A 72,089-nucleotide genomic window follows, 5' to 3' on the forward strand; every position below is an offset into this window, starting at 1 on the left:
CATTCATCTGGATCAGTGAGAACGGGATTGAGGGGTATGGCATCTCTAAGTTTAAAAGGTTAAAAGATTTTCGTGTAGACCAGCCAAGTACAGGGGCGGCACGGTAGCACAGTGGTTAGCACTGCTGCTTCACAGCTCCAGGAACCTGGGATCGATTCCGACTTGGGTCACTGTCTGTGCAGAGTTTGCACATTCTTCTCGTGTCTGCGTAGGTTTCCTTCGGGTGCTGCGGTTTCCTCCCACAGTCCAAAGGTTGATTGGCCATACTAAAGTTGCCTCTTTGTGTCCTGACATGCGTAGGTTGGAGGGATTAGTGGGTAAAATGTGTCGGGATATGGGGGTAGGGCCTGGGTGGGATTGTGGTCAGTGCAGGCTCGATGGGCCCAATGGCCTCTTTCTGCACTGTCGGGTTTGTATGGTTTCAACAAAAATTACAGGAATATAATAGTGGAGTGGCAATTCGTCGGAGAAATAAAAAAGGTTTCAACAGATTAAAATCATATCTCCTTTCCAATTTGGGGGAACGGCATTGAGAAATGGGGCGTGTAACCAAATGGGAAGGAAAATGGACAGAATGTCCCAGTGGCAGTTTTCGCCTTCGTTACTTAATGAAGAAGATGATGCAGTGAAATATGGGTTCCCAAGTAACAGAGAGGAATCAGCACATGTTCCTGCTTCTGGTTTCTATACAGTTATACCGGGTTCGAGAGAGGGATCAGCAAAGGTTCCTTCGATCTCCAAATTGTTATTCAGGGTTAGAAAAAGGAATCAACACAGGTTCCTGTTCCTGGACTCGACATTGTAACCCTGGGTTAGAAAGAGGCATCAGCACGGATTCCTGCTCCTTATCTCTACACCATTAATCTGGATCAGAGAGAACGGGAGTGAGGGGTATGGCATCTCTAAGTTAAAAAGGTTACAAGATTTTTGTGTAAACCAGCCAATCGATTTCATCTTATTTTCATTGTAATAAGCTGGAAAGGTAAAAACGCCGCTTTGTGTTAACTCTGAGATGACCCTCCAGGGGTAAGCCACGAGGACCAGATTGCCTGCACGGAGACAGGCTCAGGGGTCCGGAAGGGAAAGAAGAGGTTTAGGAGAGCGATAGTGGTGGGGGACGCAATGGTTAGAGGCACGGATAGGCGGTTCTGTGGGAGCGAACGAGAATCCAGGATGGTTGTCTGCCTCCCTGGTGCCGGGGTATTGGATGTCTCCGAGAGGGTAGGAAGCATATTAAAAAAGGAAGGTAGTCAAACGGACGTAATTATACACATTGATGAAAATGAAGTAGGTAGGAAGAGCAGGGGGGTCATACGAGAGAAATTCAGGGAGAAGGGTGTTAGGCTAAAAAGTAAGGCCTCCAGGGTAGCAATCTCTGGAGTTCTCCCGTGTCTAGTGCAAGTGAGGCTAGGAACAGGAAGATTCCACAGTTGAACGGATGGCGAAAGGACTGGTGCCAGAGGGAGGGTTTCAAATTCATAGATAACTGGGGAGTCTTCAAGTTAGGATGGCAACAGAAAGGATGGGTTACACCTTAACTGGAAGGGAGCAAATATCCTGGCTGGGAGTTTTGCTGGAGTGTTTTGGCAGGATTTAAACTGTGTGGCAGGCAGGGGGGTGGGGAACAAAACAGGAGGTCAGTAAGTACTGAGGCTGGGGTTGAGCTGGGGGCCAGGGCAAGGCTAGCTAAGAAGAGGAGCATTCTGGAGGAGGATGACCTGAGTGAGCCTGGAGGTCTGGAGTGCATCTGCTTCAATGCGAGGAACGTAACGGGTAAGACAGATGAACTTAGGGCCTTAATGCTTACGCGCAATTTGGATGTGGTTGTGGTGACGGAGACTTGGTTAGAAGAAGGACAGGACGGGCAGCTGAATATTCCGGGGTATAAGTGTTTTAGGCGAGACAGAGGAGGGGCTAAAAAAGGTTGGGGAGTAGCGATATTAGTTACGGAGCATATTACCGCCGTGCAGAGGGGAGACAACTTAGAGGGGTCATGTACTGAGTCACTGTGGGTGGATCTCAGAAACAGGAAGGGTGCAGTCACTATGCTGTGGGTGTACTACAGACCACCCAACAGCCCACGAGAAGTGGAGGAAAGGATATGTCAGGAGATTCTGGATAGGTGCAGAAAAAATAGGGCTGTTGTAATGGGGGACTTTAATTTCCCTGGTATAGACTGGAAAGTGCTTCGAGCTGGGGTTCCGGACGGGGAGGAATTTGTAAAATGCGTACTGGAAGGCTCTTTGGAATAGTATGTAGATAGCCCGACGAGAGAGGGGGTTATACTGGACCTAGTTCTGGGAGATGAGCCCGGTCAGGTCGTCAATGTTTCGGTAGGGGAACATGTGGCAAATAGTGACCACAACTCTGTTAACTTTAGGATAGTAATGGACAAGGATGAGTGCTGTCCTACGGGCAGGGTGCTAAATTGGGGGAAAGCTAACTATAGCCGGATTAGGCAGGAATTGGTGGACGTTGATGGGGAGAGGATGTTCGAGGGTAAGTCCACGTCTGGCATGTGGGAGTCTTTTAAGGAACAATTGATAAGGCTGAAGGATAGGCATGTGCCTGTAAAAAGGAAAGATAGGAAAGGTAGGATTCGAGAGCGGTGGATAACCAGGAAAATTGCGGATCTGATTAAAATGAAAAGGGAGGCGTACGTTAAGTCCAGGCAACTGAAAACAGATGGAGCTCTGGGGGAATACAGAGAGAGTAGGAAAGAACTCAAACGGGGCGTTAGAAGGGCAAAAAGAGGTCACGAGATGTTCTTGGCAGGCAGGATTAAGCAGAATCCTAAGGCATTCTATTCATACGTTAGGAACAAAAGAATTGTCAGGGAGAAAATCGGACCTCTCAGGGCCAAAGGAGGGGAATTATGCTTAGAACCCAAGGGAATAGGGGAGATCCTAAATGAATACTTTGCATCGGTATTCACGAAGGAGAGGGACGTGTTAACCGGGAGTGTCTCGGAGGGAGGATTTGACCTGTTAGAGAAAATCTCCATTACAAGGGAGGAAGTGTTAGGTTTTTTAGGGAACTTTAAAACTGACAAAGCCCCAGGGCCTGAAGGCATCTATCCTAGACTACTCAGGGAGACGAGAGATGAAATTGCTGGGCCTCTGACGGAAATCTTTGTCGCTTCTTTGGACACAGGTGAGGTCACTGAGGATTGGAGGATAGCGAATGTGGTCCCGTTGTTTAAGAAGGGTAGCAGGGATAAGCCAGGAAATTATAAGTCGGTGAGCTTGACGACCATGGTAGGGAAGTTGTTGGAGAGGATTCTTAGAGACAGGATGTATGTGCATGCATTTAGAACGGAACAATCTCATTAGTGACAGACAGCATGGTTTTGTAAGAGGGAGATCGTGCCTTACAAATTTGGTGGAGTTCTTTGAGGAAGTGACAAAAACGGTTGACAAAGGAAGGGCCGTGGATGTCGTCAATATGGATTTCAGTAAGGCATTTGACAAAGTCCCACTTGGCAGGTTGGTTAAGAAGGTTAAGGCTCATGGGATACAAGGAGAAGTGGCTAGATGGGTGGAGAACTGGCTTGGCCATAGGAGACAGAGGGTAGTGGTCGAAGGGTCTTTTTCCGGCTGGAGGTCTGTGACCAGTGGTGTTCCGCAGGGCTCTGTACTGGGACCTCTGCTATTTGTCATATATCTATATAAATGATTTGGAAGAAGGTGTAACTGGTGTTATCAGCAGGTTTGCAGATGACACAAAGATGGCTGGAGTTCCAGATAGCGATGAGCATTGTCGGGCAATACAGCAGGATATAGATAGGCTGGAAAATTGGGCGGAGAGGTGGCAGATGGAATTTAATCCTGATGAATGCGAAGTGATGCATTTTGGAAGAAATAATGTAGGGAGGAGTTACATAATAAAGGGCAGAGCCATCAAGAGTATAGAAACACAGAGGGACCTAGGTGTGCAAGTCCACAAATCCTTGAAGGTGGCAACACAGGTGGAGAAGGTGGTGAAGAAGGCATATGGTATGCTTGCCTTTATAGGACGGGGTATAGAGTATAAAAGCGAAAGTCCGATGATGCAGCTGTATAGAACGCTGGTTCGGCCACATTTGGAGTACTGCGTCCAGTTCTGGTCGCTGCACTACCAGAAGGACGTGGAGGCGTTTGAGAGAGTGCAGAGAAGGTTTACCAGGATGTTGCCTGGCATGGAAGGTCTTAGCTATGAGGAGAGATTGGGTAAACTGGGCTTGTTCTCCCTGGAAAGACAGAGAATGAGGGGAGATCTAATAGCGATCTAGAAGATTATGAAGGGGATAGATAGGGTGAACGGTGGGAAACTTTTTCCCAGATCAGACGTGACTATCACGCGGGGTCACGGGCTCAAGGTGAGAGGGGCGAAGTCTAACTCAGATATTAGAGGGATGTTTTTTACACAGAGGGTGGTGGGGGCCTGGAATGCGCTGCCAAGTCGGGTGGTGGAGGCAAACACGCTGACATCGTTTGAAACTTACCCGGATAGTCACATGAGCAGCCTGGGAATGGAGGGATACAAACGATTGGTCTCGTTGGACCAAGGAGTGGCACAGGCTTGGAGGACCCAAGGGCCTGTTTCCTGCGCTGTCCTGTTCTTTGTTCTTTCTTTTATAAGGAGGCATTTTAATGTTATTAAGCTTTTGCAATTCAACCGTAGAATCATGGAATCCCACAGTGCAGAAGGAGGCCATTCATCCCATCAAGTCTGCATCGACTCTCCCATGGAGCATCCTATCTAGGCCCCATTCCTGTGACCCCACATATTTATCCGGCTAATCGCCCGAGCCTGCACATCTTGGGACACGAAAGGGCAATTTTAACATGGCCAATCCACCGAATCTGCACATCACTGGACTGTGGGAGTACCCCGAAGAAACAAATGCAGACACGGGGTGAACATGCAAACTGCAAACAGACAGTTACCCAGGTTGGAATTGAACATGAGTTGCTGGCGCAGTGAGGCACCAGTGCTAATGTCTGTGTCACTGTGTCGCTATGCCACCGTGCCTCCCTGCCAACTGCCAACCAAAAATACTGTTACAAAGCAATCATTGATCATCAACAGTTGGTTTTCCCAGAAGCTGATGCCTCAATTACTCTGGAAATTGAAAGACATGTAAACAATAAACAGTGGTTAATTAGAAATCACTTTAATTTATTTCTCTGTTTCACCATTAGCTTTAAGAGGATTAAAGTGTTTTCACAGCTGGAAAATAAATGGCATCCGTCTTGGACTCCCTCCCTATCAGGAGTACACATTGTCTTTGTCTTTCGAGGCTGTAGTAGTGAATGGAATTCCTGGAAAACATCAAGAAACAAAAACCCACCAAAGCGTTTCCAGTTTTAATTTTGTGAAACCCCTAACTTGGTTAGCATAATTGGATATTTAATGTCCTTTAGGGAAGGAAATCTGTCGTCATTACCTGGTCTGGCCTATATGTGACTCCAGATCCACAGTGATGTGGTTGACTCTCAATTGCCCTCCAAGTGCAACTAGAGATGGGCAATAAATGCTGACCAGCCAGCGATGCCCGTGTCCCATGAATGAATAAAAGAATAATATATGTCATTTCCTCTCTGATTTAGCCTGTGTCATTGCATAGAAAAATGTGTTTGTGCGTGAACTCAAAGACTGAAGAATGTATCCAGTAATGGTGATTGGGTCATTTAAGTGCCAATTTAATAAACAAAACTATTATTTTATCACGATATGCAATGGCTGTCGAACTCCAGTTCAATGTAAAGTTAGTACTCTTTGCTTTCATTATCAAGCTCAATTTTGACTTTAATTGCATCACTTTCTAACTTGGTATTGGTTATGCTTAATACAACATCCATCATTACTTATTTTTCTGTGCATTAATTATCATGCCAAATTTGTGAATAAATGCCAACTATCATTGTCATCGACTTCAGAAAGTGTGGTGGAGAACATGCCCCTCTCTACATCAATGGGGATGAAGTATAAATGGTCGAGAACGTCAAGCTTTTACGTGTCCAGATCACCAACAACCTGTCCAAGCCACCCCCACCAACCCCCACCCCTCCCCATGCATGCCGACACTATACTTAAGAAAGTATATCAACACCTTTAATTTCTCGGAAGGCTAAGAATATTTGGCATGTCAGCTACGACTCTCACCAACTTTTACAAATGTACGATAGAAAGCATTCTTTCTCAACCAGGCCCACCCCAAACCATATCCATAGAGTCCCCGTCCTATCCCCATAACCCCACGCATTTACCATGGCTAATCCAACTCGCCTACACCCCTGTATATACTAAGGGACAAGGTAGTATAGTCAACCCACCTGACCTGCAAATCTTGGGACCATTTATGAAGAGTGACTTCACCATTATCTGTACCATTTATTTATTCATGATTGTAATTTTGGGAAAGAGATCTGCGTGGTCTAGCCTACATATGGCCCCAGAGCCACAGCAATGTGGTTGACTCTCAACTGCCCTCTGAAATGGCCGAGCAAACCACTCATTTGTATCAATGGCTACAAAGTCTCAGCAAACAAATGAAACTGGACGGACCACCTGGCATCGACCAAGGCACCGGAAAACACAATGGCAAAACAAACAGCCCTGTTGATCCTGAAAAGCTCTCCTTACTAACATCTACAGGCGAGTGCCAAAGTTGGGAGAACTATCTCACAGTCCAGCCAAGCAGCACCCTGACCTAATCATTCTCACGGATCCATACGTTACATATAACGTCCCAGACACCCCCATTACCACCCTAGATATGTACTGTCTCACCGATGGGCAGACCCAGCAGAGGTGTGGCAGAGCCGTAAGCAGTCGGGAGGGAGTTCTGTTGGGAATACTCAACATTGACTTGGTCCCATTCAGCTCTATGGCTTTAGGTTAACCATGGGCAAAGAAACCTCTTACTGGTTGTCACATACCACCCTCCTTCGGTTGATGAATCAGTACTCCTCCATGTTGAACAGCATTTGGAGGAAGCACTGAGGGTGGTAAGGGCGCAAACTGTATTCCGGGTGGGTGATTTAAATGTCCACCACAAAGAGTAAGAAGTCACACAACACCAGATTAAAGTCCAACAGGTTTATTTGGTACCAAACGCCGCTAGCTTTCGGAGCGCTGCTCCTTCGTCAGGTGAGTGAGAGATCTGTTCACAAACAGGGAACATAAGGACACGAACTCAATTTACAGAATAATGATTGGGCTGCGAGTCTTTACAGCTAATCAAGTCTTAAAGGTACAGACAATGTGAGTGGAGAGAGCATTAAGCACAGATTAAAGAGAAGTGTATTGTCTCCAGGCAGGACAGTTAGTGAGATTTTGCAAGTCCAGGCAAGTCGTGGGGGTTACATATCGTGTGACATGAACCCAAGATCCTGGTTGAGGCGTCCTCATGTGTGCGGAACTATCTCACGTGAGAGCACCATCCACTAGGTACACGGTACATACTCTTGCAACTCGGCCAACGTTGTCTACCTGATATGCTGCAGGAAAGGATGTCCCGAGGCATGGCACATTGGGGAGACCATGCAAATGCTACGACAACGGATGAATGAACACCGCTCGACAATCACCAGGCAAGACTGTTCTCTTCCTGTTGGGGAACACTTCAGCGGTCACGGGCATTCGGCCTCTGATCTTCGGTTAAGCATTCTCCAAGGTGGCCTTCACGACACACGACAACGCAGAGTCGCTGAGCAGAGACTGATAGTCAAGTTCCGCACACATGAGGACGGCCTCAACCGGGATCTGGGGGTCATAACACACTATCTGTAACCCCCACGACTTGCCTGGACTTGCAAAATCTCACTAACTGTCCTGTCTGGAGACAATACACATCTCCTTAACCTGCGCTTAATGCTCTCTCCATCACATTGTCTGTACCTTTAAGACTTGATCAGCTGTAAAGACTCGCATTCCAATCATTATTCTGTAAATTGAGTTTGTGTCTTTATATCCTCTGTTTGTGAACAGAACTCCCACTCACCTGACGAAGGAGCAGCGCTCCAAAAGCTAGTGTCATTTGCTACCAAAAAAACTTGTTGGACATTAACCTGGTGTTGTGAGACTTCTTACTGTGTTTACCCCAGTCCAGTGCTTGCATCTCCACATCACCCTAAAGAGTGGCATGGCAGAAGCACTACGAATCGAGCTGGTCGTGTTCCAAAGGATATAACTGCTAGACTGGGTCTGCAGCATGTAGTGAGAGAACAAGCAAGAGAGAAAAACGTACTGGACCTCATTCTTAGCAATCTGCCGGCTGCAGATACATCTGTTCATCACAGTATCAGTAAGGATGACCAACGGACAGTCATTATGGAGACTAAGTCCCGCCTTCCAATTGACAATAAACTGCATCGTTTTAGAACATAGAACATAGAACATTACAGCGCAGAACAGGCCCTTCGGCCCACGATGTTGCACCGACCAGTTAAAAAAAAAACTGTGACCCTCCAACCTAAACCAATTTCTTTTCGTCCATGAACCTATCTACGGATCTCTTAAACGCCCCCAAACTAGGCGCATTTACTACTGATGCTGGCAGGGCATTCCAATCCCTCACCACCCTCTGGGTAAAGAACCTACCCCTGACATCGGTTCTATAACTACCCCCCCTCAATTTAAAGCCATGCCCCCTCGTGCTGGATTTCTCCATCAGAGGAAAAAGGCTATCACTATCCACCCTATCTAAACCTCTAATCATCTTATATGTTTCAATAAGATCCCCTCTTAGCCGCCGCCTTTCCAGCGAAAACAATCCCAAATCCCTCAGCCTCTCCTCATAGGATCTCCCCTCCATACCAGGCAACATCCTGGTAAACCTCCTCTGCACCCTCTCCAAAGCCTCCACATCCTTCCTGTAATGTGGGGACCAGAACTGCACACAGTACTCCAAGTGCGGCCGCACCAGAGTTGTGTACAGTTGCAACATAACGCTACGACTCCTAAATTCAATCCCCCTACCAATAAACGCCAAGACACCATATGCCTTCTTAACAACCTTATCTACTTGATTCCCAACTTTCAGGGATCTATGCACACATACACCTAGATCCCTCTGCTCCTCCACACTATTCAAAGTCCTCCCGTTAGCCCTATACTCAACACATCTGTTATTCCTACCAAAGTGAATTACCTCACACTTCTCCGCATTAAACTCCATCCGCCACCTCTCGGCCCAACTTTGCAACCTGTCTAAGTCTTCCTGCAAACTACGACACCCTTCCTCACTGTCTACCACACCACCGACTTTGGTGTCATCAGCAAATTTGCTAATCCACCCAACTATACCCTCATCCAGATCATTAATAAATATTACAAACAGCAGTGGCCCCAAAACAGATCCCTGAGGTACACCACTTGTAACCGCACTCCATGATGAATATTTACTATCAACCACCACCCTCTGTTTCCTATCCGCTAGCCAATTCCTGATCCAATTTCCTAGATCACCCCCAATCCCATACATCTGCATTTTCTGCAGAAGCCTACCATGGTGAACCTTATCAAACGCCTTACTAAAATCCATATATACCACGTCCACTGCCTTGCCCCCATCCACCTCCTTGGTCACTTTCTCAAAAAACTCAATAAGGTTAGTAAGGCACGACCTACCTGCCACAAAATATATGTCACTATCACCGTGGTAAATGGTACAGACTTTGAACAGAACTAGCAACTCAAGACGGTCACCCATGAGGCACTGTTGGTCATCAACAGCAGCAGAACTCCAGCACAATCTGCAACCTAATCGTCTGGCATATCCCACACTCAACCATTACCATTAAGCCAAGGGGCCAACCCTGGTTCAATGGAGAGTCCAGGAGGGCATGTCAGGAGGAGCATCAGGCATACCTAAAACTGAGGTGTTCACCTGGTCAAGCTACCAAACAGGACGAGTTGCATGCCAAACAGCATAAAAAACAAGTGATAAGCAGAGTATAGCGATCCCACAACCAACCAATCATATCAATACTCTACAGTCCTGCCACATCGAGTCGTGAATGGTGGTGGAAAATTATACAACACACTGCAAGAGGAGGCTTCAAAACATCCCCTTCGTCATGATGGAGGAGCCCAGCACATCAGTCCCAAAGATAACGCGGAAGCATTGGTAGCAATCTTCAGCTCGAAGTGCCGAGTGGATTATCCATCTCGGCCTCCTCCAGTGGTTCCCAACATCACAGATGTCAGTCTCCAGCCAATTGGATTAATTCCACATGATATCAAGAGACATTGGATACTGCAAAGGTAATGGGACCTGACAGCATTCCCGTAACAGTACTGAAGAATTGTGCTCCAGAACTTGCTGCTACCCAAGCCAAGCTCTTCTAGTACAGTTACAACACTCAGGCTGGAGGAGCACTGGCATCTACCCAACAATGTGGAAAATTGTCACTGGACACAGGTGAGGTCCCAGAGGATTGGAGGATAGCTAATGTGGTCCCGTTATTTATGAAGGGTAGGAAGGATAACCCGGGTAATTATAGGCCGGTGAGCTTGGCGTCCATGGTCGGGAAGTTGTTGGAGAGGATTCTTAGAGATAGGATGTATGCACATTAAGAAAGGAATAAACTCATTAACGATAGTCAGCATGTTTTTGTGAGAGGGAGGTCCTGCCTCACTAACCTGGTGGAGTTTTTTTGAAGAAGTGACTAGAATGGTTGACGAGGGCCGTGGATGTCGTCCATATGGACTTTCGTAAAGTGTTTGACAAAGTCCCTAATGGTAGGTTGGTGCAAAAGGTTGAATCTCATGGGATAAAGGGGGAGGTAGCTAGATGGGTGGCGAACTGGCTTGGTCACAGAAGACAGAGGGTGGTAGTGGAAGGGTCTTTTTCAGGCTGGATGCCTGTGGTGTTCCGCAGGACTCTGTATTGGGACCTTTGCTGTTTGTGATTTATATAAACGATCTGGAAGAAGGTGTAACTGGGGTGATCAGTAAGTTTGCGGACGACACAAAAATGGCTGGACTTGCAGATAGTGAGGAACATTGTCAGGGGCTACAGAAGGATATAGATAGGCTGGAAATTTGTGCAAAGAAATGGCAGATCGAGTTCAATCCAGATAAATGCGAAGTGATGCATTTTGGTAGAACTAACGTAGGGGCGAGCTATACGATAAATGGCAGAACCATAAAGGGTGTAGATATGCAGAGGGACCTGGGTTTGCAAGTCCACAGATCCTTGAAGGTGACGTCACAGGTGGAGAAGGTAGTGAATAAGACATATGGCATGTTTGCCTTTATAGGACGGGGCATAGAGTATAAAAGTTGGGGTCTGATGTTGCAGTTGTATAGAACGTTGGTTCGGCCGCATGTGGAATACTGCGCCCAGTTCTCGTCGCCACACTACCAGAAGGACGTGTAGGCTTTAGAGAGAGTGCAGAGGAGGATTACCAGGATGTTGCCTGGTTTGGAAGGGCTTAGTTATGAGGAGAGATTGGGTAAACTGGGGTTGTTCTCACTGGAAAGACGGAGGATGAGGGGTGACCGAATAGAGGTGTATAAAATTATGAAAGGCATAGATAGGGTGAACGGTGGGAAGCTTTTTCCCAGGTCGGTGGTGACGTTCACGAGGGGTCACAGGTTCAAGCTGAGGGCGGGGGAGGAGGTTTAACACGGATATCAGAAGGACGTATTTTACACAGAGGGTGGTGGGGGCCTGGAATGCGCTGCCGGACCAGGTGGTGGAGGCAGACACACTGAGAACGTTTAAGACTTATCTAGATAGCCACATGAACGGAGTGGGAGTGGAGGGATACAAAAGAATGGTCTAGTTGGGACCAGGGAGCGGCGCGGGCTTGGAGGGCCGAAGCGCCTGTTCTTGTGCTGTATTGTTCTTTGTTCTTTGTTCTTTGTATGTCTTGTACTCACAATGCAGGACGAATCCAACCTGTCCAATTACCACCCCATCTGTCTACTCTGGACCATCAGTAAAGTGACGGAAGGGTTCACCACCAGTGCTATCTAGCAGCACCTGCTCAGCAATAACCTGCTCAGTGATGCCCAGTTTGGGTTTCAGCAGGATCACTCAGCACCTGACCTCATTACAGCCTTGGTTTAAACATGGGCAAAATAAGTGAATTGCAGTGGGGAGTGAGAGTGGCAGCTTTTGACATCAAGGCTGAATTCAACGGACAGTGGCATGAAGGAGTCCTCGCGAAACTGGAGTCAATGGGTATTAGGTGTCAAACTGGTTGAAGTCATAGAGCCAACATTTCCAGTTTGGATGAAGGTCAGACCAGAAACATTGTCTTTATTCTCTCTCCACAGACGCTATCAGACTTGCTGAGTTTTCCCAGCATTTTCCGATTCTGTTTCAGATACCAGCATCCACAACATTTGCCTTTATCTGGTTTGTGTCACACCTGGCACATAGGAAGATGGTTGTGGTTGTGGAGGGTTGAGGGGGGTATGGTGGTGATCGGTCATCTCAGCTCCAGGGCATGTCTGCAGGAGTCCCTCGGGGTAGGGGCTGGGCCTAACATCTTCACATCTTTAGCTGTTTCATCAATTACATTCCCTCCGTCATAAGGTCAGAAGTGGGGATGTTCACCCATGATTGCACAATGTTCAGCACTATTCGCGACTTCTCGGATACTGAAGCAGTCCATGTTCAAATGCGGCAATATCTCGACCATATCCGGACAAGAGGCAAGTAAAATCTGCCCAAGCAATGATCATCACCAATCAGAGACAATCTAACTGTCGTCCCTTGACATACAATGGTGTTAACACCACTGGATCTCCCAGTGTCAACATCCTTGGGATTACCATCACCAGAAACTCAACTGCGCTCACCACATTAAGAGCAGGTCAGAGGCTAGGAAAACTGCGGCGAGTAACTCACCTCCTGACCCCCCCAAAGCTTGTCCACCATCTACAAGGCGCAAGTCAGGAGTGTAATGGAATACTCCCCACTTGCCTGGATGGGTGCAGCTCCAACAACACTCAAGAAGCTTACACCATCCAAGCAAAAGCATCCCGCTTGATTGGTAACAAATACACAAACGTCCGCGCCCTCCATCACCTTTGCTCTGTCGCAGCAGCGTTTACGATCTACAAGATGTACTGCAGCAATTCACCAAAGCTCCTTAGGCAGCAACTTTCAAACCCACGACCACTTCCATCTAGAAGGTCAAGGCAACAGAGATATGGGGGCGCCACCACTTGCAAGTTCTCCTCCAAACCACTTACCATCCTGCCTTGGAAATATTTCGCCATTCCTTCGTAGTCACTAGATCATAATCCTGGAATTCCCTTCCTCGTGGAATTGTGGGTCAACCCACATGTGGACTGCAGTGTTTCAAGAAGGCAGCTCAGCACCACCTTCTCAAGCGCAACTAGGGATGGGCAATAAATTCTGGGCCAGCCAGTGACGCGCATGTCTCACAAATGAATTAAAATGTCTGACATCAAATTCCCCATTGAATTATAATCTTACTACAATGTTTTTCCGTTATCATTTAAAATGTTAAATTTAACTGTGTCTTTGAACACAAAGCACTGGCTAATAAGACAAAGTTTAAAATTATCCAACAATTATTGACTCTAACTATATCTCCCTATATATTGCACACGAAGTCCTATTGGGAACTAACCAATCTGGTGATATATGTTTTCAGCATTAAGCTCAATTTGACGATTAATAGGATCGAACCATTAACAGTACCAGTTTCCACCTGGCTACGAATTTTCAATTCAATTTTAGTCCCAAATAATGGCAATTTTATGCCATATATTGCCTAATTTTATCTACTAACTTTGAAATCCAAGTTTATGCATTGCATATTCGTTGTAATTGTCATTGTAACAATTAATTGTGTCCCCTTGTGTATTATTCACTCTATTAAATTTACCAATTAACAACAATAGCATTCTGCTACCTATGGATTAGCAGTTCTTTTTTTTAAGAAAGCATGCATGACTGTGTTCCTGGGAGCCGATATCATGATTAATTGATAGATAGCAATTTTCATTAGACTGTATGTTGGCAAATTTGAATTAAAGATGACTTTAAATTTATTCTCCTGAGTATTTCTTACTGGAAATTATTAAAATCATTAAATCGGGCTTTATCTACGTTGTGTTACTGAACCCAATAAACCCATTAACTGCAGCATGATAACCTGTATTTTTGTTGTCGAATTTATAGTAAATTCTAACAATTTTACATTTTTAGTCCTCAACAATGTCTACTTGGCCATCAATTGCAAAGCTGCATTTTGTCTTTCCACTACCATGTTCAATCTACCGAGTAACTAACTTTGTTCACTTGTGAAATGGTCATTCACCGTAACTGTATACACCTTGGATTATTATGAGGCAAAAATATAACTTGAGAACACTGCCGTCCATCTGTTGTTAGGTCAATCTCAATTCACGTGACGGTAGCATGGTGGTTAGCACTGCTGCTTCACAGCTCCAGGAACCTGCGTTCGATTCCCGGCTCGGCTCACTGTCTGTGCGGAATTTGTACATTCTCTCTGTGTCTGACTGGGTTTCCTCTGGGTGCTCCGGTTTCCTCCCACAGTCCAAAAATGTGCGGGTTAGATTAATTGGTCAAGCTAAACTGCCCCTTAGGGTCGTGGGATGCGTAGATTAGAGGGATGAATGGGTAAATATGAGGATTAGAGGGATTAGCAGGTAAATATGTAGGGATACGGGGATAGAGCCCAGTAAATTTTACAATAGTGCATCGGGCAGAGATTTGGGGAATGTGGGAATAATAGCATTAGATTACATCTGGAGAGTCGTAAGGAGAGTTAGCCATTTAAGCACACAGTAGATTCGATCTTGCATCTGCCTGTGTAAAGATAATTATTTTACTAGGGATATTTAAAAGTGATAAAATAAATGGATTATTTGGATCAGGCTTTGTTAAATTTGAAAATGTATTTTTGATAGAACTGAAGTTGAAAAGATAAATAGAAAAAATTATTCCTGCATATTTGAAATGATGATTAATCACTTGTTTATGTTCCTCTGAATTATAAGACTTGCAGTAATTTTAAGATATAGTCAAAATTTAACAGAGAAGGGAGTTACATAAGGTAGAATGGGAGTGCGTGTGTCATACTGGGAATTATTATACTGCCATAATGCATTCTAATTAAAATGTGTTACATGGATCAACCATGAAACTGTATTAAATGACAGATAGGTTAAAAGGGAGTGCCCGCCTATAATACCAAATTGACAAATCAATACAATTCGAGATGAGGGAAATAATTCAGTGAAATAAGTGAGATAAGAAAATACTGGGGACGTATTTGTTACAAACGGTTAAAGATTAAAGTGATAAGATTTCTTGAATTTACTTCTGTTTTGAGTTGAATTACAGCTTGGAAGGCGGCAGAATAAAAGCGACTGTTAATCAACGGTCTGTATTCTTAAATGTTTTACTTCCATCCCAGTTTAAGATGTTAAGTCTGAATAAATGTTGGAAGCTTCCATGTGTGTCTGTGTGTATCTGTGTGTTTAACAACGTGATTGCGTGAATGTTTTGTTGTTGTTCGTTTTAATGTTGAGAAAGGAGTTAAACCTTGGAAGGACCATGTGCTTTTACCTTGTCTTAAGTTGAAATTATAAGAGTGTAGTTGAGAAGTTAAAAAAAAGATAAGTAATTTTGTGAGAAATAGGAAAGCAGGAACAAAAGAATAAGGTGAATATCCTGTCTCTGTGTCAGGTTAAAGTCTCATCAAATCAATGAATCGTAGTTCTGATTATCCCAAGATACAGCAGGAGATTAATCAGTTAAAACCTCAGTTGTTAATACAAATAAAGATGTTGTCATAGAACATAGAGAACATAGAACAGTACAGCACAGAACAGGCCCTTCGGCCCACGATGATGTGCCGAGCTTTATCTGAAACCAAGATCAAGCTATCCCACTCCCTATCATCCTGGTGTGCTCCATGTGCCTATCCAATAACCCCTTAAATGTTCCTAAAGTGTCTGACTCCACTATCACTGCAGGCAGAGCATTCCACACCCCAACCACTCTCTGCGTAAAGAACCTACCTCTGATATCCTTCCTATATCTCCCACCATGAACCCTATAATTATGCCCCCTTGTAATAGCTCCATCCACCCGAGGAAATAGTCTTTGAACGTTCACTCTATCTATCCCCTTCATCATTTTACAACCGTCTATTAAGTCTCCCCTCAGCCTCCTCCGCTCCAGAGAGAACAGTCCTAGCTCCCTCAACCTTTCATCATAAGTCCTACCTTCCAAACCAGGCAGCATCCTGGAAAATCTCCTCTGCACTCTTTCCAGCGGTTCCACATCCTTCTTATAGTGAGGTGACCAGAGCTGCACACAATATTCCAAATGTGGTCTCACCAAGGTCCTGCACAGTTGCAGCATAACCCCACGGCTCTTAAACTCCAACCCCCTGTTAATAAAAGCTAACACACTATAGACCTTCTTCACAGCTCTATCCACTTGAGTGGCAACCTTTAGAGATCTGTGGATATGGACCCCAAGATCTCTCTGTTCCTCCACAGTCTTCAGAACCCTACATTTGACCCTGTAATCCACATTCAAATTACTCCTACCAAAATGAATCACCTCACATTTATCAGGGTTAAACACCATTTGCCATTTTTCAGCCCAGCTTTGCATCCGATCCATGTCTCTTTGCAGCCTACAACAGCCCTCCACCTCATCCACTACTCCACCAATCTTGGTGTCATCAGCAAATTTACTGATCCACCCTTCAGCCCCCTCCTCTAAGTCATTAATAAAAGTCACAAAGAGCAGAGGACCAAGCACTGATCCCTATGGCACTCCGCTAGCAACCTGCCTCCAGTCGAAAATTTTCCATCCACCACCACCCTCTGTCTTCGATCAGATAGCCAGTTACCTATCCAATCGGCCAACTTTCCCTCTATCGCACACCTCTTCACTTTCATCATAAGCCGACCATGAGGGACCTTATCAAACGTCTTACTAAAATCCATGTATATGACATCAACTGCCCTACCTTCATCAACACACTTCGTTACCTCCTCAAAAAATTCTATCAAATTTGTGAGGCACGACTTGCCCTTCACGAATCTGTGCTGACTATCCCGGATAAATCCGCATCTTTCTAAATGGTCGTAAATCTCATCCCTAAGGACCTTTTCCATCAATTTGCCAACGACCGAAGTAAGAATAACCGGTCTTTAATTACCAGGGTCATTTCTATTCCCTTTCTTAAGCAGAGGAACAACATTCGCCACTCTCCAGCCCTCTGGCACCATCCCCGTGGACAGTGAGGACTCAAAGATCAAAGCCAAAGGCTCTGCAATCTCATCCCTTGCCTCCCAAATAATCTTCGGATCTATTTCATCAGGCCCTGATATATTTCACCAGGGGACTTATCGACCTTCAGTTCATTCAAAACTGCCAGTACATCCTCCCTCCGAACAACTATTTCCTCCAGCCTATTAGCCTGTAACACCTTCTCTTCCTCAAAAACATGGCCCCTCTCCTTGGTGAACACTGAAGTAAAGTATTCATTCATCACCTCGCCTATCTCTACTGACTCCATACACAAGTTCCCACTACTGTCCTTGACCGGCCCTAACCTCACCCTGGTCATTCTTTTATTCCTCACATCAGAGTAAAAAGCCTTGGGGTTTTCCTTGATCCAACCCGCCAAGGACATCTCATGTCCCCTCCTCGATCTCCTAAGCCCCTTTTTCAGCTCATTCCTTGCTAACTTGTAACCCTCAATCGAGCCATCTGATCCTTGGTTCCTCATCCCTACATAAGCTTCCCCCTTCCTTTTCACAAGACATTCCACCTCTTTCGTGAACCATGGTTCCCTCACTCGGCCATTTCCTCCCTGCCTGACAGGGACATACCTATCAAGGACACCCAGTATTTGTTCCTTGAAAAAGTTGATTAAAAGTTCCACTTTTCATTAGTGCCTTTCCCTGACAGTTTCTGTTCCCATCTTATGCCCCCTAATTCTTGCCTAATCGCCTCTCCCCCAATTGTAAACCTTGCCCTGCCATACGGCCCTATCCCTCTCCATTGCAATAACAAAAGACACCGAATTGTGGTCACTATCTCCAAAGTGCTCTCCCACAACCAAATCTAACACTTGGCCCGGTTCATTTCCCAGTACCAAATCCAATGTGGCCTCACCTCTTGTCGGCCTATCCACATATTGTGTCAGGAAACCCTCCTGCACACTGCACAAAAACTACCCCATCCAAACTATTTGACCTACAAAGGTTCAAACCAATACTTGGAAAGTTAAAGTCCCCCATGACAACTACCCTGTGACCCTCACACATATCCATAATCTGCTTAGCAATTTCTTCCTCCACATCTCTATTACTATTTGGGGGCCTATAGTAAACTCATGACAACGTCACCGCTCCTTTCCTATTTCTAACTTCAGCCCATATTACCTCAGTGTGCAGATCCACCTCGGAGTGCCTTCCGCAGCTGTTAGAGTATCTTTGATTAACAATGCCACGCCTCCACCTGTTTTACCAGCTTCCCTACACTTACTGAAACATCTATACCCCGGAACGTCCAACAACCATTCCTGTCCTTGTTCTACCCCCGTCTCCGTAATGGTCACAACATCGTAGTCCCTAGTACCAATCCACGCCCCAAGTTCATCTACTTTGTTCCGGATGCTCCTTGCATTGAAGTAGACACACTTCAACCCACCTGCCTGTCTACTGGAACCCACCCTTGACCTTGATTCCTTCCCCAATACCTCACCACCCTCAACACTGACTTCTGGACTACAACTCCTTTTCCCACTCCCCAGACAAATTAGTTTAAACCCCCCTGAAGAGCCGTATAAAATTTCCCCCCCAGGATATTGGTGCCCCTCTGGTTCAGGTGCACCCCGTCCTGTTTGTACAGGTCCCACCTTCCCCAGAATGTGTTCCAATTATCCACGTATCTGAAACCCTCCCTCCTCCACCATCCCTGCAACCACATGTTTAACTGCACTCTGTCCCCGTTCCTCAACTCGCTATCACGTGGCACCGGTAACGTACCGGAGATGGCCACATGTTTTGTCTTGGCTCTCAGCTTCCAGCCCAGCTCCCGAAATTCCTGTTTTAAAACCCGTCCCTTCTCTTACCTATGTCGTTGGTACCAATGTGTACCACGACTTGTGACTGTTTCCCCTCCCCCTTAAGAATCCGGAAGACACGGTCCGAGACGTCATGGACCCTGGCATCCGGTCGGCAACATACCATCCTCGAGTCTCTTTTGCTGCCACAGAACCTCCTATCTATCTTTCTAACTAACGAGTCCCCAATAACTATTGCCCTCCCGCTCTCCCCCTTACCCTCCCGAGCCACAGATACGGACACAGTGCTGGAGATCCTCTCACTGCGGCTCACCACTGGTATGTCGTCCCCCTCAACCATATCCAAAGCAGAATACTTGTTGCTAAGGGGAACGGCCACAGGGGATCCCTGCACTGACTGCTTCCTCCCAGCCCCTCTCACCGTCACCCATCTGTTTTCATTCCTCGGAGTAACTGTATCACTGAAGCTTCTGTCTATGGCCACCTTTGCGTCCCTAATGATCCTAAGTTCATCCAACTCCAGCTCCAGTTCCCTAACACTGTTTTGGAGGAGTTGCAGATGGGTGCACTTCCCACCGGTGTAATCAACAGGTACACTCATGTCGTCCCTCACATCAAACATAGTGCAAGAGGAACATAGCACTGCCTGCACACCCATCCCCTCTCGATAACTTGCCAGTCCCAGGTAGAAACAGCAAAAATAAATTAAACTCACCCCTGCTCGCCCTTTCCCCGAAGCCCTGTGAGCCAAAGCCCTTACAGCTTTCACTCTGCTTCCCACTCACTCCAAAGCCCGCTCCCAACGTTGTCCGCTGTATAGAGTGACTTTTACACTAAAAAACACAATCTCCCAGACTCCCCTGCAGCCTACTCCCACTTCCTCAGAGTTTAAACCCTTGAAAAAAGCCCGCGAAAAAACGGATTGAATAAATAAATTACAGCACTCTCCTCACCCTCAGTACTCCTGCTGAGAATCCCTCCCTCTGTCTTGCACCACATCGAACAAATGAGGCCAGACCCCCCAGGTAACTGACTTTTATAGTAAAAAACACAATCTCCCAGAATCCCCTGCAACCTACTCCCACTTCCTCAGAGTTTAAACCCTTGAAAAAAGCCCGCGAAAAAACGGATTAAATCAATAAATAAATTACAGCACTTTACTCACCCTCAGTACTGCTGAGAATCTCTCCCTCTGTCTTGCACCACTTCGAACAAATCCTTGAGTATTTTTAATTTGCATTTGATGCCAACCATTGAACACCATGAATTATTGGAACTTGTGTTGCCAGTTAGTTACCGATATGAAATTCAAGACTTCTGCGATGTTCCAATAACATGCAACAACTTGCATCATTTAAATCATCTAACTTTGACGATAGTTCTGATAGTGTAACTAGTTAAAACTGCCGTTGGAATTGTGCCATCTATTGTTCAAGGTTTTCCAAATCTAAGAACACTGCAAAGCTTAGAGCCTAGCCAGCTGGGAAGCAAACCAAAACATTTCTAATCAAGTAACTCTTGTTGTTGTTATATGTACTGTACTTGTCATTGTTCTAAAAGTGCAAGGAATTCTGATCTGGAGTTCAGTTTAAAAATGGAAACAGATTCATTTAAAAATTAAATTAAGAGGGTTTTGAGATACCCGAGAAAGGGAAATCCTGAAAAGCCTGAACCAATTTTATAATATATATTGTGTAGTAATAAAAACATAAGCCTGTGAAAAAAGGCTAGTTATTCCAAACATGCAACCATTCTTTGCCATAATTTGTAACAGCTTGCACAATTAATATTAACTTGACAGGAAGTGAAACCGGAATACTTGAGAGAGAGAGAGAAAGAGTTGGAGACTGGCTTTGCAGCCAGACTCAGAAATCTTGCATCATTTCGGTTATCTGTGTTTTTAAAGAGTTGTTTATGCTGCCATATACGGACACTATTAGTGGATCAAAGTGCAGGTTTATTTTCACAATTGTGGGAGAAGTGAGGTTCCTAACAGTGGACCCCCAGCCTTCGCCCACAATTGTGAAAATAAACCTGCACTTTGATCCACTCATAGTGTCAGAGGTTTTTGTTTTACCTACAACACCTTCCATACCAGTCAACATCCTAGTAAACCTACTCTGCACTTTCTCTAAAGCCTCCACGTCCTTCTGGTATTGTGGCGACCAGAACTGGGCGCAGTATTCCAAATGCGGCCGAACCAACGTTCTATACAACTGCAACATCAGACCCCAACTTTTATACTCTATGCCCCGTCCTATAAAGGCAAACATGCCATATGTCTTATTCACTACCTTCTCCACCTGTGACGTTACCTTCAAGGATCTGTGGACTTGCACACCCAGGTCCCTCTGCATATCTACGCCCTTTATGGTTCTGCCATTTATCGTACAGTTCCCCCCTAAGTTAGTTCTACCAAAATACCAAAACGACTCGATGGGCCGAATGGCCTCTTTCTGCACTGTAGGGTTTCTATGGTTTCACCTGCATACTGGGTATTGAGGCACATTTAGTAATAAACTGCACTGTTACTCTAGAGTGTATTGGTTGTCATGTCCAATTTAGAACAGGGGGATGGAGAAGCTGAATGATTTTTAGGTGATTAAAAATAAATCAAGGAAGCAGGGAGCAAATTGTGTGAGCCAGGCTCATTCAAATTCCACAAATACAAACTGAAGGAGATTGGAGAATATTTAGTAAATCAGTTCTGCTCAGGGTCTGTGCATAGGGGAGCTTGGGATACATCTGATTTGGAAGCCAAGGGAAGATGAGTTTCCACAGAAACAGAGGAACGGGTGGTCTCAGTATAGCAAAACAAAAAAAACGTTGGACAAGCTGAGCTGAAATGGCAGCATCCATGGAGAGAGAAACAGAAACGTTTCGATTCCGTAGAAACCCTGCAGTACAAGAGGAGGCCATTCGACCCATCGAGTCTGCACCGACCACAATCCCACCCAACCACTCTCCTCGTAGCCCGACCTACTTACCCTGTTAGTACCTCTGGCACTAAGGATCAACTTAGCATGGCCAATCAACCTAACTCGCACATCTTTGGACTATGGAAGGAAACCAGAGCACTGGAGGAAAGCCACGCAGGCACGAGGAGAATGTGCAAACTCCATGCAGACAGTGACACTGGAATCAAACCTGGGCCCCTGGTGCTGTGAGCCAGCAGTGCTAACCATTTTCCCACATACCACCCTTTTTTTCAAGTCTGAGATCACGAACCAATCAATTTCGTATGATCCTTCTGAAGAACTGAATAGGGAAAGAAGTGTAATGAACGGTCTCAGTGTTTGTGGTAAAAGAGAAAGTTCCTGTGTTTTGCACACTTGATGTTGGTAATGAGGAAGGGGGAAGAATTGAGAGAGATGCAAATGGAATGTTGGTGGTCGAGTTTAATTGTAAATTCAACGGCGAAAATCTGAATACTTGAGCACTAATGTAAGGTCTGCTTCATGTGATCCAGCACGATCTCGCTGTGCAACACATATGTTCAAGTACCACTGCCTTACATTTGTGACTAACTGAATATTTGCCCACCCTGAGTTCCCATCGGGAACTGAGAGTATAAGGGTAACAAAGACGAAAAGATTTTTCTCCAATATTTGACACCGCTTTAAACTCTTTTGTCAGAAAACATTTTCATGCAATTATATTTTTCTTAACGTGGTGATCTTATTGCGGAAACATTTTTTGAATGCATCTATCCAAATGTGAATTTTACTGGTTTTAGCAGAACCTTGAATTAGCATGCTCTCAGCTGCAGAAAATGGCATTCAATGTTAACGATGTTTCAAGGGGCAATTAATTGATTTCATTGTGGTGATCTATGCTTATTCTAAGTTCCAAAAAAGAACAATAAAAAATAATGTTTGACTATTCTCCGTTGTACTTTTCTTGGGATTTTGCCTTTATTTAAAATCGCTGATATCCATTCATAATACTTTGCCAATTTCACATAATCATATCAAATGCCATTGAGGATTGCCGATTTACTATTTTCTCTCCAACTACTCTATATGGCATCAGAAATTTTGAAGGCAGTGATTTCTAAACGTGAAGTTCCGGCTTCAAGTCGATGCCCTATTTGTTATGTTTACATATTTTTCCATTGAGTGTGAGCAGATAATTGACTCCATTTTTCAGCTCCTCTCTGAATTTCCTTTGAGTCAGGCCATAGATACATGTGTTGGTGCAGGAACAAAGAAGCTGCAGCATAAATCCAACTTGTTGGGTTATGTATATCGAGTTACTGTAATATTTGTCTGTATAATTAAAGTTCACCACTGGCCAATTTACCGAATGCACAACGTAGGTCATCCATAGCAGTATGAAATTTGCAGAAATAGTGAAAAGTAAAATCAAAGATTTTCTCCGATTCTTCATCTCTGGATCTTTGTGATTCTCATTGTTTTGCCGGAGATGCATCCGAACTTTATTTGCTGCTACAATATGTTTGACAGTCAGAGCATTGAACAATAAAATTAAACAGAATGGCAATAGTGGCATGATGATGCTATCAATCCATTCGTATGTTTTCCACAAAGGGGAAGTGAGATAGGCAGCTGTAGGAACACAATGCCATGGCAGGTTGTCAATAATATAGGCAGGTTCATCTGCAAAATAAAATGGAATGCTTCTCACACAACTTACCACAAAAATGGTGGCGATAACCACCGTTGCTCTTCTCTCCGTGCAAAATGTTGATTGCAGTTTCTGACAACAAATTGTTACAAAGCGATCAAAAGTGAAGGCAACAGTAAACCAGACAGAACAGTCAACAGCTACAATATACATGACAAAGTTTAAAATGCACACAGGAGTCAGAAACAAATAATTCAAGGGAAAATACATGTTATTGATCCGGTGTAACACCACATCAACAATGACCACCGTTAGATCCGCCGCTGCCATGGCAACCAGGTATCGAGTGATACATTTCGACAGACCACATTTCCCTCGAGCAAGTATCACGATCGCCACCAAATTAACTGTAAGTAACAGGAAACATTGAATTACCTGGAGATAATACCAATTTTTTTCTTTCAAAGACGTATACAGTTGATTAAAACAGTATTGAACTATCCGATCTCTAGTTATGAATTAAAAGATAATGTTGCATCAAGAACTTCATTTGATGTGCAGAGAAGCCTGTGGTAAACGCGGAACGCAAATGTGCACGTTCGGTTGAAATTGGAGCTGGGACGTCTTGTTGAAGTTGCACAAGACACTGGTAAGGCGACACATGGAATACTGTGTGTAATTCTGGTCACCCTATTATAGGAAGGATATTATTAAACTCGAAAGAGTGCAGAAAAGATTTACTAGGATGCTGCCGGGACTTGATGGATTGAGTTATAAGGAGAGGCTGGAAAGACTGGGTCTTTTTTCTCTGGAGCGTAGGAGGCTGAGGGCTGATCTTACAGAGGTCTTTAAAATAATGAGGGGCACAGATTAGCTCGATAGTCAATATATTTTCCCAAAGGTCGGGGAGTCGAAAACCAGAGGGCATAGGTTTAAGGTGAGAGGGGAGAGATGCAAAAGTGTCCAGAGGGACAATTTTTTCACACAGAGGGTGGTGACTGTCTGGATCAAGCTGCCAGAGGTAGTAGTAGAGGCGGGGACAATTTTGTCTTTTCAAAAGCATTTAGATAGTTACATGGGTATGGTGGGTATCGAGGGATATGGGCCAAATGCGGGGAATTGGGATTAGTTTAGGGGTTTTTAAAAAAGGGCGGCATGAACAAGTTGGGCCGAAGGGCCTGTTTCCGTATTGTAACCTTCTATGACTCTATGACTCTATGACTATGACTCTGAATGAAAGAAATAATTTCAATTCAGATTTAGTCAAAGTTTCTCGCGTTGAAATAATATCCCGGTATTTTGAAAGGATAGCGTGTATGAAAGACACATAGGTCCCTTTGAAAGGAGTTAGTGGCCCCACAGCGAAATAGCCAGGAATCAGCTTCACCCTGGTGCGTATTGGCTTGTGAACCATCGAGTGTGCACTCCCATCTCTTGGCTTATTTTTCTTCTACCAAATGCAGCGCCGGCTCCAAGTTGGAAACTATTCTTGCACCACAGTGGGAATTTCTTAACCAACATGGAGAGTGTACTTTCGCACAGTTGGACAATGGTCTCGACAGCATTGAAGCACCGGGTTATATTTCAACATTTTATTATTGTGTGAATCGGGAAAGATGTGACACTAGCTGCGGATCCGCTGTCACTGATCCCTCTCTTGAACCCGAAGCCAAAACTTTCCTCTTCATCTTTCAATTAACTGCTAGCTGCAGCCAGGAAACAAGTTCTGCCAAGGTTCTGCAGAACCGTTGCAGCTAGATACAGATTACTGGATACAGAACTAGCTTGGCCATCGAAGACAGAGGGTAGCAGTAGAGGGGTGCTTTTCTGAATGGAAGGCTGTAACTAGCAGTGTTCCACAGGGATCAATTCTGGGACCTTTGTTTTTCGTAGTGTATACAAATGATTTGGAGAAAAATGTACCTGGTCTGATTAATAAGTTCGCAGACGACATAAAAATTGGGGGACTTGTGGATAGTGAAGAGGATTGTCAGAGGATACAGCAAGATATCGATTGGTTGGAAAAATGGCAAATGAAGTTTAATCCGGACAAGTGCGAGATAATGCATTTTGGAAGATCCAATGCATGTAGGAATTAGACAGTCGAACCCTTAGGAGTATTGGCAGGGAGAGAGATCTGGGCGTACATGTCCACCCATCACTGAAAGTGGCCACGCAGGTGGAGAAGGTAGTCAAGAAAGCATACAGCATGCTTGCCTTCATCGGCGGTTGAGGGGTAACCTAATAGAAGTCTACAAGATTATGAATGGCATGGACAGAGTGGATAGTCAGATGCTCTTTCCTCGGGTAGCAAAGTCAATAGTAGGGGACACAGGTTGAAAGTGCATGGGGAAAAGTTTAGAGGAGATGTGCGAGGCAAGTTTTTTATACAGAGGGCGGTGAATGTCTGGAATGTGCTGCCTGGGGAGATGGTGGGAGCATGCATGATTGTGGCTTTTAAGGGGCAACTAGATGCATACATGTATAGGATGGGAATAGAAGGATACGGACTCCATGAGTGAATATGGTTTTAGTTTAGGCAGGCACCATGATCGGCGCAGCATTTGAGGGCAGAAGGGCCTTTCTGTGTTGTGCTTTTCCTTGTTCTTTGTTCCTTGATTTGTTAATGATGGGCCAAATGATGTTCACATTACCCATGGGGAAAAGCAGATCTAAAAAAAAAAGCAAGACACACACAAAATGGAAAGTCTTTCGAGTGGAATATACGCCACGACATAAATGGCCGGGCAAACACTTCCATTGAAACTTCCATTTAAAGAGACAGTCAAATAAACTCTGGAATGCAGTCCAAGTAACAAGTGAAAAGCCTGTAGTGAAACACGATTTAAAGAGGAAACAGTATTTAAAGTGCATAAACATTAAAATCGACTCGTTATTCTGGTAACATCCGAAGAAAGTCGGGATATTTGAAAGGCAATAATGATTTATTTCAAAGTCACTTTTCTGTCGGCTTTTCTAAACACGAAAGAGTAATGGCTGTTTCAAAGTTATGGTGAAATTGTTAGGCCAGTTTTCATTCCAGATTAAAACTCACAATGGTAAAAGAAATTCAAGCTGAAACCAATTATTCGCGAATAAAAAACGTGAACAGCCCCACCTCAGTTTTCAAATCGTCTCTCGCAATTCTCTTACCAGGAATACCGACTGCCGCAAGAACCGGGTAGAAAATTTGATCAATCTGATAAATTACAGGGTATCCCATTTCTTCATAGAAGCACCGACGTCTGACGCTGCGAATATGGAGAATTTAGCAAAGAACCCTCTATAAACACCATGGAGAAATCTTCAGGGAGACTGACGTGGAGACAATACGAGTCTAGAAATTAGTTACATCGTACTGAACAACATCTGACGAACATGATTACCCCAAGGACATGTGCAAAATGTAACACATTAAAACGTGAATGTCGAACGAAAAATACATATATAATTTTTTAAAAAAATGTTTCAATCACTATTGTTGAACTGGATGAAGGAGTTCGTTTAAAATGACCCTGGTTTTAATTTGAATGAGTACGTTGCATTACAACAGCCTTGGTGACATGCTTACTTAATGGATTATGTGTTTGCAATAAGCGTTATCCTGTATTCAGCATGATTTTGTACAAGGAAACCTACGAGACAGCCAGTGAGACGCACCTTGTTCTGAGAGGTTAACGTTAGTCACTGGACAATTCCTCATATTTCTGTCGGACGTGTTGGAGGTGTGAGTAGAGAAAGGTTTCGGAGAGACAGAATTCTGAAATTTAAGTATTCTGAACTTCAACCGTGGATGAAATGTTTTCGCATGGAACAAAAGAAAAGTACAACACAGAAGGAGGTAATTCGGACTTTATTGTTCATGGCTAAAGACACCCATCTGCCCATTCCGTTCCAATCGCATTTTCCTGCACCTGGCCCATAGCCCTGTAATTTACAGCACATAAGGTGCAGATCCAGGTACATTAAAAAATAATATAGTCTCAGCCTCCACCACCAACCCAGGCTGCGAATTCCAGACACCCATCATCATTTGTTTAAAAAAGTTCTTCCTCATTTCCCTTTTACACATTATGCCAGTTACCTTGAATCGATCTCCCCTGTCTCTAGAATTCTCCAGCAAGGGAACCACTTTTGTCATGTCTACTCTATCTCTTCCCCTCATAATTTTATAAACCTCTATCAAGTCACGCGTCAGCTTCTTTGTTCCAAAGAAAATAACTCCTAACTATCCATCTCCCCTCATAGCTATCCTTTTCTAGCCTTGATAATGTTCTTGTAAACCTCATCTGCACTCTTTACGTCCATCCTGTAATATGGTGACTAGAAATGCACATACTGCTCCAATTGTGGCCTCACCAGTGTTTTATACAATTCCACCATTATATCCTTTTTCGTACATTATATACCTCTGCCAATGAAAGAGAACATTCCATATACCTTCTTTGCAACCTTGCCTGCTTGAACTGCTGCATTTAGGGACCTCTGTACTTGCATGCCAAGAGACCTCACTTCATCTTCCCTTCTTAGTATATTCTCATTTATTGTGTCTTTCCTATAGCCGCTTGACCTCCCTAAATACATTACCTCCCGCTACCCTATGTTAAATTATATCTGCCACATCTCCGGGTAACTCGAACTACATATAGCCAGGTCAACTTCTTATTAGTAAACTTACCGTGCAGTAGAAGCGTTTCGAATCGTTTGGTTTTACACACTAAGAAAGAAGTAGCTTTTTGTTCATTATTTTCCTTTCCTGATTCAGAGTAGGGGTCGTTTGCTACCGCAAGCGCAGTACCAGCTGATTAATTAATGGCGACAAAATTTGCTCTCAGGATCTTGCTCAACACGTGATCAGAATAAATGCTATCGCCTCAAATTCTACAGATGCGTCAAACATCTCTGCGAGCTGACTCTGATACTAAATATTTTGAACATATCTCTTGGCTGATCGCATGATTGCCACGGAGATCAGAAGACATTCATGTTAATTGCTGTTCCCAGTCTGCCGCGGTGTAGCGCCGAGATAGACTGTCTCCTTTGCCTCTTTGTGATCTTGAGGTTCAAGACTCAGAACCATTAGAAACATCGACCCGCACGCACATCATAGACACTACAGTCCCTTGTGCCCATGTCGCCTGTTTGAAACAGGTAGCCCCGCTGAGCGCTATTTGTCCTTTATATGTTCCATTTCAAAATACTTGCCCAATGCTCTGTCGAGAGCTGCTGGGTAATTCATTATCTTTTATATTTCAGGATCAAAGAAGCCCTGCAGTGCAGAAGGAGGCCATGTGGCCCATCAAGTCTGCACCTACTCTCTGACAAAGCATCTTACCCAGGCCCTGTCCCTGTAACCCCACGTGCTTTACGCCGCTACCACCCCCCCCCCCCCCCCCCGTACATGTCGGGAAACTAAGGGTCAATTTTGCATGGCTAATCCTCCTAATCTGCACATCTTTCCACTCTGGGAGGAAACCAGCGCACCCGGAGGAAACCCACGCAGACTCAAGAATATGCAAGCTCCACACAGTCATCCAAAGCTGGAATCGAACTTGGGATCCTGGCGCTGTGAGGCAGCAGAGACACCGTGTCGCCGAGAAATAAGAAGTTACCAATGAGCAAAGGAGTTATGACAATATTCATAAATCAGAGCTTGGGCTTCTCTCGATTATTGTCCATTTCTGGGCACGTACTGTCAGTTGAAGGTACAGACATGGGAGATGATGCAAAGGAGTTTCCCAGGATTGTACAAACAATAAGAGAAGTCTACTGGATTGACTAGAGAGGCTTGGTGCTTTCAGTTTAGAAAATTGGAGACTCAGAGGAGACTTAACAATAGTCATAGAATCCCCCAATGAGTAAATAGTGCACATTGTCTGTCCTCGTAGTTTAAATAGCGTGTAAAAATAAAAGAGGAACAATTGGAAGATTGAACAGTCTCGAACTCTTCACTACAAAATAAAATGCCGCGTGTTCCCTGTTAGAATTCTTTTAAATTTGGAAGGCTCTTGATGCTTAAGACCGAGATATCTGTGTGGTGTTTGATAATAGAGTACATTAGAGGATTGTAACTATGAAGTAAATCACCAAAGCACAATATTATTGACTCAAGTGAGGGTGCAAATGGGGATGTTGCTGTCATAATTAGTGGTTAGGCGAATTATATAGATGATTTGACGGTGAGGTTAGAAAAATAAGCGAGGGAGAAAGGGATAGCGTTGATAGGGTTGTAGAAGCCACGTGAAGGCGATAAACATCACACAGTTCTATTGAAACGAATGTTTTCTGCACTAAATACGATATAAATAAGAAAGAACTTTCCATTGGCAAACGTGTTAGCTATCAAAGGGCCAGACGTTTAATTTAATTGAGAAAAACACAATGTGCGTGGGGAAAGACTCTGCAGTTTCTTGAGAAGATCTGGAATGAATAGCCTGAAAGATCTGTTGACACAAAGTTTCGATAAAAAAATTGAATACGAACTTCAAAGGGAAAAGAACAGAGTTCTGCGGAAATCCTGCCGGAAAATTGGATAATTGGACAATGCTGTCAAAGAGGAGCACAAGCACGATGCCGAATTACCGTCGTTTGTACTTTAAGTTTCAATAACGTTGCCCCTGCTACAGCATCACCGCCTGCTATATTCAATCCGCATATTCCAGAGTGTAGGAGCTACAACAGCAGAACGTAATTCTGTGACCGGGGTTGTTATTCGATGATGGATCTTGTAGTCTATCGCGCCAAAGGCCGGGTTAAAGTCAGAACAATGAAGAGGGACACTTCACCACCGTCTCAAAAAACAAGAATGTCATTTGTGACCTTAGTTTTAATGATTTCAGTAATGGTGCGAGAACGGAAAAATAAAGAACAAATTATCAAGCTGCTGCAAATAACCTGCAGATATGTGAAAGAAGATCGCATTAAATGAAATAGAGATAAAGAGAAACACTCTGCATGACCAGAAATGTTTATTTTTGATCCATCACCGACTCGGAGTAATAGATCTTCAAAGCATTCTTGCTGGTTGCATCACAGCTTTATATGGCTCCTGTTCTATTCAAGACCGCAAGAAACTACAAAGGGTCGTGGACGAACCCCGTTCCATTGCTCAAACCAGCCTCCCACCCATTGACTCGGTCTACACTTCCCTCTGCCTCGGAAAAGCAACCAGCATAATTAAGGACCCCTGCACCAGGACATACTCTTTTCCACCTTCTTCCATCGGAAAAAGATACAAACGCCTGAGGACACCAACCGACTCAAGAACAATTCTTCCCCACTGCCATCACCATTATTTAAATGGTGCAAAATTACAACATGCTTCTGTGCAAAGGGACCTGGGGGCCCTTGTACATGAATCGCAAAAACTCAGTTTGTAGGTTCAGCAGGTGATCAAGAAGGCAAATGGAATGTTGGCCTTTATCGCCAACGGGATGGAATATAAAAGCAGGGAGGTCTTGCTGCAATTGTACAAGGTACTGGTGCGGCCGCAACTAGAGTACTGTGTGCAATTTTGGTCCCCTTATTTGCGGAAGGATATATTGGCCTTGGAGGGAGTACAGAGAAGGTTCACCACTTTGATACCGGAGATGAGGGGGTTAGCTTATGAGGAGAGATTGAGTAGATTGGGCCTGTACTCGTTGGAGTTTAGAAGGCTGAGGAGAGATCTTATAGAGACATATAAGATAATGAAGGGGCTAGACAGGGTAGAGGCAGAGAGATTCTTTCCACTTAGAAAGGAAACAAGAACTAGAGGACACAGCCTCAAAATAAGGGGGAGTCAGTTTGGAACAGAGTTGAGGAGGAACTTCTTCTCTCAGAGGGTAGTGAATCTCTGGAATTCTTTGCCCATTGAAGCAGTGGAGACTACCTCGTTAAATATGTTTAAGTCACAGGTAGATAGATTTCTGATCAATAAGGGAATTAAGGGTTATGGGGAGTGGGCGGGTAAGTGGAACTAAACCACTATCAGTTCAGCCATGATCTTATTGAATGGCGGGGCAGGCTCGAGGGACCAGATGGCCTACTCCTGCTCCTATTTCTTATGTTCTCATGTTCTTATCAGAATTTAAATTGAATTACCTCGCACTAAGCTGATCCTTCCCTACACCCTAGCTATGACTGTAACACTACATTCTGCACTCTCTGCTTTCCTTCTCTATGAACGGTATGCATTGACTGTATAGTGGGCAAGTATTGGTATACATGTGAGAACAATAAATCAAATCCAATCAAATCAAAAGAGCCGTCAGAAAGTTAAAATCGAAGAATCCCATGAATCTGACTCGGACGCTGGGCAATAATCGAGGGCAATCGTGCGAATGCTGATTAAGTCCAGAAAAGAGAATATTCTGAATTGAATAATAACGACTTATATTTATATATCGCCTCTTATAAACTAAAGCGTCCCAAATGGTTTTCAAGTAACATTATAAGACAAAATGAGACATCAGGTAAGCAAAAATGAGACATCAAGTGAGATAATGCAAAGCGTGGAGAAAGGGGTAAGTTTTAAAAGTGTCGTTATAAAATACTGTGGATTCTGGAAAACTGAAGGTTTCGAGTCCATGTGACCAGTTCTGATGGAAGGGTAATATGGAGTCGAAATGTTAACTGTTTGTCTCTTCACAGATGTTACCAGACCTGCTGACATGATCCAACATTTTACCTTTCTATTTCAGTTTTTGAAGTGTGCCTGAAAGGGAAATAAATATAGTAGTGGAGTGGTGTAGGGAGGGCGTTCCCGGGCACAGGGACCGGGAACTGAATGCAAGGACAAGTAATAATGTTGCAGTTGTCACTGGCTATGCACAAGATGGCAAAAATCAACGAGAGCAGAATTCTCGGAGTGTTCAACGGCTGGAGGGGCTGACAGAGATAGGCAGGGGCAAGGCGATGGAAGGATTTGAAAAAAAGTCCGGGTATTTTCAAGTCAAGCATTTGCATGTCCTGGATGCAGTGTCAGTCAGTGAGCACAAGTATGATAGGGAATCGGGAGCTGCAGCGAGTTAAAACAGGGGCAACAGAGGTTTCGATGACCTTTCGTTTATGCATAGTATTATGTATGTGCCTACAATAAGAGTACTGCAGTTGTCCATCCGAGAGGGTACAAATCTATGTCGAGTATCTGTGTGATTAGCGACCAGCAGGTATGGACAACAACAATGCATTTATTAGAAAAACAAATATACAGGTTGCTGGGATGTGCTACCGACTTGTACAGTCCAGGATCGATTCTCCCCGGGAAAGCACGCGCTCAGTCCGTGGATTCCCTATTTTCGGAACGATTGGCCGATCGGTCACATGACCTTCGGAAAATCTGCCCTTTAAAGGGGCTCGTTAGGACATATGCCACTTACGTCTCTTCCGACACATACGATACGCAATTAAACGATTTACACGGCATCGTCAATAACATACATATATAAATAAATTATATATATATATATATAAGGTTGTGTTCTCAGTCCTCGACTATACTCCTTATGCGCCTATGTCTGTGTGGCCAAGTTCCCCATCAATTCGATTTTCAAGTTTGATAACGACACCACCGTAGTTGGTCGGATCTCAAACAATGATGAGACAGAGTACAGGAATGAGATAGAGAATCTGGTGAACTGGTGCGGCAACAGTAATCTCCCCCTCAATGTCAATGAAGGAGACTGTCAATGACTTCAGGAAGCCTAACGCAGAACATGCCCCTGTCTACATCAACGGGGACGAAGTAGAAAGGGTCGAGAGCTTCAGGATTTAGGTGTCCAGATCACCAGCAACCTGCCCTGGTCCCCCCCATGCCGACACTATATTTAAGAAAGCCCACCAATGCCTCTACTTTCACAGAAGATTAAGGAAATTTGGCATGTCAACTACGACTCTCACCAACTTTTACAGATGCACCATTGAAAGCATTCTTTCTGGTTGTACCACAACTTGTTGTGGCTCCTGCTCTGCCCAAGAACGCAAGGAACTACAAAAGATCCAGAATGTAGCCCAATCCATCACGCAAACCAGCCTCCCATCCATTGACTCTATCTACACTTCCCGCTGCCTGGACAAAGCAGCCAGCATAATTAAGGACCCCTTACATACTCTGACATACTCTCTTCCACCTTCTTCCGTCGGGAAAAAGATACAAAAGCCTGAGGTCACATACCAACCGACTCAAGAGCAGCTGCTTACCTGCTGCGGTCAGACTTTTGAATGGACTTTCCATGCATTAAGTTGATCTTTCTCTACACCCTAGCTATGACTGTAACACTACATTCTGCACTCTCCCGTTTCCTTCCCTATGACCGGTATGTTTTGTCTGTATCGCAGGCAAGAAACAATATTTATCACTGTATGCTAATACATGTGACAATAATAAATCAAATCAAATCAAATATACATAAATATACATGCATATGTACACATCGATTATATATTTAAACACAGTTCATTTTCAACTCCGTCACTCTTCCACTGGGAGAGATCTCAGCAGCAGAGCAGGTCTCACATGGATTCTCAGAAACCTGACTTTCTTCTTGCAGGGGTGCGTCAGTGCTCATTCCTTCTTCAATTCCCATTGGAACAGTACCGACCCTTCTTCAGTCTGGCTCGCCTATTTAGTTCCTTGACTATCAGCCATATTAGAGATAGGTACATTTGAAGCGTAGTGTCCCACCGCCTCTCGAAATGACTCCCGTCTCCCCATGTGATCCACATGCTTTTCTTTTTGTGTCCTGCACTTCCACTTTATCTGACACCGGGCCCATCTGGCCACCACTGCCCTTGCGACCCAATTGAGTCTCCCCCCAAAATTCGATTGCATTGTGATTTTTCTTCTGAACATTTTGCCTTGACTCCACCCACTCCGCAAGATTTGGAAAGGCCAGGTCCAATCTTCTTCGTAACCAACTAACCATCATTGACTTAGCAGGAGTTGTCCCAGTGGTTATCATAGAATCATAGAATTGTAGAATCCCGACAGTGCAGAAGGAGGCCATTCGGCCCATCGAGTCTGCAACGACAGCAATCCCACCCAGGCCCTATCCCTTAACCCCACACATTTACCCCGCTGACCCCTCTAACCTACGCATCCTGGGACACTAAGGGGCAATTTAGCATGGCCAATCAACGTAACCCGCACATATTTGGACTGTGGGAGGAAACCGGAGCACCCGGAGGAAACCCATGCAGACACGGGGAGAACGTGCAGACTCCACACAGGTTATGCTTGAGGTGGTTTCGTAGGCAATGAGGAAATGTGACGTTTCCCCCCCCCCCCCCCCAAGAATGCTGGTGGTTGTTTTTTCATGGTTGCCTTCAAGGCCTGTATGTCAGGTTCAGCGGGTCTATGCGAGGAATGGTGGTAAGGTGCTTGGCCTGTTTAATCCAATTTGGTGACCTGAAATTTTCTAACTCAGCACGGGTAACTGCTGTCCGTTCTCTGAAGCTAGTACCTTTGGAAGACCATGGAAGGCAAAGCAATGACAGTAGCTTCTCCGCCATGGGTTTCCTCCGGGTGCTCCGGTTTCCTCCCACAGTCCAAAGATGTGCGGGTTAGGTTGATCGACCATGCTAAAAATTGCCCTTTGTGTCCTGAGATGCGTAGGTTAGAGGGATTAGTGGGTAAATATGTAGGGATATGGGGGTAGGGCCTGGGTGGGATTGTGGTCGGTGCAGACTCGATGGGCCCAATGGCCCCTTTCTGCACAGTAGGGTTTATGTGATTCTATGATTCTATGATGGCGTTGGCAGATGTGGATTTAATCTCGTAAATATCTAATCTCGTAGAATGCACGGCCCCTAATAGCAGGAACACTTCATCTATAAAGGGGCCTACGGTAACCGACATGCGACCTGTCTTCACCCATGGCCCATCAGGCCATTCTCAGGCATGCATTGCAGCTGCAGTTGTAAATTTCGCCTGCAGACTGCATTGGGTGCACTGTGTTACCATTCCTTTGATATATCTGTCTACCCCTGGCAACCAAACGTAACTATGAGTCAACATATTCATTTTTGACATTCCTGGGTGGCAACTGTGCAACACATCAATAACTTTCTTTCAGATACGAAGATGTCCAGGCTTGCTCCCCACAGGAGGAGGTTACCATTCATGCAGCTTAATTCATCCTCCCTTGTTTGGAAATTCTTCGACTGTTTTGATGTCTTGTCATGACGCCCACCTTGTAGATTTATATGCATGATTTTTGACAGGATCGTATTTCTCTCTGTACAATTCCTTATCTGCTGTGCAAGTACAGACATTGTATCAAAAAAAAATTCGGGGCAAGACGATTTCCTCAGACATTGGTGGGGGTGGCGTACTTTCTGGTAGCAGAAGACGGCTTAGAGCATCTGCGTTGGTGGTAGATATCCATGGTCAGTGTTGCAGAGTGCATTTGTAAGCAGCCAACAAAAAACCCAATGCTGTATCCTAGCAGACGCAATTGGATGGATCGCCTTGTCTCCCTTTTCCAAGTATGGTTAATCGTAATTGTGAAGTGCCTCCCATAAAGGTCATGGTGAAATTTTCTGATACTCAAGATGACGGCTGGGCACCCCTTCTCGATTTGAGAACATTCCTTCGCTGCATTCGTCAGGGTCCTTGAACCATAACCAGTGGGTATTTTTATTCTTTCATGCCGTGTATGCGACACGACAGCGCCAACTCCATATGGAGATACATCGCATTTGAGTATAATTTATTGACAAATGATCAAATTGAATAATAAACACATTGGTTGGAACGTTTGTTTCACTTGTTTGAATGAGTCCTTCTGCAATGTTTTCAATACCATTTCTGGCGTTCTTTTAAATCGTGCATGGAGGGCTGCCAGCATATTTGATAAGTTGAGTGCGAGCAGTCCATAGTAAGTTACCATTCTATATTTCAATATTCTACATCTAGATGATCTGTGGAGGAACATAGGTGCAAGAGAGAACTTAAGAATGCAATTAGAAGAGCAAAATGGAGGCCTGAAATTTTATTTGCAAAAGGATTAGAGAGAATACTGGCATATTTTCGAAAGACAGAAAAGGGAGAAGTTTACCAGGGAAATAATAAGGCACCAAGAGGGCAAACTGTGTGTAAAACCACGGATATTGCAAGCATATTAAATGAATACTTCTCTTCGACTTTCACTCACGAAAAGGAGTCCATAGGTACACAATTCACGATAAGAAGTTGTGAAGAACTTAGGCAGCTCAACATAAGAAATGGGAGGTATTAGGGTCTCTGACGGGCTTAGAAGCAGTAAATCCCCTCGTTCGGATGAATTACATCCTAGGCTGCTGTTCGAGGCGAGACAGGAAATTTCAGAGGTCTGACCCAAATTTTTAATTCCTCTCTGGTAACAGGGGAAGTGCCAGAGGACTGCCGACGGCGAATGTGGTTCCACTTTTCAAGAAGAGTGGTCGAGATGAACCAGGAAATTACAGATCGGCGAGTCTCACGTCAGTAGTGGGGGAACTATTGGAGAAAATTCTGAATGAGAGAATTAATCACCACTTGGAAAAGCCTGGGCTGATTACGAATAGTCAGGAAGACTTTGTCAGAGGGAACTCATGCCTAACAAATTTGTTCGAATTTTTAAAAATTGTGATCAAATTGTGGAAGAGAAGTTCATTTTATGTAGTGTATATTGATTTTAGCAAAGACTTTGGCGAGGTACCACACGGGAGACTGATTGAGGGGGTTCAAAACATAAAATGCAGGGAAACCTGGCGTTATGGATTAGAAATTGGCATAGTAATAGGACACAAACTATACTGGCAGAAAGCTGGAGGCATCTGTCCAGCGTTGTGTGCCACAAGGATCAGTACTGAGACCGGGATTGTTAGTTAAATACATAAACGATGCAGTTTAAAATTGGCGGGTGGGGGGCGGGCGGGAGGGGGAGGGGGGGAGACTGGGGGAGTGTTGAACAAGTTTACAGATTACACCAATATTGGTAGGATGGCTAATAGTGACAAAAATGGTTGACATAGATGGATTGGCCAGATCGGTAGAGCAGTGGCAGATGGTATTTACCCCTGAGAAGTGGAAAGTGGAAAGTAGGAAGAAAAAACAACACGAGGGGAACTTTAATGGATGGCAGGACACTGGACAGCTCAGAGAAGCAGTGGGATCTTGGGGTGATTATTCACAGTTCCCTGAAGGTAGCAGAGCAGATGAAATGGATAGTTAAGAAGGCAAACGGGGCACTTGTTGTCATCAGTCGTGGTATACCGTATAAAAAAAAGGAAGTAAGGTTGGAGTTGCACAGAATGCCGGTTGGGCCACAGTTGGAGTATTGTCGACAGTGCTAGACACTCTCACTAAAGGAAGCATGTAATAGAACGAGAGGGGAAACAGAGGAGGTTCACTAGTATGGTGCTTGGGATGGAGCATTAGAGCTACAAGGAGCATCGAGATAGGCTTGGATTGTTTTCTAGAGTAGCGAAGGCTAAGGGGGACATCACTGTGGTGTATAGGATTATGAGGAGAATCGAGAGGGTGAATAGGGAGCAGCTGTTTCCCGTGGTTGAGAGCGAGCGCGGACGGAGATACCCGCATGACTCTATCTGACGTATTCCATGGGGCAGGTGCTTACTTATAGCCGGAACGTTACCTTTAATTGGATGTAACCCTTGTGCATCCACTCCATGATCTAGATAAGCCACGTCATTCGCTTGGGAGGTATTATTCTTTCTTAAACCACACTCCACTATTCCAGGATATTTTTAAATCTTCCTCCAGGTTGCATAAAGGCTCTTTGTCAGTTGTTCCCGTCATCAACATGCCGTTTAAATAACAACAACTTTGGTTAATCTTGCAGGCAAATGGTGATTGTGCGACCTGACATTGCACTCTGTGCGTGACAAATGGTGACAAATTTTCTGGAAGCATCATCCAATTCCAGTTGCTGCATATATGCCTCATGTCTCATTTGCAGTATTTAAGACACACAGCCAACCTTGCACTCATTTTGGAGATGAGGTACCTACTTAATTTTGTCACTTTGTTCATAGTCAACTTGACCTTGTTAGGGGGTTTGACTACAGTTACAATGGGTGTTGCCCGACTCTTCAAATTGCATGTCCTAATGCTGCCCACATCCTCTAATCGTCTCAACTCCGTCTCCAATTTTTCATGCAATGAGTACGCACAAGTCAGGCCCTATACATCGTTCACGTATCTTCAGGTCTGCAGTCAAATCGTGGCGTTCAGTGCTCTGATTTTACCCAATACCCTTTCAAATACCTATTGCTATTTTCTTCGGATGTCATGCCAGCTTCCTTCATGAATCTTAACAATAACCATCCAATGTAACCTAATCTTATGGTGCCAAACACGTTCCATTAAACCTGGCCTGACACTACAATAATGCCTGTAACTCTGAGTTGCAGGCAGCTCTTGTTGACCTCACGCTTTGAAAGCCTCTCCTGTATATGTGGCCGGCCTGGCTGCAGTGTCCTTTAATCTCAGAGGTTGAATCCCTCCGAGGAGATCGGAGGGGTGGAGGCTCCCTTACGTATCTCCACCTTAAGTAGGCCACAGTATCCCTACAGTGCAGAAGGAGGCCACACGACACATAGAACTTTTCAAGAGACCATTTATGCTTTTCTCTGTTCGTTAAAGTCTCCGCCCTGAATCATGGTGTTCCTGCTTACGGATTCACACCAGGGATGGTGGACTTCGCCGTCCTGAATTCTTGCAAAGTTTGAAGCTCTAGATCGCCGTTTTCTGCACTTTACGTTGCTCAACAAATCTTCGGCGTTATCTTGGACTCTTCTAACAGTTTCTTCGTCTCACCGTGTTATTCCTCCACACACGAGAGGGTCTCTCAACGTGCCATTAACGGCAGGCCCATCTTAACAGTGCCCTGCTATTTTCCTTAATCCGGCCGAAAAAGGCTGCTATCTCTTCACCAGAGGCTCTTGTGCCGAATTGAATTTATTTCTTTGAATACTCACCGAGGACTTCGAATGGTAATGCCCTTTTTACTAACTCTGTGAAACTCTTGTATCACGCCATCTGGAGATCTCAAATTCTTGATTAAATTAAAAGTTTGCGTTCCATAGATTATAAGACATTTCTCGTCGTCTCACCGTGCACCGCACGCCCCCCCCCCCCCCCATCACCCGCCCGCCCCCAACCCCCAACACACCCTTCCCCACTTCATATTTCGTTTGCCTGGGGTAAAAACTGCGAACGTTCAACTTATTGAAACAAATATTCGGAGTTCGGATCAAACGGCTCTAATTTGAAAAATAGGTATTTTGGTAACTCATTGGTTGCAGAATGGTTTGACCTGAAATATTTGACCAGTAAGTTTGTTTGCTCTTTTCCCCGCGGCGATTCGAAGGCGCTTCTCGTGATCCATGACGCCAAAGTATTATCTGAGTGATTAGCGACCATCATCTTTGGACGACAGCAAACTGGTTATTAGAATAATTATAACTATATAGAATGTGCCGATTCTGCCCGAATAAGCGCGCGCTTAGCCTCGGATTCTCGCTGGTCGGCTTGATTTGCTGATCGGGTCACATAACCTTCCAGAAACTCGCCATTTAAAGGCTCTCGTTACGACACTATGAGTGGGAATTTCAGCAACCGCTGAACTGTGAGAGGGGTGAAGTCCAACGATGTTACACAGAAGGAAAGAGGTGGTCTTCGTGATCTCAAGAATCAGGGTTAGAAGCTTATCTACACATCACTCGTGAAGATAAGTTTATGGAGCGACTGGTTTAAGATCAGACTGCTGCCAGGGAGAGGGATGAAGTCGGTAACAAAGGAATAACAATTGCAGCGGGGTCTAAAATCAGTGGCTTCAGTTTCCCAAATCGTTAGCTGGAAGAAATACCTGCTCATCCAGTACTTTTAGTCAGAATAACAGTTCGATAATTTAGCAAGGAGGAGTCGGGATAAATGGTAATGAGTTACCGCGGGGTGTTTTCAGCGTAAACTGTGTATAGGGTTACGTCGCAAAGATGCAGGCATGTATATAAATTAGGATGGGGACAGGAATAGAGACAGCCGTGGCCACAATGGAATGAAACCAAGTGACTGGGGTATCTCAATGGTAAAGGCACGCTTTGCACTTGTGAGGCTCCTGGTTGAACCTCGGCATTTCATTAAATATTGGTTAAAGTTTTCCCGACACTTTGCTTGTAAAGAACAAGAAACATGACAATTAACTTACAATATCAATGCCAACAGCTAAGTAATGAAGGGAACAAAGTGGAAAGCCCAAGCGCAGCTTCAACATCACGGACCTCCAGGATATTTTGGTCAGTTGACATTTTCTTTAAAAGTCTAACCACATAGATGGCCTGTGCCCATCCTCCGTGAAATTATACACGATCATCGCTGGACTGGAAGTATCCAATGTTCTGGAGCAACAACTGATGCTTAGCTGATCTTTGTCTGACATTAGGATGGATTGCTGTTCTGAAAGGGAAGTGAACTGATTCCGAGGCAGTGAACGCTTTAGAATGTCAGCTCTCATGGTGGAAGGAAGGGAAATTGGTTTGCTTGAAGTTTTGTTTGAGCAGAGTGGAGAGAGCAGTTGATGGCCCCAAAATGGTAAGCCACTATATCGTAAAGGGCGTGGGGAAAGGCATACCGAAATTGGAAAATGGGCGTTTAGTCAGAGCCAGAGCAAGAAGAAGGTGGGCAACAGGTTTCATCTCATGGGCAAGTGAAACAGACGATGTGCCAAATTCGCATCAATGGGCAATCCGAACCTAAAAGGAAGGAGACAGAAAACAGGAAACAGTAGGACAGTTCGGTTAACATCTAATTTCGGAAACTACTGTAATCATTCATGAGGGAAGTAGCGGTGGTACATATATCATATTACACAATCATCCAGAATCAATATGGTTCCATGAAAGTGGAATTGTGCCTGGCAGATTTATTAGTAATTTGGAAGATGTAATGAGCAACCTGGGTAAAGAGAACAAGTAAATGTGATATACTTGGATTTGCAAAAGCTGTTTGTAAGGGTCACTTCGAAAGTACTTCCCAATATAAGTCCATGCGTTGGGGGATGGGTGGGGAGTGGTGGTAGATGATTGGTTAATGGAAAGGTGACAGCGATTCGAGATAAATTGACCATTTTCTGACTGGCAAACTCTAACTTGTGGGGAGCCACAGAAGTCAGTTCAATCATCAACAATCAACATTAATGATTGGGATGAAGGGGCCAGACATTCTGACGATACGGAAGGTAAAAACGCACGTAGTGAAGAGGGCACAAATTGATATGGATAGGTTGAACGAGTGAGGAAAAGGTAGTTAGACAATTTGGTATGGAGAATGGAATCTCAACGTTTGATTTAATGGCGAGAGAATGGTGAGCAGCAGAGTACCTAGAGGCCTCTTACATGACTCAGAAAGAGCTCGCATGCAAATGCCGCGTGTTATTAGGAGTGCAAATGGAAAGTTTACCCTCATTGCAGGACAGGACGGGGAAAGGTGAGGATTAAAAATAATGAAGCCTTCCTCACAATGCAGGAGGCGTTATGGACAACACGCAGAGTCCTCTAACAGTTTGAGTCAACCTATTTCGTGGGGAAATCTTTGCATTGGATTGCAGTTCACGCGAGGTTCAGATATTTGATAATGCGTGCGCTTGTGTGAAAAGCCGAGCAGTTTTGGACCTATACTCATTTTCAAGATTGAAAGGCGATCTTGTTGAAACATATGAGAAACTGAGGATGTTTCAGAAGTGTTACACTTAGTCGTTGTGTCTACTCGCATGGGCATCTTTTCAGAATGAGGGGTTGTCCCGTTTCAGAGGCGGCTCAGGACTAATCTCTCTCAGAGGATGGTCAGCTTTACAATGTGCCATTCCGGGGACCAGTGGAGGCTACCTTATTGAACACAGTTAAAGATACGCCGATCATCTTTCCGAAAACAAGGGGAACCAGTGGTAATGGGGAAGGAGCATTGAAGCCAATTCTGAAATCAGGCAGGATCATATTTAATGGTCACAATCATCTCGTCCATTTCTTATTCTCGAGTGCTTTTTATTTTTTTAGATGACTAAAACATTATTACGTTGATGCTGTTTCTTTGAAAACGTCTACAATGTCAATTTCGATATAATGGGTGCAATACAAACATCACACTGAAGTAAGTTGTCTGCTTGTCCAAATGACTGTGAATAATGTTAAATCTCCTGCTTCTTTCTGATCCCACGGGAAGTGCCTCAGTTATAAATACGGGATTTTTAAAATCTCTCGTCTCCCAGTCCTTTGGATTTCCGTGTGCAGCTGCAAGAGTCACAAACATCCTCAGGCAGAATGAGAGTTCCATACAGCTCTTATCCATTTACTGCCTTGCCGCCACTTTTACAGACAGTAATGATATATTATCCGATAATAGCAGCCTTTGGAATCCCCGGTAAGTGATTATATTCAGTTGCTAAACGCATAAGTCTGCGATTAAGTGGGTTACTGTTACCTTCGTAATCATACTTCCGATATTCCCCCGCACTACCAAAATTTTAAAAATGCATTTTCCGTCCTGTCCTGCTCATTTTTGTTGATCTCAAAAGTTTATCTTCCATCTCCATAAAAGTCTGAAGACTATTTTCTCGTTTTATTGTTCATTTTTCTTTGGAAATACATGAAATATATAATGCAATGAGGCTATTGCAGTTTCATCATTTCCGTACTCCAATAGTGTAAATTAGTTTGTTCGGGGTTACGGATTTTAAACTAAAAGAAATAACGTGATTTGCATAGGAAATCCATGATTCGTGCCGAAAGATCCCAATTGACCCGCCAGTTCTTTTGCAGGCCCTTTTTCTCGAGCTTTCTAATAGGTGAAGTGGAGTACCGACAATGTTTTTTTTTCTACTTTGGATCTTTTTTCGATGTTCTGAATGAAACAAAATCCCAACATCGTCGCCAATTTTATTTTCTCTCATATCTTAATTGTGCTAGGTCTCGTATGTTTTAAACAAATATAAAAGATGATGTTTGCACACGGAGACTCAAGGTACAATACAACACATTTATTCCAGGAGCTGTTACCTGTACAGAGTAGAAACTGAAACTAATAGTAGGAGCTTCTGGAACACCCCAATGACATCACTATCAAACTGTATGGCTATCTCGTGAAGAAGTCATGCAACAACTGAAACACATATTAATGTGTCACTAACATTCATTTGTTTGAATAACAGTCTGGAGTACCTAATAAGAAATATCTATTACTATGTCTCCACTGCTTCATACAACACTCAAATCTCAAGATGATAAGACAAACTTTGTTTTACGAGAATCTCAAACTCAATGGATCAAAAATCAGCATGCGCTAATTCAGAACTGCAAACCACTAGATGTGATGATTTTTGTTTGGCATTACTTCCAGCAACTTGTTGTCGAATTAACATCACGGCAACAGGTTATCTTGAACATTTTTTCTATGTGCAAAATGAAATTTAAGTACATCATGAGGCATGCCTAACGACTATCTGCTGACAGACGAAAATAGGCATATTAACAGTGCACTTGTGAATGCTACCTGTATCATGTTCTACTGTACGTCCGGGAAATTAAGACATTTTGTATTCATATCAATGTTCATAGTGTTTTTTTAAATGTGTTTCTGAAATGGTGCTGCCGATTTGTTGTATTCAGAACTCCAATCGTGCCACAAGGACACGTATGGCATGTATTTGGAATTATCTGGGATTAGAATTTCGCAGCCATTTGTGAAACACATTTAAATGTTTGGATATTGGATATCAAATTGTTAAGTCAGATGATGATTTAAGAACAAATGAATATCGGTGTATGATTTTAACAATATTGAATGCTGATTATTTTACATGAACGAACAGTTGACAGATATTGATTAATTAAAACATAAGCTATCAGGCGAGTGGGAGCAGCGCCGCCACAGAGCGGTTCAACTTCATAGTCCAACTGGAATGCACACTCCAACTCTTAACTCAGCGTCAGCGTTACCTGAACTTTATTTCCCATCCGTTAACTTAGATCGTGTATTCGTGATAACCACTAGCCGAGACACACACAAACACTTAACAAAATCAACCTTCTACACTCGAAAGTTGTGTGATATCAGTTACGCTGGGGCGTTTATTGACAAAAAAGCTGATTCTAAAGAACTATATGTTACGTTATTAATTGTTTCTTAATGAGCCCATATTGTTCCCGCATAAAAGCAAATTACTGCGGAATCTGAAACCAAAAGAGAAAACTCTTCTCTTTTGCTAATATTTTCCCGCACAATTCTTTGAGACGGAATTTAACATAGTTTTTCACATCAGGGCGACTCATTCGCCACAGGGTTGATGTGTCAGGTTAATGCTACAAAGGAACGTAACCTTCCTCCTTGTTGGTCTTTCTGAACCTCAATGTCGGAAGGTACCGTGGCTTCTTCTGTAACATCAGTGATCGGATTCGCTTGTCCTTGCAAGGACTTTCACAATCACGGAGGTGACAAAGGCGGGGTCTGCATTTCCCCCAAGGTTCCAGTATTAGCGTAGGAAAGCTTGTACCACCACCACCACCACCTCCGCCTGCCCCCGCCCGCACCGACTATGCCCCACCTCCATGCCCAGAATCGACAAAAGTACTTCTGTGGTTTGTTGCTGCTTACATCACAATTTTTGTATATTGAGTTTGAGGTCATCGTTGTTTTTATTTACATAATCTCCTGGTCTTTAGATCATCAATGACCACGTCTGGTTGTGGTGAATTCAAGTGGTAATCCAATCCTCAGATAACATGGGGCGGCACGGTGGCATAGTGGTTAGCACTATTGCCTTCCAGCGCCGGGGAACCGGCTTTAATTTGTTGTGTGGAGTTTGCACGTTTCCCCCGGTTTGCGTAGGTTCTTTTCGGTGCTGCAGTTTCTTCCCACAGTGCAAAAGAATAGGTTGATCAGGATAGGTTTATTGGCCATGCTGAATTGCCTTAGAGTCAGGGGATAAACAGGGTAAATACGTGGGGTTACATGATCGAATGACCTCCTTCTGCTCTATCGGGATTCTCTGATTCCACATGCTTATTTGAATCTCCACCTCCATTATAGCTCCATTCTCCCGAAATTCTATGGTAACACGTTATATTGAAAAGTTTTCAACCACACAAGTCTCATTGAGATGCATTGTAGTCCTTACATCACATAATTAAGAAATCACACGAAACACTGAAACTCAGTATTTTTTTCTCACCCGATGCGTGTTTTCTTTTTTCTGTCTTTTCTCCACTCCTGCAGCGAACGTGATAACAATTGTGATTCTTTCCCGGGGAAATTGTGGCCTCTCTAGATGTATCACTTACTACCTGGTAGCTATGGCCGTAGCAGATCTTCTGGTTGTTATTTTGGACGTGATTCTTTCACGGATTAATGGCTATTATTTACCGAATAACTTCCTGTTCATCACGCCTGTGTGCTCCTTCCACTACGTATTGATTCGTGCAGCAACAGATATTTCTGTCTGGTTAACAGTTGCTTTCACTTTTGATCGTTTTGTTACTATCTGTTACCAGAATGTGAAAGCTAAATATTCCACAGACAAAACGACGGCTGTGGCTATCGGAATAATATGCATGTTCTTCTTTTTCAAAAATATTCCCTGGTACTTTATATTTCAACCCTACTTTGCAATCGAGAACATACAGTGGGGCTGTCATCAAAAGCTGGAGTATTATACTGAAGCTGCCTGGGCAACATTTAGCTGGATTGACCGCTGTTTCACTCCACTGCTCCCAACATTCCTGATCTTGCTGCTCAATGCTCTGACTGTGGGACACATTTTAGCGACTAGTAGAATCCGTAAGAGGCTGAGGGGAAGTAAAAATGATGCGAATGGCAATGATCAGGAAATGCAGAACCGAAAAAAATCTATCATCTTACTCTTTGCCATATCTGGAAACTTCGTACTGCTATGGATGTTATGTGTGATATTTTTCTTACGAATGCAAATCACTAAACATTATTATTTAAAAGGTTTCAATGACCCGATGACTATCGCAGACTACACCAGCTTTATGCTCCTACTTTTAAGCTGTTGTACAAACACGTGCATTTATGCAGTGACTCAGACTAAATACAGAGAGGAGCTAAAGAGAATGGTGAAATATCCATTGAATATAATATTTAAATATATAAACAAATAAAATAATCTAGTAATCCCCATTGTTGAATCTACATTGTATCTCATCTGATCCGACGTTCTTTGCAACTCAGGCTGAACAAAGCATTCTCCATCATTTACCCACTCTGCTCCAACTTTCACCATGGCACATACAGGATGAAGCCTTCGGTAATTACAGACGTTATCAAAAAAATCAAAATTCCGGGCAATATTTGTGCAGAGAGACACAGCTAAAGTTTAATCACAATGACAGTCCTTGACAAAACATTTTTCTCTCATGAGCCTACGACAAAATAGAGCGCCGAAAACCCTCAGGATGTTAATTGCAGAACAGGGATCTGCGTACCATTGCGTTCGGTCATATATCTGAACCATAAGCAATACAAGACACGGCACGAATGCTGTCGCTGGTGTGGGAATGACTCTTGAGTGTTTAATTAGCGTCAGAAAATATGGGGAACAAAACGAAAGTGCGAAGTTATGACGATTCAGTCTCCAATTAATATCTGAAGAAGGCAAGGAGAAATTGATGTGAAAACCTGCAGAATATTGAAAAAATGTAATTAAACGACACATGGCTTTTGACTTTTCCTAGTTCCATTTCATCCATAGATACCTCGGCAGAATTAACACGACAGATATTCAATCAATGGATTTCCAAGAGGAACTTCACTGGACATGTGTCTCTGTTCAAAATGGTTCTCGCTACGAGTCTGCCGGACTTACATTCATCACCTGATTTTAGCTACACAAGTCCCCAAGCCTTGTATTTGTGAACTATGCTGCTTCTGCCGCCTGTTCCTTAGAAACTTGCTTTTAAAGCGGTGTTGTGTTCTGTGCAGACAACAGTTGTGTTTCGAGTCGCGCATCCACGGAACTGTGTCTCTGGACAGCGTGTGGGGAAGTTTTTTGTTTTCTTTTTTTCTTGCTGGTAATGACTTCAGGGATGGCAGTTCAGGCAGTATGCTGCATCTCCTGTGGGATGTATGTGGTGAGGAAATCCAGTAGTGTTTCAGGAGATTTTAGTTGTAAGAAGTGCATTAGATTGCAGCTTCTGGAGGAGCGTGTAAAGGAGCTGGAGGGGGAGGTAGAGGAACTCCGCATAATTCGGGAGGCGGAGGTGGAAGTTGATAGGAGTTATAGAGAAATAGTAACTCCTAGAAATGAGGCTTGGGTCAATGCCAGGAGGAGGGGTAAGAAGCAATCGGGAAGACAATCCCCTGGGGCGGGTCCCCTCCATAATAGGTTTTCGGTGCTGGAGGCTACAGTTGAGGAGGAATCAACTGAGCATAGAGAGCAGATCTCTGGGGGTGAGCCGAGTGAGAAAGCTCAGGTGGTTAGGGGCTGTAAAAGACTGGGCCTTGTGATTGGGGACTCCACAATTAAGGGGACAGATAGGAGGGTCGGAACTAAAGGTAGGGACTCAGGGTTGGTGTGTTGCCTACCAGGGGCTGGGGTCCGGGATGTGTCTGACAGGGTATTCAGGACTCTTAGGGGGGAGGGAGATAAACCACAAGTTATTGTACATGTGGGGACACACGACATAGGGAGGATAGCGGAAGGGGATATTAGGCAGGGATTTATGGAGTTGGGGTGGAAACTAAAGGCCAAGACTGACAGAGTGGTTATCTCTGGACTCTTGCCTGTACCACGGGATAGTTTAGAGAGGAATAGGGAGAGGGAAGGTTTGAATTCATGGCTGAGGGGATGGTGCAGGAGGGAGGGGTTCAGGTACTTAAGCAATTGGGGCTCGTACTGGGGAAGGTGTGACCTCTATGAGAAGGATGGTCTACACCTTAATCAGAAGGGGACCAATATCCTGGGGGGTAAATTTGCTAAGGCCATGCAGGGAGGTTTAAACTGATTCGAGGGGGGGGAGGGATCCTGAGTAGTGGGGCTGAAAGTGAGGGATGCATGGATGGGGACTGCAATGCACGGCATTGCAGAGGTGGGGTGGAGCAGGGTTTGAAATGTGTATACTTCAATGCCAGGAGTATTCGCAATAAAGTGGGTGAACTTGCAGCGTGGATCAGTACCTGGGACTTCGATGTTGTGGCTATTTCAGAGACATGGATAGAGCAGGGGCAGGAATGGATGCTGCAGGTCCCGGGGTTCAAATGTTTTAGTCGAAGTAGGGAAGGAGGTAGAAGAGGGGGAGGGGTAGCATTATTGGTCAGAGATTGTATCACAGTGTCAGAGAGGAGGTTTGATGAGGACTTATCTGTTGAGGTAGTATGGGCGGAGATTAGAAATAGGAGAGGAGAGGTCACCCTGTTGGGAGTCTTTTATAGACCTCCTAAAAGTTCGAGAGAGGTTGAGGAAAGGATTGCGGAGTCAATCCTGCTTAGGAGTGAAAGTAATAGGGCAATTGTTATGGGGGATTTTAACTTGACTAATATTGACTGGAATTGTTATAGCTCTAGCTCGTTAGAGGGGTCAGTTTTTGTTCAAAGCGTGCAGGAAGGTTTTTTGACTCAGTATGTAGACAGGCCAACTAGAGGTGAGGCTATATTGGATCTGGTGCTGGGAAATGAGCCAGACCAGGTGCTAGACTTGGAAGTTGGTGTGCATTTTGGTGATAGTGACCACAATTCGGTTACGTTCACCTTAGTGATGGAAAGGGATAGGCATGAACCTCGGGCCAGTGGTTTTAGCTGGGGGAAGGGTAATTATGAGGCTATTAGGAGAGAATTAGGAAACATAGGTTGGACTAGGAGATTACAGGGACTGGGAACGTCCGACATGTGGAGTTTTTTCAAGGAGCAGCTACTGCGAGTCTGTGATAGGTATGTCCCTGTCAAGCAAGGAGGAATTGGTAGGGCTAGGGAACCGTGGTGCACCAAAAAAGTTTCTTTGTTGGTTAAAAAGAAAAAGGAGGCTTATGTTCGGATGAGACGTGAGCACTCGGGTAGTGCACTAGAAAGCTTTAGATTGGCTAAGAGGGAGTTGAAGAGCGAGCTTAGAAGGGCTAAAAGGGGACATGAGAAGACTTTGGCGGATAGGGTTAAAGAGAATCCTAAGGCGTTCTATAGGTATGTCAAGAACAGAAGGTTGGTTAGGGCAAGTTTAGGGCCAGTTATAGATGGCAGAGGGAAGTTATGTGTGGAACCGGAGGAGATTGGTGAAGCATTGAACCAATATTTCTCTTCGGTGTTCACGCAAGGGGACATGAATATAGCTGAGGAGGACACTGGGTTGCAAGGGAGTAGAATAGACAGTATTACAGTTGATAAGGAGGATGTGCAGGATATTCTGGAGGGTCTGAAAATAGATAAATCCCCTGGTCCGGATGGGATTTATCCAAGGATTCTCTGGGAGGCAAGAGAAGTGATTGCAGCGCCTCTGGCTCTGATCTTCAGGTCGTCGTTGGCCTCTGGTATAGTACCAGAAGATTGGAGGTTAGCGAATGTTGTCCCATTGTTTAAGAAGGGGAACAGAGACTTCCCCGGGAATTATAGACCGGTGAGTCTCACTTCTGTTGTCGGCAAGATGTTGGAAAAAATTATAAGGGATAGGATTTATAGTTATTTGGAGAGTAATGAATTGATAGGTGATAGTCAGCATGGTTTTGTGGCAGGTAGGTCGTGCCTTACTAACCTTATTGAGTTTTTTGAGAAAGTGACCAAGGAGGTGGATGGGGGCAAGGCAGTGGACGTGGTATATATGGATTTTAGTAAGGCGTTTGATAAGGTTCACCATGGTAGGCTTCTGCAGAAAATGCAGATGTATGGGATTGGGGGTGATCTAGGAAATTGGATCAGGAATTGGCTAGCGGATAGGAAACAGAGGGTGGTGGTTGATAGTAAATATTCATCATGGAGTGCGGTTACAAGTGGTGTACCTCAGGGATCTGTTTTGGGGCCACTGCTGTTTGTAATATTTATTAATGATCTGGATGAGGGTATAGTTGGGTGGATTAGCAAATTTGCTGATGACACCAAAGTCGGTGGTGTGGTAGACAGTGAGGAAGGGTGTCGTAGTCTGCAGGAAGACTTAGACAGGTTGCAAAGTTGGGCCGAGAGGTGGCGGATGGAGTTTAATGCGGAGAAGTGTGAGGTAATTCACTTTGGTAGGAATAACAGTTGTGTTGAGTATAGGGCTAACGGGAGGACTTTGAATAGTGTGGAGGAGCAGAGGGATCTAGGTGTATGTGTGCATAGATCCCTGAAAGTTGGGAATCAAGTAGATAAGGTTGTTAAGAAGGCATATGGTGTCTTGGCGTTTATTGGTAGGGGGATTGAATTTAGGAGTCGTAGCGTTATGTTGCAACTGTACACAACTCTGGTGCGGCCGCACTTGGAGTACTGTGTGCAGTTCTGGTCCCCACATTACAGGAAGGATGTGGAGGCTTTGGAGAGGGTGCAGAGGAGGTTTACCAGGATGTTGCCTGGTATGGAGGGGAGATCCTATGAGGAGAGGCTGAGGGATTTGGGATTGTTTTCGCTGGAAAGGCGGCGGCTAAGAGGGGATCTTATTGAAACATATAAGATGATTAGAGGTTTAGATAGGGTGGATAGTGATAGCCTTTTTCCTCTGATGGAGAAATCCAGCACGAGGGGGCATGGCTTTAAATTGAGGGGGGGTAGTTATAGAACCGATGTCAGGGGTAGGTTCTTTACCCAGAGGGTGGTGAGGGATTGGAATGCCCTGCCAGCATCAGTAGTAAATGCGCCTAGTTTGGGGGCGTTTAAGAGATCCGTAGATCGGTTCATGGACGAAAAGAAATTGGTTTAGGTTGGAGGGTCACAGTTTTTTTTTAACTGGTCGGTGCAACATCGTGGGCCGAAGGGCCTGTTCTGCGCTGTAATGTTCTATGTTCTATGTTCACGCCGGCAAAACCTTTCTTACCTTGCCGCGGGTTTCCCGCCGGTGTGGGGTGGGAATACCCATTGACAGCGGCGGAATCACAGAATCCCGCCACTGGCAAATAACGCGCAATCTCTAACCGGCGGGAAAGAAGAGGCTGCATGGCCGGAGAATTCAGCCCCATAGTTTTCAGTAGTAACTCCCACAATGCTCCGTCTATGAGCAGTACTGCTTGCGTCCTTGTGCTTTTGAATGTATCTATTGATTTTTCCTCAATCATGTTTATATTGCGTTGAGTGCTACTGAAGCAGATTCTACAAATCTTTTGAACTTTTAAGAAGTGTGTCGTTTTATAGCATGGTTAAGAGGAATGTTTAAAATTAAGCTTTCTGCTACAGGCAATCAGGATGTCTGAGAAGAATGCAGCTCAGATGCGGGGAGAGCAGGCTAATTACTCATTTTAGCCATGTACTGTTTACATAGATTTGGGCGAATGGACTTTCGTTCATTATAAATTGATTCCCTGTGGGTTTCGATTATGGAATGAAATGTGGCTTGAGGGAGGCAGGGTCACGTGATGATGTGTTAGTAGGAGGAGCTACATCTGTAGCAGGGATTTTGCGCTGGTTCAGTTGCTTTTGGACGTTTGCGAAAGTCATGCTCAAGGCATGTGCAGGCTGTTCCAGATAATTCACTGTCTCTCCACAAAATTAGTCTGTAAACATAATTTGTAGCAAGTATGCATGATTTTGATAACTATTTATTTGAAAGTCGTTTTGATCTATGCAGGAATAAGGCTCATTTGGAACAGCCATGAGCGAGAAACTACATTTTCTTCCTTCCCTTCTAAAAAATATTGTTTCACTCTTAATGGTTAAGCTGCTTCATTTGTTAAAGCTTTATTTAAACTGTGTTATTCAATAAAATGTGCTTTATTTGGAAAGATACAAACTTTGTCAATGGAATTGCTCTTGGAGTAAAACATCCTACCCGCATAAGCATACACGCACACAGACACACACACAGACGTGTGCACACACATGCAAGCACACAGAGATGCACACACACACACACACACACACACATACTCAGACACGCAAAAACACACGCACAAATGGGCATGATATGCATACACATGCCCACACATGCACAAATGCCCACAGACGCACACACACGCGGAAGCACATGCGCACACAGGAATGGACAAACACACATAAACGTGCGTGCGCGCACACACACAGACACAAACAAACACATCCATTCATACTTCGGAGTCTGTCTGCATCCATCGCCATTCACACTGGTCATCTGATTTCTTGACCACATCCTTGGTGGTCAACGAATCAGTTTCCCTAAAATAAACAGAATTCTGCAGGGGCTGAGATCTGAATCAAGATGTGGAGATGCCAGCGTTGGACTGGGGTAAACAGAGAAAGAAATCTCACAACACCAGGTTAAAGTCCAACAGGTTTATTTGGTAGCAGAAGCCACTGCTTTCGGAGCGCCGCTTCTTCATCAGGTGACTGGGAGTTCTGTTCACAAACAGAGCATATAACGACACAAACTCAATTTACAAAATAATGGTTGGAATGTGAGCCTTTACTGGTAATCAAGTCTTAAAGGTACAGACAATGTGAGTGGAAAGAGGGTTAAGCACAGGTTAAAGAGATATGTATTGTCTCCAGCCAGGACAGTTAGTGAGATTTTGCAAGTCCAGACACGTCGTGGGGGTTACAGATAGTGTAACATGAACCCAAGATCCTGGTTGAGGCCGCCCTCACTTCCCATAATATTGGTTCACTTTTACTTTTATATGCAGTAATTTTCTTTCCCCCCAATTCAGTTCCGTGATGTGGTGTCGGGTAATTGGAATGCCCAAATTAGTCAAAGACACCAAATCCACGTATCAATTATCATATCACATCGCCGGGGCCCTATTGATGCATTAACCCATGTGCAGGGATTGGGTCCTTTTCTGGGGGTCGACACTATTCATTGGAATCTGTCCTGGGCTATATTGGATAATATCGAACAACTGCTGGCAAATCATCTTGTTGACATCAGAGAGATTCTCGTCAGAATCTCGGCCTTTTCCCCATGATTGCTGGGGGCCCTTTCCTTCCTGTCCACCCCCTTTTGCCCAACACTCCCTCACCTTGTGTCACATTTTATTACAATTTTTGTATTTCATTCTGTTGTCTCGTTTCGAGGCGCTGCATTCAGCGCAGTGATGACCTGGCCTATGGGAGTTATAACATGTCCCCCCTGTCGTTGCAGCGGTAATAACACCGGTACCTGTCACGGTAATCGGAGCGACGACGGCTACCTTAGATTTCTGGTGGTTATCTCCAGCCGTTGCCCAATTCTCTCAGTCATCATAATAGTTAAAAGATACCAGTCCTGATTTAAACTTTGCCTGGCGTGCAGTACCGAATCCATCTCGATACAATTGACGGAAGATGGGGTCTGTCAATCGGCATCAGGCATGCCGTTTTGTGCAAGGAAAGCTTCAAACTTCCAGGGCTCGATTTTACCTTTGCGTTGCACCCGTTTTCGGGCGCAAAAACTTCGTAAAGTCGGGCATGAGCGCCCGTGCTGATTCCCCCTTTACCAAGGCCCGAAAATGGATGTGATCGGGACCGTGCCCGAAAAGGATGTGATGTCAATTTAAATACATTTGCATGTATGGTTCGCCCTTCCAGGTTCGGTGCTAAACAGACATGCTCGACAAAAGCTTCTGAACAGGTAGGTCTGGCGACGCTCTAACTCAGATCGGTGGTGGGGGGCGCGGGGGTTGGGTCAGATCAAGAACAAAGAACAAAGAACAGTACAGCACAGGAAACAGGCCCTTCGGCCCTCCAAGCCTGTGCCGCTCCTTGGTCCAACCAGACCAATCGTTTATATCCCTCCATTCCCAGGCTGCTCATGTGACTATCCAGGTAAGTCTTAAACGATGTCAGCGTGCCTGCCTCCACCACTCTACTTGGCAGCGCATTCCAGGCCCCCACCACCCTCTGTGTAAAAAACATCCCTCTGATATCTGAGTTATACTTCGCCCCCCTCACCTTGAGCCCGTGACCCCTCGTGATCGTCACCTCCGACCTGGGAAAAAGCTTCCCACTGTTCACCCTATCTGTACCGTTCATAATCTTGTACACCTCTATTAGATCTCCCCTCATTCTCCGTCTTTCCAGGGAGATCAACCCCATTTTACTCAATCACTCCTCATAGCTAAGACCCTCCATACCAGGTAACATCCTGGTAAACCTTCTCTGCACTCTCTCTAACGCCTCCACGTCCTTCTGGTAGTGCGGAGTACTCCAAATGTGGCCTAACCAGCGTTCTATACAGCTGCATCATCAGACTCCAGCTTTTATACTCTATACCTCGTCCTATAAAGGCAAGCATACCATATGCCTTCTTCACCACCTTCTCCACCTGTGTTGCCACCTTCAAGGATTTGTGGACTTGCACACCTAGGTCCCACTGTGTTTCTATACTCCTGATGACTCTGCCATTTATTGTATAACTCCTCCCTACATTTTTTCTTCCAAAATGCATCACTTCGCATTTATCCGGATTAAACTCCATCTGCCATCTCGCCGCCCAATTTTCCAGCCTATCTATATCCTGCTGTATTGCCCGACAATGCTCTTCGCTATCCGCAAGTCCAGGCATCTTCGTGTCATCCGCAAACTTGCTGATTACACCAGTTACACCTTCTTCCAAATCATTTATATATATCACAAATAGCAGAGGCCCCTAGAGATCATTCTCTATTGGGGGGGAAGAGGAGGAGGGAGGCCAGATGTGTCTCTGGTGGAGGGAGGAGGAGGGCCAGATGGATCTCTGATGGGGCGTCGGAGTGGGGGGGGGGGGCAGAGGAAGGGGGTCCACTGCCACTCTGCATGCGATCAAAGGGGAGGAAAGGGGAGTCTGCTGCCACTCTGCCCGCGATCAGTGTGGGGGGCGGGGGGAGGGGGGAAGTGCGGCAGGGGCGTGGATAAGGGGGCAGTAATGTTGTGGGGGTGGGACAATATCTGTGGGGGCCATCACTCCCACTTTTTGCAGCCTGGGAGCAATGTAACAGGGGAGCGTTTCACAAACTTTTTTAGCTGCGCATGTGCAGTTGAAGACTCCGATCGGAGCAGCAGCATTTTGGGTGCAATATGCCCCATCCACAGCACGATCCATATATGCGACTGTTTTTTCAGGCTGAGTGTGTATGGGGGCGCTGGAGAACAGGGATTACAAGTCGGATCTGAACACGCCCAGATTCAGCACTTATAATCAAAATGGTAAAATAGGGCCCCCTATTTCCATATTCTTGTGCTCCTTCTCCTTTGTTCAGGGTTACCCCGACGATTTATGGGCAGCTGACCTAAGGTGTCAGTTACATCGGCTTTAAAAGCTTGGAAATCCTGTGCCTGTTGTTGCGTGCTTGCGGCCAATTCGGCACACTAGTTTCCATCCTGGGGGGCAGCCTGCAGTCACAGCCAGTAGCTTTCAGGCATTTTCATTCCAACTGGCCCCACGATGTCCCGATTGTGAAGGTAATGGCAGACCTGCATTTCTTTAAGCTTCTGCCAGAACTCTACGTTACTACAGTGGGTCTATAGCACTAACTAATTGTGGGGCAATCTGTCCAATAGCGTCATAGTCTCTCCAGGGGACAGAAAGAAATATGTCATCCTCAGCTGCGGTGGTTGTGTGGAGGCTAGTCCCCATACTCCCGGCTGTTGGGTATCGCTGGGATATATTCGATCTTCTCAGGAGCTGGGTTAATTGGATTTTTTGGTCATAAGGTAGTGGGGCATCCCCTTCCCTCCCTAGACCTTTACTGAGCATTTATAATGTTGTGGCTGTCCAATCCACGTCATCATCACAAGATGGGGCACTTGGAATTTGTTCCGTGAGTCAATATATCATGGTGGATTATATGGTTGACGATTCAGTGAATGCAGAAAAAATGATCATGTTTATCACTGAACAGTGTCTACAGGCTGACCAATTGTTATAATTGAGGAAAAGTCTGTACTTTGATGGATAAACATCTTTCAAACTGGTCAGCGCAAGCCTAGTGGAAAAAGACCACACATAAATCTCTGATCCGACTAAATAGCTGGTCTGACAGCAAGACTTTCAGTTCGAATGCCCAGATCTCAATTTTAGGGAGAAAGGTCAGTTGGAAAGTGTCTCTCTCACCAACACTAGAGAAGAGTTGGATTATGGTATGAGTTTGGAAATACATCAAGACTTCTCATTATTCAATTAATTCAACAATGAAATGACACGGATAGAGCAGCATTTTTTTCAACTCTTTTCTGAATTTCGTCTGGGTTGCGGCACAACTGCCAGTGTTTGTGCAGCAGCTCAAGAGTTGAAGCCTGAATCCCACTTCTTGGATGAATGATGGTATGTAAATTGTTTCGATGCTCATGTTCCTTATTCTTTCTGTGATTGCTTTTCCTAGATACACAGCCCATAACAATATAATGTTTGCAGATTTTACGAAGAGCAAAATGAGGGATTTATTTCGACTCCTCATCTCTGGGTCACTAGGACTGACTCCACTGCTGTGAGCTCGGAGTCTGCTGCGGGCTCTGCTGGCCACAAAAACATGTCTGGCAGTTAAAGCATTGAGTAACAGAGTCAGAATAAATGGGAGAAAGTGTGTGAAGAATAAATGAAGGAACTCAAACTCTGACATAGGTGCTGAAAATGTAAAACCAGGTCGCTCAATACAAAAATAAGGATAGTTTCCTCCCCAATATCTACCTTGTAACATAAAGTACCAGACAATATCCTTCACAGTAAACAGCGCAGCCGTTGTTCCCAGAACCACAATTGCCGTTTTCTCAGTGCAATATTTAGTCTTCAGCTGCTGGCAACAAATTGCCACATATCGATCAAAAGTGAAAGCGATAGTGAACCAGACAGAGCAGTCCGTGACTGCATAACGCACGATGGCATGGACATTACACACTCGAATAGAATTAAGAAAATCCCTCAGAGGGAAATGCCCTTGATGAGAAATAGGAATCTGCCTCATTATCAGATCAATGACAACAACGAACAAATCCGCCGATGACATGGCAAGCAGGTAACACGTGATACATTTGGAGAGACCACATTTTCCCTGAGAAAGGATTATAATCACCAATATGTTCACTGTCAAGACGGGAAATAAACAGGGAACATTAAACCTAAGTACGAAGGGCATCGGAAAGTTAATTTTCTAATCAGCTCTTCCAACAACTGTGATACAAACCCCTAATTATATTCTCCATATTAAAATAGCAGAGGATAGAAAAATCCTTGGATTGTACCTCATTCAGGGTGGGAATGTGTGTCGTATCTGAACTACTAAAGCACCTCTTTATCCGTTACTGAAATTCAGTTGTGCTCAACAGTGGAAACAATTTTGCGGCTCAATATCGTGTGTGCACAACTCCAAGGAAGGAAGGACTGACACAGAAGTAGGACAGATATCAGGTCTGGGTATGGAAGGATGAGCCCTTGCACTGTTTCACAGCAAGGGTCTGATATATCTTGGAGGAAGTGGAGAATGCTGATTTTACCAGAGGGATAACAAGCACATTCTGTGCACACACATAGAACCTCAAAAAGGAAGTTGACCTTCAGATTTATTCAGAGAAGTGGTGAACTCTTGGGTTCACAAATCTCATCATAGAAACGCTACAGTGCAGAAGGAGGCCATTCGGCCCATTGAGTCGACACTGACCACAATCCCACCCAGGCCCTACCCCCACATATTCACCCACTAATCCCTCGAACCTACGCAAATCAAGACTCTTAGGAGCAATTTTTAACCTGGCCAATCAACCTAACCCGCACATCTTTGGACTGTGGGAGGCAGCCGGAGCACCCGGAGAACACCCACGCAGACACGAGGAGAATGTGCAAACTCCACACAGACAGTGACCCAAGCCGGGAATCGAACGCAGGTCGCTGGAGCTGTGAAGCAGCAGTGCTAACCACTTTGCTACCGTGCCGTGCGCATTCACTGCTCAATGGAGAGAGCAGCATGTTGCTTTACCAGGGTGGCCACTTCTTGAGGTTGAGAGTTTAGAAGAGGGCAGAGAGATGACAAGGCATGGAGGAGTTGGGTTTGGATTAGATGAGTTGAAGGAGAGGAGAAATATTGGGAAGAGATCAGACTAGGGAGAGGTAGAAGAGTGGGGGCTAAATATAAGGGAGGGGAGAAGATGTGAGGCAAAAGATAAAAATGAAAGGAGAGGAACAAATTTGAGAAAATGTCATGAAATATTATGATGAAAATGGGTTTCACTTCACCCTGGTATAGCTTAGTCTGTAGGTTTGCTCCAAATCACTGAGAGTTAGTTGGATTTAGTTAGTTGGATATGTGGTGGGAATTTCCTCCCACTTCACGGTGACTTTCATGAAGGTGGAATGTGGCACACAGACCCACCATTGTCAATGGGGTTTTGCATTGAACACACCTCTCGTCGCTGGGAAACCCACAGCGGGGGTGTGCCATTGACCGGAAATGGCAACAAGATTTTGGCAATGATCATTTTTAAAATTCATTCATGGGATGCGGGTATCACTGGCTGGGCCAACATTAATTGCCCATCCCGAATTGCCCTTGATCGGAGCGTCTCACTCAACCATTTCCGAGGGCAGTTAAGAGTCAACCACATTGCTGTGGAGCTGAAGTCACATGTAGGTCACAACAGGTAAGGACAGCAGATTTCCTTCCCAAAAAGACATTAGCGAACCAAATGGGTTTTCATGATAATCAACGATGTTTTCACGGTCATCATTAGACGTTTAATTCAAGATTTTTAATCAACTCACGTTTCACCATCTGCTAATGTGGGATGTGAACCAGGTCTCCTGCGGGTTTGTGGATTACGAGTTCAGTCGCAATACCGCTACGCCACTGCCTCCCCCTATGGAGTATAAGGAAATACATCCTAAGATGGGAATTGGTTGGACCACTCCATTAAGTACATGAATGGTAGGGAGAGCGTGGGCAGGGAGAAAACTAAGAGATCAGGAGTGAAGTCACAATAGAATTACAAAGACAAAGAGGAATTGTGAAATAAAATTATAAAGGAGCCCTTTCGGGGAGGCAGTGGCCAATCTGTCTTACTTACTTCATCTGGCCTACATGTGAATCCAGATTTACAGCAATGTGGTTGACTCTTAAGTGCCCTCTGATATGAAGGACAGTTAGGGATGGGCAATAAATGCTGGCCCAGCCAGTGACACCCAAATCCCCTGAGCAGCAAATAAAAATGATGCATTTATTTAAAGGAAGGATGTCGGGATTGGAATGGGGCAATTAAATGTTGGTCAAGATAGAACCACAGGCAGCCATTGCAAGACAGCAAGGACACAGTCGCGTAATGGTAATACTACCGAAAAATAAGCCAGAGACGGAAATGTGTTTTTCACCATGGCATCACTGGAGTATTGATTTCGTAAATTAATATGGAATAAAAAAATAATGATCCTATACTGCCGCATTTTACTAACAATAACATCAAGTTAAATAACACCCTTCCCATTCGAACAATGATATGCCACGGTCAAGTTAAAGTAAAGTTTATTTATTAGTCACAAGTAGATTTACATTTCCTGTGAAAATCCCCAAGACGCCACACTCCAGCGCCTGTTCGGGTACACTGAGGGAGAATTTAGCATGGCCAATGCACCTAACTGGGCAGTCAGTATCTAACCCTGGGTCCTCAACATTGACTCCGTACCCAATGAATTCTTGTGGCATAAAGCCAAACATGGGCAAGGAAATCTCATGCTGAGATTTCCTACCCCCTCAGTTAATGATCAGTCCTCCTCATCTTGGAAGAAACACTGAGGGTCGCAAACCTACTGAACGTGCTCTGTATGGGGAATCTCAATGTACAGCACCTAGAGTGGCTCAATGGTCTCATGAGCGAATCCCGAGGGGTTGTTAGACTAGGCCTCTCAAACGTGGTGAGAGATATAACATGAGGGCAGCACTTACCTGGTCTCATCTTCACCAATTGACTTGTCCATTATGCATCTAAGCGTGGCATTATTGGTAGATGGCTGTGATGGTTGTGGTCGCTGCTGTTATGGGGGCGGGGGGGGGGGGGGGGGTGGGGCGGTGGCGGGGGGGTGCAGTGGGGGGGGGGGGACTGGGGGGCAATGTTCTATTAAACACTGAGAACACCCATGATCATGTTGAGTTCTATCCCAGCAGTTTATGAGGTAGACCAAGAGCACATTTATTGCCTTTGACTGGGCATCCATGAGGCACTGTGGGCCATCAGCAGTAGCAGCATTGTACTCAAACAAAATCTGTAACCGCATGGCATATCCCCCTAGCTGCCATTACCACCAAGTCAGGAATTCAACTCTGGTTCAATAAAGAGAGCAATATAATATGACAGGAGCGACATCAGGCAAAGCTGAAAATGAGGCGTCAATGTGGTGAAGATACAACACCGTTGCACATCAAAAGGGTGGAAATAGCATATGATTGACAGAGTTGAGTGATACCATGAGCAATGGAGCAGTTCAAAGATCCGCAGTGCGATGACGTCCAGCCATGAATGGAGAAGGACATACAAAGAACTGACTGGAGGAAAGTGTGGCCCAAACATCTTGATGCTGAAGGATGGATGTTAGCAAACGTTCAGTGCAATGAATAAGGCAAAAAGCATTTGCGAAAATCTTTGGATACAAGTACAATGGGGATGAATCATCTCATCCTGCTCAAGAGGCACTCTGCATCTCAAATATCAATCTTCAGCCAACTTGATTCACTCCCTCTGATATGAAGAAGCAGCTGGAATTGCGGGATACTGCAAGGCTGAGAACACTTCCAACATACCGGGTGCAGGCGGAAGGCTGTTAATCCAGAGGTAGATGCGCCTCGCAGCAAGTTGTTCCAGTACAGCTCCAACTCTGCGAGCGATCTGACAAAGTGAAATATTGTCCAAGGAATGACTCATCCACAAAAGGCTGGAGAAATCCAATTCAGTCATACAGTCATAGAGTCATAGAGGTTTACTGCATGGAAACAGCCCAACTTGCCCATGCCGCCCATTTTATTTTAAAACCCCTAAGCTAATCCCAATTGCCCGCACTTGGCCCATATCCCTCTACATCCATCATACCCATGGAACTGTGTAAATGCTTTTTAAATGACAAAATTGTACCCGGCTCTCCTACTACCTCTGGCAGATTGTTACAGACACTCACCACCCTCTGTGTGAAAAAATGCCCCTCTGGACACTTTTGTATCTCTCCCCTCTACCTGAAACCTATGCCCTCTAGTTTTAGACTCCCCTACCATTGGGAAAAGATATTGACTATCTAGCTGATCTCTGCCCCTCATTATTTTATAGACCTCTATAAGATCATCCCGCAGCCTCTTACGCTCCAGAGGAAAAGGTCCCAATCGATCCAGCCTCTCCTGATAACTCAATACATTAAGTCCCAGTAGCATCATAGTAAATCTTTTCTGCCCTCTTTCTAGTTTAATAACATCCTTTTTATAATAGGGTGAGCAGAATTGCACGCAGTATTCCATGTGTGGCCTTACCAATGTCTTGTACAACTTTAACAAGACATTCCAACTCCTGTATTCAATGTTCCGACCGATGAAACCAAGCATGCCAAATGCCATCTTCACCACACTGTCCACCTGTGACTCCACTTTCAAGGAGTTATGAACATGTACCCTCAGATCTCTTTGTTCTGTAACTCGCCCCAACACCCTACCATTCACTGAGTAAGTCCTGCCCTGGTTCAATCTACCAAAATGAATCACCTCACATTTGTCTAAATTAAACTCCATCTGCCATTCGTCAGCCCACTGGACCAATTGATCAAGATCCCATTGCAATTGGAGATAACTTTCTTCACTGTCCACTATGCCACCAATCTTAGTGTCGTCTGCAAACTTACGAACCATGCTCCCTATATTCTCATCCAAATGATTAATATAAATGACAAATAGCAGTGGACCCTGCACTGATCCCTGAGGCACACCGCTGGTCACAGGCCTCCAGTTTGAAAAACAACTCTCTACAATCACCCTCTGGCTTCTGTCAAGAAGCCAATTTTGTATCCATTTAGATATCTGACCCTGGATCCCTTGAGATTTAACCTTATGCAACAACCTACCATGCGGTATGCTGTCAAAGGCCTTGCTAAAGTCCATGTAGACAACACCGACTGCACTGCCCTCATCTACCTTCTTGTTTGCTCTTTCAAAAAACTCAGTCAAATTTGTGAGACATGAGTGAACTGATGGGGCAGTCAATTGACATCCCATCAGTCCACTCTCAAACAATCGACAGTGAGAGCAATTGTCGTTGGCAGTGCTGTCGAGTGGCACTTATTCAGCAATAACCTGCTCACTGACTCTCGGTTTGGGTTCTGCCACGGTCACTCAGCTCCTGACACCATTACAGTCTTGGTGCAAACGTGGACAAAAGAGCTGAACTCCAGGGGTGAGGTGAGAGTGACAGCCTTTAATATGAGCGTGACATTTGACTGAGTGTGGCATTGAGGAGCCTGAGCAAAGCCCTCTGCTGGCTGGAATCGTATATTGTTTTTATCGTTTCAAGGAAGTTGTGTGGTGTTGGAGGTCAACCATCTCAGTCCCAGGACATTGCTGAAGCCGTTCCTTGGGGCAGTACTGCAGAACCAAACATCTTCAGCTGGCAGAAAGGAGGAGCAGACTTGTGAGATCAAATGGCCTTTTCTTGCTGGTCCGCCAATGTGCAGAGCTGGACATATGTGGACAAAATTCTTGATCCTGTTGTCATGGTTTCTGCATGCATCACTTGTTCTTGTGACTGAGTGCAATCATTTTGATCCTTGTTAACCATGGAATCAGGGACAATCAGGGATGATAGAGGCTGATGGCAGCAGGAGAAGGAATATGGGAAGGTGGGGAGAAGGACATTTCATCAGGTAAACCAAGGCACCCCTCCAAGTCATTCACCATCCTGACTTGGAAATATGTCATCGTTCCTTCACTCTTGCTGGGTCAAAAATCTGGAGCTCCCTTCATGACACTACTATGGATGTACCTACACCAGATGGGACAACATTTATTGCCCATCTCTAACTGCCCTTAAACTGAGTGGCTATTTGAGAGTGGAATTTAAGAGTCAACCACATTGCAGTTCCTCTATTTCTCGCGATTTTACTTGCAGACTGCTTTGCTTCCCTTTTTATCAACTTGGTGCCTCTTTCCGGGTTTCTAAAACACTCCAAATTCTCAGACTTACTGCAGCTTTTAACATTCCAAAGCTGTTCTTTTCATCGAATACTATTCTTTTTGTTGAGCTTTTATTTTCCAGTTGAACGCATGCCAAGATATATTTTAGCCTTGTAATTGATGTTGTTTAAGTCTCCATTTCCTGTGTGTGACTGGAGTATGACACTTTCAAACTTAACATGGAATTCAGTGGTATTATGATCACTGTTTCCCAGTATATTTTTACGATACACTAATTAACCCTGTTTTGTTGTGCAATAGATTTATATATATATCCCTAGTTGATTCCACAATGTTTTTGTCCAAAGGACTGTCACAAAAACATTGTACAAACTAACCTTCCAGACCATCCTTGCACCCTTTTATCATACTAGTCAAAATGAAGATCAGTGTCCCTCTTTCATTTCAGATGGTAGTTAAGAGTCAAGCACTCCTGTGGGTTTGGAGTCACATGTAGGATAGCAGATTTCCTTCCAGAAGGACACGAGTGAACGAGATGTTTCTTGTAAATGACGAAGTCACCATTACTGAGACTACCTTCATATTCCAGATTTATTTACAGAATTTAAAATTCACCAGCTGCCATGATGGGATTTGAACTTATGTCCCCCAGAGCATAAGAACATAAGAACTAGGAGCAGGAGTAGGCCATTCAGCCCCTTGAGTCTACTCTTCCATTCAATATAATCATGGCTAATCTACTCTTGGCCTCACCTCCACTTTCCTGCCTGCTCTCCATAATCCTTCAATCCATTACTTATTAAAAACCTATTTATCTCCACCTTAAATTTATATGGTATTCCGGCATTCACTTCACTGTGGAGTAGAGAATTCCACAGTTCCACGACCCTTTAAGTGAAGTAATTCCACCTCATCTCTGTTTTATATCTGCCACCCCTGAGCCTAAAACCATGGCCTCTCATTGCAGAATGTTCACCAATGGGAAATATCGTCTCTACCTCTACCCTGCCAATCCCCTTTAGCATCTTGTATATCTCAAATAGATCTCCTCTCTTTCTTCTCAGCTCCTGTGTGTATAGGCTAAACCTCTCAATCGCTCTTCATAAGACAGGTTCTTCATCCCTGGAACCAATCTAATGAACCTTCAATTAACCAGCTTTAAGGCATTGACATCAAAACAATGCACAGTATTCCAGATGCGGTCTCACCAACGCTCAATGCAGTTGCAAAAACCTTTCCCTACTTTTATACTCTATTCCATTAGCAATGAATGCCAAAATTCCATTTGCCTTCGTTATTACCTGCTGCACCTGCATACCAACTTTCTGTGATTCATGCATGAGAACACAAAGATGCTTCTGCACCAAAGCATCTTGAAGTTTCTCTCCATTTAGATAATAACTTGCCTTTTTATTCTTCTGACCAAAATGGATAACCTCACATTTATCCATGTTAAATTCCATCAGCCACATTTTGGCACACTCACCGAACCTATCCATATGCACTTATAAATTTCTTATTTCCCCACTGCAACTTGTTTCCTATTTAATTGAGTGTAATTTGCAAATTTGGCTTTTGACCTGTCTATCCCTGCATCCAAGCCATTAACATAGATTGTAAATAGTTGGGGCCCGAGGACTCAACCCTGTGGCACAGCACTAGTTACATCTTTTGATCCAGAGAAAGACCCATTTATCCCCACTCTCTGCTTTCTGTTGGTCAGACAATCCTCTATCCAAGCTATATTACCCCGACCTGTGGGATCCTACCTTGTGTATTAACGTTTTGTGTGGCATCTTATCAAATGCCTTCTGGAGGTCCAGATATACTACTATCTACAAGATTTCCATTATCCACGTTGCTCGTTACACCTGCGAAGAACTCTCACAAATTAATCAAACACAATTGACCCTTCATTAAATCATGCTGACTCTGATGGATTGCATTTGACTTTCCAAATATGCTGTTACTACTTGTGAAAAAATGCATTCCAACAATTTCCCAACAACAGACGTTAAACTAACTGGTTTATAGTATCCTACTTTCGGCCTTTCTCTCTTGTTGCACATGGGAATTATGTTAGTCTTTTTCCAATCCACTGGAACTTTTCTAGAATCCAGTGATTATATGGAATATTATAATCAACGCCTCATTATCTCCGGTGACACTTCCTTTAAGACCCTCGGATATAGGCCATCAGGCTCTGGGGACTTGTCTGCCTTTAATCCAAACATTGTGTTCAGTACCTTTCCCTAGTAGTGGCAATAACCTGAAGTTTCTCCTTTACAACAAACTTTATTGTTGGGAAGTTGCTAATATCCTGCACTGGGAAAATCGGGGGAAAGTATTTATTTAGCGTCTCAGCTATTTCTATGTTCCCCACTATTAACACCCCAGTCTCGTTCTCTAAAGGACCAATGTTGACTTTAGATACCTTCTTCCTTTTTATACACTGATATATACACTTTTTCATAAGCCTGGCCTCTGGATTACATAGTCCAGTGACATGGCCACTGTATCAATATCTCCCCAAGAAGTTTTGCCATTGAATGCAAAATAAATAATCTGCCGAATATAGGCTGAATTTCGGTAATTGGTGAAGATATTTCCAGTAAAATAACAGCCTGTATTTTAACGCACAAAAATAAAATGCCGTGGAAGGTCAACTCAAAACCTGACAGGTAGATGATGCTCAGAGATTCCTGGTCTCACTAAGGTGTGGTTGTGCAGACTGTCCAGTCAGATGTCCTGAACCCACAATCAGGGAGGATAGCCAGGACAGCAGTCAACAAGTCTCGGTGTAGCAAACATTGAAGAATAGCTGGATTATGGGATGTGGTTTGAATCGACATCAACTTTTCTTGTTATTTAATTAACACAACGATGAACGAAGACCAATATTTACACTGTTTCCTTTAACTCCTCTCTGAATTTTGTCTGAATTATGCATAAATTCCAATATTTGTGCAGTAACTCAGGAGCTGGAGCATGGCACCCATTTCCCTGTAAAAGTAGGGCAGAACCACAGAATGGACTTCCATACGCCACATTCGATCAAATACTGAGTCCAGCAGAAAAAAACGCCCACAACAGGATGAAATGCCCAGAGGTAGCAAATAGCCAAATGATAGATTTCTTTCGGCTCGTCACTTCTGGGTCAATGGGACTCTCCCCACTGCCGTGAGCCCGGGGTCCCCTCCGGGCGCCACTGGCTACCAGAATGTGTCTAACAGTTAAAACATTGAGCAGTGGAATCAGTAGAAAAGGGACACCAGGATTGAGGATAAAATGAAGGCACTCAAAAGCTGTTGTGACTAGTGAAAGGATCATACCAGGTCGTGGGTAACAATAATAAGGATAATTTTCTATCAAAAAATAACCCGATAACACAAAGTACCAGAAACTATTCTTTAAAATACACAGCAGAGTCACTATTCCTAGAACCACAGCCGCCGTTTTCTCAGTGCAATATGTTGCTTTCAGCTTCTGGCAACAAATGGCCACAAATCGATCAAAGGTGAAAGTGAAAGTGAACCAGACAGAACAGTCCGTGGCTGCAAAGAGCAGGACGGCATGGAAATTACACATACGGATGGGATATAGGAAAATATAAAACAGATCACTGTACTTGTCATAAATACGGAGAATTTGCCTCATTATCTCATCAAAGATAATAACCAATACATCCGCCGCTGATATAACAACCGGGTAACGAGTGGCACATTTGGAGAGGCCACATTTTCCCCGAGAAAGGACCGTAATTGTCAGAAAATTCACTGTAAAGAAGGGAAATAGAGAGGGAAATGTTAGATCCAAGTAAGAGCAAAAAGTGACTTTTTTAATGACCACTGGGCATTCCCTATATTAAGACAACATAGGATGGCAATTTGCTGGGACGAAACTTCATTTAGAGTAGAAATGTTTGAGGCCCATAAAGTACTAAAGGACTCGTTTAGCCCTTTCCTGAGCTGCAATCATTGTCAGCATTATCATAGAAATCATAGAAATCATAGAAACCCTACTGTACAGGAAGAGGCCATTCGGCCCATCGAGTCTGCACCGACCATAATCCCACCCAGGCCCTACCCCCATATCCCTACATATTTTACCCGCTAATTCCTCTAATCTACGCATCTCAGGACACTAAAGGGCAATTTTAGCATGGCCAATCAACCTAACCTGCACATCTTTGGACTGGAAATAAATCGTGGTAATGAATAAATAAATAGAATATATTTGTGAGGCACAGTATTATGAGTGGTCTCTGGAAGCGAGAACTCACATTGGGGAGAATAAGATATCAGGGAGGAGACGAGTGCCCTTGCACTTGAAGCCAGCAAGGGAATGTGGAGAATGGTGATTTAGAATGGAGAAGCAGAACATACTCAGTCACTGTATTCACAAAATGATTCAGAATTGATAACATTGGAAGATAACATTGAGGGTTATGCCAAAGTACTGGTAGACCCTGTGACTCCCCAATAATGGTCAGCACATTCACTGCCACAGGGAAAAAAAAATTTGTTTCAACCAGTATGACCTCATCTTAAAATGGAGCCTGAGAAGAGCAGCAAAGGGAGTAGAGACGATAGGATGAGATTGGTTATGTTAACAGAAACGGACAGGGAGGAGAGACAATCCGATGAGATCAAAGGTAGAAAGGGGTAGTCAGATGTAAAAGAGGAGTAATGATACGAAAAGAAAGAAGTGGAAGGGTGGAGGAAAATAGACTCAATGTGTGGAGGAAGAAAGGAACATGCAAATTAAATGGAAATGATTTATATTTGGAATATAATGGAGCATCCGCAGTAATTTGCTTTTATTTATATTTGGAATATTATAGTGAGGAGAATGGCGCTGAATGTGTTCATCATTTCTTTCTCCTCATCCTACACTTCCTCACTGTATATTTTCTGCTGAAACACTGAGACTCAGTTGGATTTACACAAACTCCTCTCTGTCGCTCCAGAACCTCCACCAAAGTTAGGAAATGCTTGGATCATTCCACAGAGATAATGGACACCAGGAGATACTGATACAATGGAAAAAATTAAGGGATTGGGGGATGAAGTCAAATAGAATTATGAAGTCAAAGAGACACCCGGAAATTAAATGAACATCCAACTTAAAATGTTTTGTTTTTTTTGAAAATATGAGAAGTCTGCATTGACTGTGACCAGTCAGACAGGAGCCCAAGAAGTAGGAGGAGAAGCAGGCCATTCGGCCCCTTGAGACTGATCCGCCTGCCATTCATTAAGACCATGGCTGTTCTGGCTGTCGGCTCAATTCCAGTATCTGGTCAGTGTCCCATACTTCTTGACTCCCTTGTTGATTGCAAATCTGTCTAACTCAGCCTTGATTATATTCGATAACGCGGCCTGCACTGCTTGCTAAGAATTCCATTGACAAAAGACACTCAGTTGAATATATCCACCTCATCTCCATCTGAAATAGGGGACCCATAACCTTTAACCTCTTGTCACTTAGTTTGTGACTCCTCCACAAGGGGAGACATAGGCTGGAACTCCACCAACTTGCCCACCATGTAATCGGCATGGGCAAGGGTTCGACAATCGAAATCTCCGTTGATCTTGGGCAGGCTTTTCCAGTCTTGCTCGAGTGCTGCCGTAAAATCCTGCCCACTGTCTCATCGCCCACCGAATTTTATAGGCTACAAGAACATCATCGTTCATTCTTCTAAACTCCAATAGGTAAATGCCCTAACTGCTCAACCTCTCCTCATAAGCTAACTCCTTTCTCTCTTGAATCAGTCGAGTCATCATACTATGAATCGCTTATGATGCATTTGTACAATTTTTTAAATACAAGCACCTAAACTCCACACAGTCTTCCAGATACCATTTGATTGGGTGTAGCAACACTTTGATGAAATGACTTCTGATGTGAGACATTAATGCCTTCGAGATTATCAAATACAAGAAAATATTTATTGCCTGGATGGGTGGTGCTGGCAGATTTCCAATTTGCCATTTTCCAATCACTGGAAACACTGCAGTATCTGGGGAGTTTTGAAAGTTCATAGCCCAGACATTCACAATAGGTTCTTATGGTAAAGGACATCTGGTCCATTTGACTTGTCAGCTTCTAATTATAATAGCTTTCAGAATACCTTGTCTCAAGCAATTTTAATTGTTTTAGAGTTACTCCTCTCTTTCAACTCTTGATTTTCAAATATTCCCAGGGCGTTGTGTGTCTTGTAAAGTGCAGATGGACGCACAATGTCTTTTCAATGTTTCTGCCATCTCTTGATTACCCAATATTAATTCCCCAGCCTCACCTGCTCAGGGACAAACTCTCACTTTTGTTAACTTTTCCCTTTTAAACATTTGTTGAAATTCTTTCACTCTGTTTTTATATTTCTAGCTCGGTTTCCCTGAAGTTCCAAATGCTTTATCAATTTTTGTTGGTCATTATTTGCTGCTTTCTAAGGTACGGCCAATCTTCTGACCTATTATCAATTCATGTAGTATTGGAGGCCTTGTATCTCAATTGATAGTCTTTAGCTTCTTTAGTTATCCACAGATGGTGGATTCATCTCATAGTCTTCCTTTCTTAATGGAATATATATGTATTATGTGAAAGTTGAGAAATGTCCCCTTAAATGTTGATCAGGGCCCTGCTGTCTTACCTTTAAACCATTTTTCCAATTCACTTTGGACAACACTTTCTCCATATTCTTTTAATTGCCTTTACATATATTGAAAATACCAGTCTGTGACCCACATCTGTCAGCCTCAAGCTCAATATAAAAATGTACCATGTTATGATCACTGTTGCCAAGATGATCCTTGACAAAGAGTGTTTTAATACATTCAGTACCAAAATAGCCTGCTTTCTTTTTGGCAGTAGAACAGATTGCTCTGAGAAATTGACCCAAAGGCATTTAACGAACTCAGATAATTGCAATTGAAGAAACTCTTTTGTTTCTACATTTGGTTTCTCCAACTTACCTCACTCAAATTCATACATTCCTGTCCCTGATCACGGACCAGATCTGAAGACACCAGAATGAAGGGTGTGACTATCTACTGGAATGACATTTTTCATGTAAACTGACCCCTCCTTGATGCATTGCAATGCCTGAACCTCAGACTCTGAGTCAAAGTTCCTTAACATGAACTCATTGTTGATATTGTCACTGTGGGTCACACATGTCCAGGAGAAACCACTTGCTACAGCTGCAACACACCTTCTGCCTGAAAACATGTGAGTAATTTAACCAATTACATTTAGAAATAGGACTCGATGCTTATTGTTAATTTTATCAAATGGTTTATCTGGTTAAGCTGTAAATTTAATTCAATACACCGCAGCATCAATTTAATCTACTGACCCCGTTTAGAATGAGAGAAAACATAGACTTTGCATTTAGCAATGACTCATCTGCACTCTCACCTAACCTGTGCTTCTAGGATTCAGTCTCCATGTCTTGCTCCTGGGCTCTTGCTCTGGGCACGCTCCATTGATGTAAAAGTCAGAAACGAACCTCCTTCCTCACTGCACTGAATTCCCTCACTCACCAAATCCCCACTGAGTGTTGAGCTGCACTTAGTAAAGGCCTGCTGTTATTGTGTTTGTTTGCTTTGAGTGCTTAGCCAGACCACCTGCATTGAGGCTACCTGGTATTCTGTGGAAATGAGCGAGCACAGTTGTACAAGTAAATCAGTTCCAACTCAATGACTATTTAACTAGCTGCAGCTGTCTGTCCAACAGAGATGTTGTTTGTCCCTGATTCAGATTGAAAGAGCTTAATTGATACATTGTACTGAAATGCTAAATGCAATCTAGGTAAATATTAGAAATAGGTTAGTCCTTAAAATTAACCTTTAAAATTCCTTTGCCCACCAAGTGCACCTGCTCATATTCCATTTCAAGATGCACTCAGTGACGAGTTGCTCTCTTCATGTTTGGATGCAATCAGAGACAGCCCGAGAAAGATGGTAGGAGGAAGGGGTGAAAGAGTAGTGTTAATTTTACTGGGCTATTAAGCCATGGATTCAGACTAATGCTCTGGAGACACAACGTTAAATTCTACCATGCCAATGGAGAATTTCAGTATCCTCATTAAATGCAGAACATAGCATGAGTCACATTAATCATGCTCGTAGACCTTTCAGGATCATCAGGTTGGAGTGTGTGTTCAGTTCGAGGATTTGCCCGGATTGCGTACTCAAGTTAGGGATTAATTGGACTTGCCGTCTAGTAGAGGTTGGTAGTTGGAGTTTTGAGAGTCGAATTGGAATTGGCCATCAGATCATGAGGTCTGCACAGTCAGGA

This window comes from Mustelus asterias, chromosome 8, assembly GCF_964213995.1.
Source record: "Mustelus asterias chromosome 8, sMusAst1.hap1.1, whole genome shotgun sequence".
NCBI lineage: Eukaryota > Metazoa > Chordata > Chondrichthyes > Carcharhiniformes > Triakidae > Mustelus > Mustelus asterias.